The sequence below is a fragment of the Ochotona princeps genome, chromosome 8 (genome assembly GCF_030435755.1).
Source record: "Ochotona princeps isolate mOchPri1 chromosome 8, mOchPri1.hap1, whole genome shotgun sequence".
NCBI lineage: Eukaryota > Metazoa > Chordata > Mammalia > Lagomorpha > Ochotonidae > Ochotona > Ochotona princeps.
This window is the reverse complement of record NC_080839.1, coordinates 25,646,969-25,716,704: the sequence shown is the minus strand read 5'-3', so window position 1 is coordinate 25,716,704 and position 69,736 is coordinate 25,646,969. Positions and strand designations below refer to the sequence as shown.

The 69,736-nt window shown below is 45.2% G+C and overlaps 1 protein-coding gene and 1 pseudogene across 3 annotated transcripts; one reads left to right on the top strand and one right to left on the bottom strand.

Moving 5' to 3' along the window:
- Positions 1 to 15,965: 15,965 nt before the first annotated feature.
- Positions 15,966 to 63,039, top strand: STAMBP (STAM binding protein). 3 transcript variants are annotated; one of them, XM_004590670.3, is made up of 10 exons: positions 15,966 to 16,052; positions 17,512 to 17,729; positions 36,012 to 36,087; positions 36,494 to 36,589; positions 38,173 to 38,539; positions 47,719 to 47,843; positions 48,726 to 48,863; positions 59,891 to 60,003; positions 60,555 to 60,654; positions 62,410 to 63,039. In XM_004590670.3, exons 1-10 carry the CDS (start codon positions 15,984 to 15,986, stop codon positions 62,464 to 62,466), a joined length of 1,359 nt encoding a protein of 452 aa, XP_004590727.2. In that variant the 5' UTR covers positions 15,966 to 15,983; the 3' UTR covers positions 62,467 to 63,039. The 3 variants fall into 3 exon arrangements, with proteins under 3 accessions (XP_004590727.2, XP_058523727.1, XP_058523728.1); XM_058667744.1 differs by lacking the exon at positions 62,410 to 63,039 and adding an exon at positions 61,451 to 62,364; XM_058667745.1 differs by lacking the exon at positions 15,966 to 16,052 and adding an exon at positions 16,176 to 16,734.
- On the bottom strand, positions 32,004 to 32,667 carry LOC101531676 (intraflagellar transport protein 20 homolog; annotated as a pseudogene).
- Positions 63,040 to 69,736: the final 6,697 nt, after the last annotated feature.

Here is a 69,736-nt window from a genome sequence, read left to right as displayed (position 1 = left end):
GGCCCGCTTCCCATCTAGCTCTCTGCTTACGGCCTGCAAAGGCAATGGAGAACGGCCCAAAACCTTGGGACCTTGCACCCACATGGGAGACCCGGAAGAAGCTCCTGTCTCCTGGCTTCAGATTGGCTCAGCTCCAGCCATTGTGGCCACTTGGGAAGTGAATCATCAGACAGAAGATCTCCTCTCTATATATCTGCCTTTTCAAAAAAAAAAAAAAAAAAGAATAAATCTTTATAAAAGAGAAAGTACTGAGGAAAGAGAAAGGAGTGTGAACCCGGAGTCAGAATACCAAAAGGTAGAATATGTTATGGGCTTAAGACACTTGGGAATTAGGAAAATGGCAGAAGCAAGAAGAATCTGAATATAGGAATTAAAAAAAAAAGTACAATTTGGGTAAATTTGACAATGGCAGCAGATGAGTATGTCCACATCAGAAGAAATGTAAGTAAATAAAAGAAATGGCCTGTGTCCCATGACCTTTTATCACTCAACTCATTCAGAAATTAAGATTCAGGACACATCTCTACCAAATTTGGATTGCCATACCATCATGGGAAGGAAAGGTGAGAACAAAACTGAAGGGTGACATACCAGGGTAATAGCAAGGATTCACAGTTTTCCTATGGGAGCTGAGTGAACAGCAGTAGCAATTACCACCCAGATACAGACTGATATATGTGAGAACCAAGTCCACCCAAGATCACCTATTCACAAAACAATGGGTTCAGAAACATGAGGAAAGCACACAGTGGGGCAGTCACTGTCAGCTGATCTCATGAGTGGTGACAACAGGAGGGAGCAGGCCACATCCTTAGAGATTAGGTACTATCTTTGACACCCACAACATGTAGAGGGCACCGAAGGCAGGAGGAGGGAGGGAAGCAGAGGTGTTGCACAGCTCTATGAGGAGGAAGACATTACACTGTGGTATCACCGAGGGTCCAGAGCTGATACCCTAGTGCGCTGTGTAACAGGCATCCAGGGTTACCAATGACAGATCTGCTGTTAGAAAACAAGTGGGACATGGTTTGCAATGAGGATTCCACAGTTGACCGACTGTGGGCTTTTGCATGCTATCCTATGTACTACTGAGGCTTACTATCATGGCTGCACGTGCTACAGTGAAGGCTTTTATGAAAAAACACAGCATTCATTTCTCCCAGTATATGTCACAATTTGCTAAACTATGTATGAGATGAGTATGATGCCCTACCTTGCTCAACTAAGGAAACACAAGGCCAGGATTAACGTACAACTGCACTTTTTTTTTAAAGACTTATTTACTTTCATTGGAAAGTCAGATATAGAGAGAGGAAGGTACTCCATCCGATGATTCACTCCTCAAGCGGCTGGAGCTGAACCGATCGAAGCCAAGAGCCAGGAGCCTCCTCCGGGTTTCCCACGTGGATGCAGGGTGCCAAAGCTTTGGGCCGTCCTTGACTGCTTTCCCAGGCCACAAGCAGGGAGCTGGATGCGAAGCAGGGCCACCAGGATTAGAACCTGGCAACCATATGGGATCCTGGGCGTGCAAGGCAAGGACTTTAGCCACTACGCAGTCGCACTGGGCACACAGCTGCACTTTTAATAGTAGGAAGAGTAAATAGCTAGGGCTCACCACATGCCTAGAGGAAGACCTCAGTATGAGGCCTGGAGCCTCCAACATCCTTGGTGTTTGCCAGTGTCTGTAGGTGGTTCATCTGGGTTTCAGTACACAGTATCTAGCAGATGACATCAGATTTGCAGAGGGGGATGAATATTAAACGGCGAGGCCTTTCAGGGCTTCTTTCGCCAAAGTGGCTTGTGTCTCCATATTCAGCCGTGACACTAACTGAAGCAGGAGGCTTGGTACCCACTTCCTTAGGGAGGTTACATGCCTATGGGATCACCATACAGCCACACCACACATGCACCCACTTGAACAAAGTGCTCCGCGTCAGTCTCCAGCCCCATGGGGAGGAGCAGAAGGTGCAATGGATTCGTGGGGCATCAAGAGAAAGGGGTGGGGATATGGAGTTTCATCACCAGGGTGAAATAAGTCATTTATATTTGTAAATTACCTTTTGAGTTGTAACTAATATAATGAAATTTACCACTTAGAAGTGTGTAATTCATGTAATATAGTCACAGATTGTACAACCACCACTACATTCTTTTATGATATATAGAGTTACAGGCAGATTATCCGATTTTGTAAATTTAAAAAAATATATTTTTAAATGGAAGAAGCAGATATGAAGAGAGAAAGAGAGATGGATCTTCTGTTTGCTGGTTCATGTCCCAAGTGACCGCAACAGCTGGTGCTACGCCAATCCGAAGCCAGGAACTTCTTCTGGTCTCCTACGGGGGTACAGGGTCCCAAGGCTTTGGGCTGTCCTCTACTGCTTTCCCAGGTCACAGGCAGGGAGCTGGATGGGAAGTGGAACTGCTGGGATTTGAACCGGAGCCCATATGGGATCCCGGCAGATGCAAGGTGAGAATTTACCCACTAGGCTACCTATCGTGCTGGACCACTTTTGAAAAGTTTAAGAGATCATGAAATCACATGTGTAGCATATTCAGGTATAGCATGGGAGGGAGGGAAAAGGTGGGAGAGAAGTGTTCCTTCATTTTGTGACTGTGAGGAGAGAGAGTGTGCCCTGCCCTGTAGCCTTCTCATGAGCCTGGAAGGGTGAGTGCTTACATGCTACTATCCCCAAGTCGGAGGTGAGGCGCCATATATCCTGGGGAACAGCTTGTTTGATACACAGGTAGCCCAACAGTACTACATAAGGCAGGGGAGGTTTGACTTTTTTTTTTTTAATTTAAAGAGAGTTCTTTACAGAGAGATGTAGAGACAGAGAGAGGTCTTCCACCTGTTGGTTCACTCCTCAATTTTTAAAAAAAAATATATATTTTTTTTTATTGGAAAGGCAGATGTGCAGAGCGGAGGAGAGACAGAGAGGAAGATCTTCTGTCTGATGATTCACTCCCTAAGCGGCCACAACGGCTGGAGCTGAGCCAAACCAAAGCTAGGAGCCAGGAGCTCTTCCGGGTCTCCCACGTGGGTGCAGAGTCCCAAGGCTTTGGGCCGTTCTCCATTGTGTTTGCAGGCCACAAGCAGAAAGCTGGATGGGAAGCGGGGCCACCGATATTAGAACCGGTGACCTTATGGGATCCTGGAGCATTTAAGGCGAGGACTTTAACCACTACGCTATCGCGCCAGGCCCCTCAAATGGTTTCAATGGCCAGAACTGAAATGATATGAACCTGGGAGCCCTAAGGTTCTTTCTGGTCTCCCACATATGAACAAGTTTCCCAGGCCTAGCACCTAGGACTATCCTCTGCTGCTTTCCAGGCCTTAGGCGGAAAGCTGGATCAGAAGCGGAGTAACTGGAACACATTTTAAAAAAAGAATTATTTATTTTTTTATTGGAAAGTCAGATATACATAGAGGAGGAGAGACAGAAAGGAAGATCTTCTGTCCGATGATTCACATCCCAAGTGACTACAACGGCTGGTGCTATGCCGATCCAAAGCCAGGAGCCTAGAGCTCTACCAGGTCTCCCACTCAGGTTAGGATCCCAAAGCTTTGGGTCACCCTCGACTGCTTTCCCAGGCCACAGGAAGGGAGCTGGATGGGAAGCAGGGCTGCTGGGATTAGAACCAGCACCCATATGGGATAGCGGCGCGTTCAAGGTGAAGGCTTTAGCTGCTAGGCAACCTTGCCGGTCCCTATATTTTATTTTTAACAATGAGGTTATTTGGTTCACCAAGTTATACACAGTGTAAATTTTTGACATTATTTTTTTTTTACCTGAAAGGCAGAGCAGGAAAGAGAAATACAGAGATATTCTGTTCACTGATTCACTCCCCAAATAGCTGCAATAGCCAGGGTTGGAGCTGGAGGAAGCTGATAGTACAGCATTCTTTCCCATCTCCCACCCCAGTGGCTGGGAGCCACACAAGTGAGTCATAGCCTCATACTCACCAGGATGTGTTAGCGGGCTGCTGGCTGGGGCTTCATGCATTCGTCAGCCTCACAGCCCCACAGCGCCTGAACTTGCAGCTAGATTACACACACACACACACACACACACATACACACGTTGAATGATCTAGTCCCCTAACACAAAATACAGCCAAAGTATGTCCATTTGCTTCTCACAGAGCCACAAAAAGTGCACGATTCTCTTCTGTCCCCTCAACTTGACTGTCCCTCAAGTGCACTGATGTCTTTCTTCTCTAATGATTCTCCTCTTCATTTTATCTGCCCCTGCATCCGTGCATGGTGGACAGAATCTCAGAAGCCCACAATTCTACAGTGGCTATGCATAAAGAGGTTAACTGCAACACTGGATTAACTGGTTTGACTCCAGCGGTGAAGTTTCCTAAATGCTTCTCTCCCTCTATAAACGTTTCAACTTTGGTATTTCAAATTGAGTGTGGTTCAAAAGGTCATATTCTCACATCTTTGAGGTTTCTACTTAGGTAAAATTAAAATAGGGAGGATGGAGTGATTGGACTGCGGGGAGGCAGATAACCTAGGCTAGGAAATTTGGGACGACTGCAAAGGCAAGAGGGAGGAAAGACAAAAATGATGGAGGGAAACGGAAGAATGAAGACTTGGGGAGCACAGAGCACTTCTCAAAGAAGGGAGAGGTGTCTTGGTGCTGAACAGTAAAAAGAAGGGTCATATTTTAAATTACAGTGAAAGAGCGCGGGGTGAAATGACCCAGTGAAAATCATTAAATCAGAGCACAAGGAAAAACTAAGATTAGCGTAGGGTATCACTGGGGAAAGTAGCATCTCAGAAAAGTCACATTCAGTAATAATTTTTTCATTGCCTCTCTGAACAAGGATGAAACTCAGCAGTTTTGAAAACTAACACTAGAAATGGGTATTAGAGGGGCTGGCATTTTAATAAAGAGGGTTAAAGCTCTGCTGCAATGCAGACATCCCATATGGGTACCCAAGTCTGAGCTCCCTGCTAAGTACCAGAGAAAGCAATGGAAAATCTTCTAAGCCCTTCTGTCCCTGGTCCCTTGTGGGAGACCTGGATGAAGCTCCTGGCTCTTGGCTTTTAGTCATCTCCGGCCATGGTGGCCATGGTAGCCACTGTGGAGTGAAACACTAGAAAGAAGAGGATGGCTTGATGGCCTATCAGGGTAGCCTCCAGCCCTCTGTCTGTTGCCCCAGCACCCCACTGCCTCCTGGCAGCAGCAGGGGGTGTGTGTTCCTCAGCTGGTGGATGCACCAGCGACTGACCTCAGTGTCACTCTTGCTCCTGTACCTCTCAGTGTGTTTCTTGTCAACTGGGGCTTACAGAACTGATTTCCATAATTAGTCTGTCTTTCTTTTTTTTTTTTTTAAGATTTTTTTTTTTAATTGGAAAGTCAAATTTACAGAGAGGAGAGACAGATCTTCTGTTCACTGGTTCACTGCCCAAGTGGCTATCGCACCAGGCCCGGGTGCCATTTCATACAGTGTGGCAAAGAATTCAAGACTGCAGGGGACAACAGTGAGCTGCGCATGTGCTGAGCTCGGCGAGAACTCACTGACCTCAGAGCATTGCGCTGGCCCCACAGGAAAATAATACCGATTATGGCATCGTATAAAACCCATTCCTTTTTTTTTTTTTTTAAGATCTTCCGTCCGATGATTCACTCCCTAAGTGAGTGCAACGGCCGGTGCTGTGCTGATCCGAAGCCGGGAACCAGGAACCTCTTCCAGGTCTCCCACGCGGATGCAGGGTGCCAAAGCTTTAGACCGTCCTTGACTGCTTTCCCAGGCCACAAGCAGGGAGCTGGGTGGGAAGTGGAGCTGCCGGGACCAGAACCGGCGCCCATATGGGATCCCGGGGCACGTTCAAGGCGAGGACTTTTAGCCGCTAGGCTACGCCGCCGGGCCCCCATTCCTTTTTTATTTAAAGGATTTTATTTATTTATTTATTTTTGAAAAGGCAGATTTACAGAGAAAAGGAGAGACAGAGAGAAAGAACTTCCATCTGCTCATGTACTCATCTAGTGGCTGCAATGGTTGGAGCTAAGCTAATCCAAAGCCAGGAGCCAGGAGTTTCTTCTGGGTGTCTCACACAGGTGCAGCGTCCCAAGACTTTGGGCCAGCTAGAATGCTTTCACTGGCTGGAACAAAAGTGGAGCAGCTGGGACACAAACAGGTGCTCATATGGGATCGCAGCACACGCAAGGCAAGGATTTAGCCACTGAGCAATTGCTCCAGGCGCCAAAATCCATTTCTAGGGCCCGACGCGATAGCATGTGGTTAAGGTCCTCGCCTTGAATGCGCCAGGATCCCATATGGGCGCCGGTTCTAATCCCGGCTGCTCCACTTCCCATCCAGCTCCCTGCTTGTGGCCTGGGAAAGCAGTCAAGAATGGCCCAAAGCCTTGGGACCCTGCACCCACGTGGGAGACCCAGAAGAGTTCCTGGCTCCTGGCTTCGGATTGGTTCAGCTCCAGCCGTTGTGGCCGCTTGGGGAGTGAATCATCGGATGGAAGACCTTCCTCCCTGTCTCTCCTCCTCTCTGTATATCTGCCTTTTCAATAAAAATAAATAAATCCTTAAAAGAAATTCATTTCTAATCCAATATTTCAGCTACCAACCAATTCCAAGGAGGAAACATGAGATTTCTGCCCCTTCAGTGTCAACTCCCATCACAGGACAGAGGCCAGAGCGTGAGGCTATGAAGAGGCGGGCTCAACTAGAGCGAGGCAGTGCTGCTAAGCATACTTTTTGAGGGAAGTTGCAGATATTCGTTGTGATAAAGGACACTCTTGAGACTATAGCCACATAGTGTGAAATCTACTAGCATTGTTGGGACCACTTGTGTTTTTCACAAACAGAAAGAAACAGAGATATTTCTCTACTGATATTTTGAAGCTTAAAACACTTGCTGGCACACAGTAGATGAGCAAGTATTTGTGCAGAATGGTGCCGGTGCTCTGGTTCAGCAAGCTAATCCTCCATGCTTTCATGCCAGCATCATACATGGGCACGGATTCATGTTCTAGTTGTTCCACTTCCCATCCAGCTCCCTGCTGGCCTGGGAAAACAGTGGGGGCCCCTGCACCCACATGGGAGACCTAGAAGAAGCTCCTGGCTCCTGATTTCAGATCAACTCAGCTCCAGCCTTTGTGGCCACTTGGGGAGTGAACCAGCACATAGAAGATTTTCTATTGCTCCTTCTCTGTAAAATATGCCTTTCAAATAAAAATATTTTAAAAAAATAGTTGTGCAGTAGATGAGTAAATGTTTTTCAAACAGTAGTTGTATGCAATTTTCCATCCCTCATATATACAAATATGTAAACAAATATAAAATTAGAAAACCCATCATCTAAATTATCTAATGAAAATAACCCTAAAGTTTCTTATGTCTTGTGTCTTACTGAAATTTATAACCTTAAAAATGATATTCTTTTAAAAAATTATTTATTTGAGACAGAGACAGATGAAGAAATAGCTCTTACCCACTGGTTCATTCCTGGAATGTCTACAATGACCAGGTTTGGGCTGGAGTCAAAGCTGGAAGCTGGGGACTCAATCTAGGCCTCCCCGGTGGGTGGCAGGAGTACCAGTTACTTGAGCCAGTACTGCTGCCTCCCAGTATCTACCCAGAGTTTGCATTAGTAGAAAGCAGAAATTAGCAGACAGAATCTAGAATTGAGCCCAGGTACTCTGATGTGAGAGAAAGGCATCTTTTAAAAAAAATTTTTACTTTTGATGATGTTTACATAGTTGATCAGGGTGAGAAGGGTCAAGGATCAAGGGAAATTGGGCAAGACCATTGTTCACGTATTTTCTTTTCTTTTGACCTGTATCTGGCAGAGGGGAGGATACAATAGGAGAGACCACGCCCAGCCTCCCCAGTATCCGATGTCATCCCAAGGTCCCCATTGTGAAGCATGTTCTAAGGGTTCTGCTCAAGTGGTTTCAATAGTTCTGAGATGCTGTTCATATTGCCACTCCAAGGATGAGGAAATCCTTCCAAGGTCAATTGGCTGACATAGTTCACCTCAGAGTCTCCACCCAGAAGTTTGCTGTCAAGTTTCACTGGAGTAGTGGATCAATTTGTTCTGCACTCCTTGCTCTACAAATCAATGGGTGCTGCAGTCTAGCCAAACCCTGCCTAACACACACACAGTCCTCACGTAAACCAGGGGGAGCTTAACCCCAGTCAGAGTGACCCCCAATAATTCCAACAACTGGCCCCCAGGTCTGGTTCCTGTGCTTGCCAGCATGTGCAGTGGACTGGTCCAGTCTGGCCCCCAGGTCTGGTTCCTGTGCCTGCCAGCATGTGCAGTGGACTGGTCCAGTCTGTCCCATAGCCCTTTCAGCTCTCGTGCACATCATTGGATGTTGAAAGCTAACTCAACCCAACCAACCCCATCCTCTAGCCCACATTCATGCTAGTGGGTGCCATCGCCTGTCCAGTCAGGCCCGCCCCCAGTCTTGGTTCTCATGCTCACCACAGGAAATTGTAGCCCATCAGAGTGGTGCCCACAGTCTCCCCACTAGACCCACTCCTTGCCCCTGATCTTGCCTTCCCCAGGTGGTTCTGCAGTCTAGCGTGGCAGGACTTGCCCCCAGTCCTAGCACTTGTCAGCTGATGCTGAAGCAAAGCCCAACCTTCCTGCCCTTACTCTAGCTCATACCTGCACCATTGGAAACAATTAGTGATTCCAGCCTGGCTCTCCCTCTAACCCAGTTCACATGTAGGCCAACAGTTGTTTAGCCTTGCCTAGCCTGGTCTGCCCCCTCATCCAGCTCTCAGCTCATCAGCAGGAGCAGTGGCCCAGCAAAGGAGTCCCCACAGCTCCCTGACCAGGCTCGCACACCTCCCCCTATTTTGCGTGTGCTAGTGGCTGCTGCAGCCCCCTCTGGCATGGCCTGTCTTAACTCAGCATTTGCCAGCAGGTGCTGTAGACTGGCTCAGCCTGGTCTGTCCCTGTTGCAGCTCACACTGGCAGGTGCTGCCGCCCTACCTGGCACAGTCAGCCCCAAGTCTCGGCCCTAATGTGAAGTGGCTGGTGAAGAGCCCAGACTCAACCTGTCCTGCACCCCATCCAAGTTCTCAGGTCTGCCAGCAGGTGTTATGAACTGGCATAGCCTGGCCCACCCTCAGACCTGAGCCACACGTATGCTAGCAGGTACCATAACCTGGTCTGGCCTGGACTATTCCTTGCCTTGGTTCTTGCATTTACCTGCAGGGACTGCACCCTGACGAAGAAGTTCCCCAAGCTCCTTATGTGGTCTCCTCCCAGTGGTAGATCTCACACACAATTCTGTATCATTGGCCCAGGCTGACTTAATCCACCTCCTGTCCTGGCAGGAACAATAGCCTTGTCCAACTGGCCCATACCCAATCCAGTTCTTACTGTTGGGTGCTACAGCCCAGCCACACCTAGTCCATGCTATGACAGCTCTCACATGGCCCAGTAGAAACTGAAACCTAGCCCAGCCGGCTCTACACCTACGCTGGCCTCATGAGCATCAGTGGATGCTGGAATCTAGCCCAATCTGCTGCACCCCAGACCCTGTCCACACCCATGCTGAGGGACACTGCAGCCATGTCCAGCACAGACCACTACCCCCATTCCGGCTCTTGCGCTCCGCTGTGGCAATTCCAATCCAGCCGGGGCATCCCCTTTGCTCTTCAACCAGGCGCATTCCCAGCCCCAGATTTTGTGCATGCCAGTGGCTGCTCTGACACAGTTTGATACAGTGAGACAAAGGCATCTTAACAGGCTAAAGAAAACAACATTCCTAAAAAAGAATTATTAGTGAACAAACTACATAACCCAGAGAAAACTAACAAGTTAAAAAGAAAATATGTCTAAATCAAAGCTTATTTCTCACGTTATACATTAAGCATTATTTTTAACAACATACAAAATTAAAGTTCTTTTCAGGTATACACGACAACTTATTTTCCAAGCTAGTAATTTTTGTTGGCAACAAGATGCCAGTCTTCAAATGAACAGCAGGTGGCGCCATAGACCACAAATTCATCTCAAAGTTGCAGGCAGTTTTATAAGGTAAGTCTAGTAACTCCAGCTGAAAATGAACTCCAGCCTGCATTTACATCGTACAAATTTATTTTTTACAGATTTATTTTATTTTTATTAGAAAGGTAGATATACAAAGAGGAAGATCTTCTATCTGGTGATTTTTTCACCAAGGAGCTGTTTCAGCCGGACCTGTGCTGATCCAAAGCCAGGAACCCAGAGCCTCTTCCGGGTCTCCCACTCGGGTGCAGGGTCCCAAGGCTTTGAGCCGTCCTCGACTGTTTTCCCAGGCCACAAGCAGGAAGCAGGATGGGAAGTCGGGCCGCCAGGATTAGAACTGACGCCCATATGGGGTCCTGGGCGCTCCCAGCGTGTGCAAGGTGAGGACTTTAGCCACTAGGCTACCGCGCCGGGCCCTATAATGCACAAATTTAAAAGACATCAATACATTTGCCACATTCTTTTCTTTCCACATGCTGCCTTTTCAAATTGCATTTTCTATTTTATAATCTCAACAAGTTCACTGCTAGAATTTTGTACCATGTGAACAATGTCTTTAGTACACGCTCCATTTTTACTTTTAGAATATGTCCATTCCCAGCAATGTTCAAGACAGTCTGCTTTATTCTCTACATATGGAACCTCACCTAGCATTGCTTTCAAAACTTTCCTCATCTTTTTCTTTAAAGAGGTTTCTCTTTTTAACCCTTGTCCTTGAAAGGCGTCAAACAACAGAAGCTACATTTTTCTTATTCCTGTATGCCCGTTGCCTAACAGATCCACGAGAATGTGAGATGCTAAGGCTTCTAGCCTTGAGCTTTCTGCTGCTAGCTCTGCCCTGTCGAGATTTGTCTCCAAGAGCACAGTGCTCACTACTCTTTGCTCATCTCTGCTGTTATCATAACGGGCTAGCCCATCCCTGCAGCTCAGGTGGGGGAGCTTGAACATCCAACAATATTTTGTGAATATTGCATGTCTGGAATCACAAGGCCCTGGGTCAGAGCAGTGGGCAAGTCAAAGAAAGTTCCTGTGTTCCAGAAATTAGATCCTAGTGGGGGCACAAAAGACAATACATGACCTCAAGCTCATCACACAGTGGCTTCACAGAGAATTAAAACCAGTTGGCGGCCTGGGACAGTGGCCTAGTGGCTGAAGTACTTGCCCTATAGGTGCCAGGATCCCATACTGGTGCTGGTTCGTGTCCCAGCTGCTGCATTTCCATCCAGCTCCCTGCTTGTGGCCTGGGAAAGCAGCAGAGGCCCGAAACCCTGAGCCCCTGCACCCACATGGGAGACCCAGAGAGGTTCAGCTCTGGCCATTGTGGCCATCTGTGGAGTGAACCAGTGGATGGAAGAGCTATTTCTGCCTCTCCTCTCTATAAATCTGACCTTCCAATAATAATAATAATAATAATAAACCAGATGGCAGGACAGGGGGCAACTGGGTGGCCATTCAGAAGGGTGAGCAGGGAAGTTCCCCTTGAGGAGGTGACATGTACACCGAGATGGGAGCATCAGGACGGAGCCAGCCGAGCAGAGATCAGGCTCAGAGCAGCCCCCGAGGAGGAATCAGCTGTGCTCCGAGAGCGGGGCTGGGAGCAGCAAGCAAGGCAGGGCGTGGGAGGCGGCAGGGCTGCAACACTGCATGTCAGGGTGAAGAGCTTTGACCCGCATTATAACTGCCATGGGAAGTCACTGGAGGGTTTAGTGGGTTTTTTTAATGATTTTTAAAAGTTATTTATTTGAAAGGCAGAGCAACAGAAAGAGAGAGGGGCAATACCTCCCATGTTGGTGCACTTCCCAAATGCCCACAAAGCTGGGGCTGGGCCACGCTGAAGCCAGAAGTCAAGAACTCCATCTGGTCTCCCACACAGGTGGCTGAGCCCCAAGCTCTATTTTTTTTTTAAGGTTTATTTTATTTTGATTGGAAAGTCAGATATACAGAGAAGAGGAGAGACAGAGAGGAAGATCTTCTGTCTGCTGATTCACTCCCCAAGCGGCCGCAATGGCCTGAGCTGAACCAGTCCGAAGTTAGGAGCCCACACGGGTGCAGGGTCCCAAGGTTTTGGGCTGTCCTGGACTGCTTTCCCAGACCACAGGCAGGGAGCTGCATGGGAAGCAGGGTCACCTGGACAGAAACTCGTGCCCATAAGGGATTCTGGGCACGTGCAAGGCTTTAGCCTCTAGGCTACTGCACCGGGCCCTGAACCCCAAGTTCTTAGTCACCTTTGCTGTCTCTAGGGATTCACATTAGCAGGAAGCTGGATCAGACATAGAGGCAGGGCTTGAACTTTGGTTCTCCAACATCGGCTGTGGACATCCCAAGAAGTGGCTCAACTAACGGACCACAATACCAGCCCCTGGGGAGGGTGTTAGGCCCAGGAATCACAACATCTGACTTTTGCTTTTATTTATTTTTTTTAAGATTGATTTTTATTGGAAAGGCAGATAAACAGAGGAGAGACAAAAAGAGAGATCTGTCTTCTAGTTCACTCCCCAAGTGGCTACAATGGCCAGACCTGAGCTGATATGAGGCCAGAAGCCAGGAGCCTCTTCCATGCCTCCCATGCAGGTGCAGGGTCCCAAGACTTTGGGCCATCCTCGACTGCTTTCCCAGGCCACAAGCAGAGAGCTGGATGGGAAGTGAAGTCACCGGGACACAAACTGGTGCCCACATAGGATCCTAGCACATGCAAGGTAAGGACTTCAACCACTAGGCTATCATGTTGGGCCATAACTTGTTTTTTAAAAATCAGCTACTTTTACAAGAATGTACTGCAGGAGGTAAGAATACACTAATGAAATTGCACCTCCTTTTTTTTTTCCAGAAAGAAAGATCTTCCGTCCATTGACCCACTCCCCAAGCTGCCGCAATGGCAAGAGCTGTGCTGATGCAAAGCCAGGATGCCCCTCTTGGTATGGCACTTAGCACAGCAGCAACATTAAACCAGTGACATCTGCCTGGAGTCTTCCTTATTTCCCCCAGAAATCTCCTGTGGACTTTATTTTTCTATACCCCATTTCTCCATCTCAAGAATTTTTTCCTAGTAGTTTCTTGCTGCTGCCAATCAAGGAACAGGTCAGGATAACCAGGCAGGAGTGCAGGTTATGGCACTGGAGTGTGCCACAGGTCAGCTGGAAGCTGCCACATTCGGGAAATTGTCTATGACCTGAAGTGCACACCGGAAGGCAAGAGACTGCCAGCCTCCAAGTTGCCTGGCCTACCAGCTGAGCTACTGTACCCAGTCTGTTGGCAGAGTACTTTTGATGCTTAACCTCCAACTTTTACGGCAGTAAATGGCAAAGGGGTAGTCTTCTGAATTATGCCAAGAATGTAGCAGGCATTGTGTTACCTTAATTTCTTCACTACATGTACCCAAATGTCCAGTTTTCAGCTTTTCTAGATAAGCAGGGAATGAGGAATGTAAAATTTCACTTTGGTCAAAGTTTTCTGGTCCCTAGCAAGCCAAGAGTGCTGACCTCTTGCCCCAGTTGTCAACATGCACAAACTTTCTTCTTAAAAGCACTAATTGCTAGGGACTGGCACTGTGATGTAGCCAGTTAAACTTTTGCCCTTTGTGCCATCAATCCATATGGGTACCAGTTCAAGTCCTGATGGCTCCACTTCTAATCCAGCTCCCTGTTGATTGCCTGGGAAGGCAATGGAGGATTACCCAATTGCCAGGGCCCCTGCAGGCACTGTGGCCCTTCAGGGTGGGAAGCAGTGGGTGAAAGATCTTGCTCTGTGTCTCTCCTCTCTCTAGAACTTTGCCTTTCAAATAAAAAAAAATCTGGTTTTCTTTACAAAATTTCCTGTTTCCTATATTAATCATCATCTTAACAACTTCTAGCAACTGAAAGAGAGAAAGCTTCCATCCATAGATTCACTATTCAAATGCCTGTAGCAGGTGAGGCAGGGCCGGGCTCTCCCATGTGATCACGAGCAGAATGGGAACTTGAACCCAGGCACTCCACTGGAGGATGTGGGCACCCCATGCTCCGCCTCAGCTCCTGTGCCCCCACACCTGTTCTGGGAGATTGACTTTCTTTTCTTTTTTTTTTTTTTAAAGATTTATTTATTTTATTACAAAGTCAGATATACAGAGAGGAGGAGAGACAGAGAGGAAGATCTTCCGTCCGATGATTCACTCCCCAAGTGAGCCGCAACGGGCCGGTGCACGCCGATCTGAAGCCGGGAACCTGGAACCTCTTCCGGGTCTCCCATTCCGGTGCAGGGTCCCAATGCATTGGACCGTCCTCGACTGCTTTCCCAGGCCATAAGCAGGGAGCTGGATGGGAAGTGGAGCTGCCCGGATTAGAACCGGCGCCCATATGGGATCCTGGGGTGTTGAAGGCGAGGACTTCAGGTGCTAGGCCACGCCGCCGGCCGAGATTGACTTTCTAACCTCAGGAATAGCCGGGCAGTGGTGACTGCTGCCTTTGCGCTTAGGCACACCCTCTTCCACGTGCAGCTCAGTCTCTTCAAGTCTTATCATCATTTTAATGTCTAGAATATTTGCAATTCTGTTAATCTTCTGAATTAGACATTGCCAAAAATAACTACTTATGAGACTGTGCTCGGGACTGTCACCTCCAATGAATCCGTTTCTTTAGGTCCAGCAGTGTAAAAGAACTGAGAGCACTATTTGCAGGACCCACAGCAGCGAGCGACTCCTGTGCAATTGTCTTCAAAATTTACCTGCAGTGGATCCTAGCACAAGAGCGCTTGCAGTGGGTACAGGGGAGACAGATTGAATATTTCAGCCGTAAGTCTGAAAAACCAACGAGCACACGGAGATATCTCAGGGCAGTCTGAGAGAAACCCACACAGCAGCCAACCGGAGCAGTCAGAAACCTGGAGGCTGGCTAGCAGAAAAGGCCCGAGAGCTGTGGCTTGAAGCTGGACTGGATCATATCATCATATTAAGAAACGAACAGGGAGACGCCCAAATCAGTTTGAGAAAAGACTTCTCAGAGAATTAAACCCAAAGGAAAAAGTCTCACAGAGAAACGAGATGACTGGCAGGCTTGCAGGACCTGTTTGAAAAGAGGGTGTGGCATATATGCACACATGCACACGCAGGTGCATTTGGGGTATTTAACTAGCTGTCCCGGCCTCGTGTCTCGTTTACAGTACTGTCCACAGGAAGCTTGAGAAATTGAACATGGCTTTTTCACTCTGCTTCGGTGTTGTGGCACTAAAAGGGGAGCCTTACATCCTTTTCTAAGCAATAAAAGCTGTTGCCTTATATCTCCGTCTGACAATTTTTTAAAAGATTTATTTATTTATTTTATTATTACAAGTCAGATATACACAGAGGAGGAGAGACAGAGAGGAAGATCTTCCGTCCCATGATTCACTCCCCAAGTGAGCCACAACGGACGGTGCTGCGCCGATCCGAAGCCGGGAACCAGGAACCTCTTTCCAGGTCTCCCACGTGGGTGCAGGGTCCCAATGCATTGGGCCATCCTCGACTGCTTTCCCAGGCCACAAGCAGGGAGCTGGATGGGAAGTGGAGCTGCCAGGATTAGAACCAGCGCCCATATGGGATCCCGGTGCGTTCAAGGCGAGGACTTTAGGTACTAGGCCACGCCACTGGGCCTCTGACAATTTTTTGTTGCAAGTTGAAAGGAACACATATAGGCTGAAAATTGGCAATCTTCTTGCCTCCTGATTTGTAAGACCTGGTTCCTTCAGCTGTGACTGCCATTGGCTTGGACCAGCAATCTATCCTAATGTGAGATTTACCTAAGTGTAACGGGGGTGCTCGGGAGGAAACGACTATCACAAATTCAAAGTTGAAGAAAAAGTTAGCCTGGGTCCTTTATCTTTGGTCCAGCTTTCTTTCCTGCCCTTTCCCTTTACCAAAATGGCAGCTGTAGCTCTCGCCTCATTGGTCGGATTCTTCGCACGCGACTACTCTAGTCCCACCCACCAGTTTCCTACCCCGGCGTCCTAAAAGCTGGGCAGTGAATAGATTGATGGGCGGGCGTGGGCGGGGCGCCGGATGTGACGTTCCCGGAAGCTCCGAGTATTACCCGCGAGTAAAGGTGGGGAAGGGTCCCGGGGCTGCTAGGGCCGGGTGTGTGAGCGCGGTTGGAGCGCTGAGGGAGCGGCCGCCGGAGCGTCGGGCTTGCAGTCCTCTCAGCCCCAGCGGCACCTGCCGCGCAGTGCCCGGCCCGCCAGGGCGCCCCCGCCTGCGGCCGCCCAACACCTTGGGTGACTTTTCCCTTGAGGATGGCGACGTGGGCTCGGGTGCCTGGAGCCCTAGTCGGCCGCTTGCCCACTGCCGGGCACGCCTCCTCCCCTCAGTCCTTGGGGGCGGCTGCTGGCCTGGGCGGGGGCTGCTGGCGCCTCCTCCACTGCAGGGGAGCTTCCCAAACAGACGGCCTGGGAAGGTTTTGGGGTTGCAGGAGGCTCTCTGGGCGGTGGAGTCCCTCTCCAGCCCCTGGCTGTCCCCACAGCGTGTGTGTTGTGAGGGCGTTTTGGAGGGGAAGTGTGACTATGGAGGAGAGCTAAAGATACTATCTTTGAGTCAGGGTTGGAGTAAGAAGCAGACGTTGGCAAGACAAATGAAACTGAACTGCGAGGCTTCCCCTGGGAGGTTGGAATCCTGGAGGAAACCAAAGTGTCTGTTGTGGGGGATGGGAGGAAGATGAAAGAAGAGACATCCCGGGGCTGTTAGATTCCGGAATGAATTCGTCCACAGCGTGTGTGTGACAGAGCGTGAGGGTTAGGGAGGATGCTGAAATGCAGCATACGGCATTTTGGAAACGCTGGAGTGATAATATCTGATTGGGATTTTAAATCTCCAACAGCAACATCGAGAAAGATTGTGGAGTTACAGTTTGGTACCCAGGGAAGGAAAACTGACAGGATAGATGGCTTTGTTGTATGCTGTTTTGTTATTCAAAATTTATTCACCTCTGGAAGGTGATTAATTGTTCTAGATGAACCTAAATTCCTCGCTGTGATAATGATGAGTTGTTTGTAGACTAATTAGTGATTTAATGTCGATGTAATCTGCCACTCCCAGACCATGTTTGTGTTCACCTATGAAAAGTCCACCACAGAAAATGTCAGTTACTCTTTGATTAGATTAAAATGATGAAACTTGAAGTCAGTTAATGAGCATGTTTAAAGTTCATTAAATGTACCTGGACATCCACTGGGACAGATTGTGGTGGGTAGCCAGAAAGAGATCCAACCAAAAGCATGTGCTATCATTCCTACTCCTAACTCTGCTATAGGTAGTGACAATAATTAAGGGTGGAACTAAACCCCTCAGGACCCACTACCATCACACTCCTTGTACTTTGTAATTACGGCACGGGGTTATGAAGTCTGGTGTCTGCAAATTCTTGTCATTTGAGCCTCAGCCTTTTTATAGGAAAGACCTTACTTGTCAGGGGCTACAGCAGATTTTTCTTCTTTTTTGTGAGACCAGACTGCCGGGATCATGGGGACTGTGGTGTTGATGCCATCTGTTTTGTTGCTTTTCCGTCTTAGAACGTGGTGTTCCCGATGCCTGACCATGGAGATGTGAGCCTCCCGCCTGAGGAGCGGGTGAGGGCTCTCTCCCAGCGTGGCAGCGCCATCGTGGTGAATGAAGACTTCCCGCCCCGGCGCTACTTCCGCTCTGGAGTTGAGATGATCCGAATGGCATCCATATACTCTAAGGAAGGCAACATTGAGGAAGCCTTTATTCTATACAACAAATACATCACGTAAGACACCTATGGTTTCCTTTTCTGATGCATGCTGTTGCCTATCCTGCCCTGCCCTCGTGCTCACTTATTCTGCTTGTAGTTGCTAAACTAGAGAGCTTCCCAACATTGTCGGTATTAATAATTTTGGCTGGCAGTTCCTACAGATTGGCTGTCCTTGCCATTCAGTGACATGCGTACTGAGAGTGTTGTTTTCATGATTCAGTAACTTGGTGAGTAAGAGACTGGGATTTTTGGCCTGTGCCCATGAGGCCCAACTATTAGATGAGCTGCTGCTTCAACCAGACATGTTGTATACTGATGAATGTGTTTGCTGTCCTCCCTCTAGTAAGATAGCCAATTGTAGAATGATTGCTAAAGTCTATCTTAGCCAAAGTTCCTTGCCTCTACTTACTTTATAGCAAGTGGAATGATACAGGAAAGAGCGTTTCTTGTTAATCTTTATCGTAATAATGCACATCCTCAAATAATTATTGAGCACCCAATTTGTGTGGCTCATCAGAGTAAGACCTTTCTTTGAAGTTGCTGAATCATCTAAGGGTAAGCAGCATACATGGAAGACTACAGTACTGAAACAGGGATCAAAGTCCCAGTAACAATGAAATGATGTATAAGGTAACAAGCAAATATTGGTAAAGGTCTTACCTATAATTTCTAGTGTTGTTTCTTGTTAATCAGGAGTCATTTGTGTGGCTCTTACACGTGATAGGCTATCTCATCAGCACAGTTTTGTTTGTTCTTAATAGTTCTGGAAGCACTGAGTAAGACTCCATTCTCCATGGGAGGTTGTGTCCTAATTCAGGACTCATGCTACAACATAAGCTAATTCTGTTTTCCACTTAGTAATGTTCTTTGAATGGTCGTTGACCTCATAGTTACGAGCCACAGTGACTAGTTTTTGATTGTTTTAAATTACTTGATTAGGTAACATACATGTGGTACAAAAATTGGAAGGCACAAAAAGTGTAAAGTCACATACCGCATATTGGCATTTTGGTCAAGAGACCACATAAACAATGTTGGTCCTGTATCCTTTTATTTTATTTTTATCGCAAAGTTAGATATAAAGAAAGGAGGAGAGACAGAGAGAAAGATCTTTTGTCCGATGATTCACTCCCCAAGTGACCGCAATGGCCATTGCTGTGCCGATCCTGAGCCAGGAGCCAGGAACTTCCTCCAGGTCTCCCACGTGGGTGCAGGGTTCCAAGACCTTGGGCCATCCTTGACTGCTTTCCCAGGTCACAAGCAGGGAGCTGGATGGGAAGTGGAGCTGCTGGGATTATAACCGGCACCCATATGGGATCCTGACGCTTTCAGGGCAAGGACTTTAGCTGCTAGGCCACGCAGCCGGGCCCAATTTGTTTATTTTTATGAGAAAGGCGGATATATATAGAGAAGGACAGACAGATAGGAAGGTATTCCATCCAATGATTCACTTCCCAAGTGGCCACAACGGCTGGAGCTGCACTGAATCTGGAGCCAGGAGCCAAGAGCCAAGAGCCAGGAACCTGGAGCCACTTCCAGATCTCCCAACTGTTAGATGAGCTACTGCTTCAACCAGACATGTTGTATACTGATGAATGTGTTTGCTGTCCTCTCTCTAGTAAGATAGCCAATCGTAGGATGATTGCTGAAGTTTAGCTTAGCCAAAGTTCCTTGCCTCTACTTACTTTATAGCAAGTGGAATGATTCAGGGTCCCAGGCTTTGGGCCGTCCTTGACTGCTTTCCCAGGCCACAGGCAGGAAGTTGGATGGGAAGCGGGATGCCAGGATTAGAACCGCCGCCCACATTGGATCCCGGCATTTTCAAAGCGAGGACTTCAGCCGCTATGCCACCACGCTGGGCCCATTTCATAAGATTTTAATGGGGCTGAAAAATTCCTATTGTTCAGTGACATCATTCCTGTCATTGACTCCTAGCACAATGCATTATTCAGATGTTTGTGGTGATGCTAATATAAAAAAGCCTAGATTGCCAGGTGTATGAAGGTATAGTACAAACAATTATATTACATTTCATAATATTTATTTTTTATTATAATAAATGTCATTTTTTATACTTACTGTACCTTATTAACGTTTGGTTTTATTTTTTTATTTGAGAGACTAAAAGAAACAGATTGCCAGAGGGAGTTCCCATTCACTGGTTCATTCCCAGGATGTTTCTGACTGAAGCTGAGAGCCAGAAACTCAGTCCACATCTCTCATAAGGGTAGCAGGAAGCCAGTCCCTGCATCTGTGACTGCTGGTTTCCAGAGTCTACACTCACAGGAAGCTGAAGTCAGGAACCAGAGGCAGAGATCAAATCCAGGTACTCTGATGTGAGACGTAGCTGGGTGAATCACTAGGTTAGCCACCCTTACTGTTTGTTTTTTTTTTTTAAGATTTATTTATTTTTATTACAAAGTCAGATATACAGAGGGGAGGACAGACAGAGAGGAAGATTTTCCATCCGATGATTCACTCCCCAAGTGACCGCAACGGCTGGTACTGCGCCGATCCGAAGCCGGGAACCTGGAACCTCTTCTGGGTCTCCCACTTGGGTGCAGGGTCCCAAAGCTTTGGGCCATCCTCGACTGCTTTCCCAGGCCACAAGCAGGGAGCTGTATGGGAAGTGGAGCAGCCAGGAATAGAACCAGTGCCCATATGGACTCCCGGCGTGTTCAAGGTGAGGACTTTAGCTGCTAGACCACACCACCGGGCCCAACCACCCTTACTGTTGAGAGCAGACTGTCTTCACTTCAGCATGGTTGATGTTTTGTTCTGAAAGAGTTTTTGTGGTAGAGACTGTCCTGTGCAATATAGGATGTTGAGAGCATCGCTTGACTGCCACTAGCACCTTCCTCCCTGAGCTTTGATGACTAAAAAAATCTCCAGAAGTTACCTGGTGTTCTCTGAGGGGCAAAATTGCTCCTGGTTGGGAACCAGGGCTCTAAAGAAAGATACTTGGTCCAGTCCACCGAGGGCGTACCACCAACCCGTCTTGCCCGCCGGCCGGGGAGGTGGAGCACGAGCCCATGTGTTAGGCCCCGAAAGATGGTGAACTATACCTGGGCAGGGCGAAGCCAGAGGAAACTCTGGTGGAGGTCCGTAGCGGTCCTGACGTGCAAATCGGTCGTCCGACCTGGGTATAGGGGCCAAAGACTAATCGAACCATCTAGTAGCTGGTTCCCTCCGAAGTTAAAAAAAAAAAAAAAACATGGAAGAGTGGACTGCCTAGATCCATACTGTGAGTTTAGAATGTGGAAAAGACTGTTTTGATTTTTATTAAATTATAATGATGCCAAAGTTGACTTCAGCCAGTTTGCAGGCTGTGTTCTGGAGGTAATTTTTTTTAAAGCTTTATTTATTTTTATTGGAAAGTCAGGTATACAGAGAGAAGGACACAGAGAAAGATCTTCCGTCCAATGATTCACTCCCCAAGTGGCCACAATAACTTGAGCTGAGCTGATCCAAATCTAGGAGCCAGGAGTTTCTTCTGAATCTCCCACGTGAGTGCAGGGTCCCATGGCTTTGGGCCTCCCTTGACTGCTTTTCCAGGCTACAAGTAAGGAGCTGGATGGGAAACAGGGTCACCAGGACACCAGCAGGTGCCTATATGGGATCCCAGGAATGTAAGACAAGGTCTTAAGCTGCTAGACTACTGTGCCAGGCCCAAAAGATTTATTTATTTAAAAAGCATAGTAAAAGAGAGGGACAGATAGAGAGGGAGAGAGATTGATTGATTTTTCATCCATTGGTTCACTACGCAAACACAACAGCCTGTAACAGCTTGGGCTGGATAAAGGTCAAAGCCAGGAGCCAGGAACTCCTTCCTGGTTTGCCACATGAGTGGCAGGGGTTTAAGCACTTGGGTCATTTTCTTCTGCCTTTCCATGCACATCAGCCAAAAGTTGAAGCAGAAGCAGAGAAGCTAGAACTTGAACCAGCAATATAGGTTGTCAGTATTTCAAGCTGTGGCTTAATCTTCTGTGTCATTATGCTAGCTCCTTCTTTTTTTTATTTCTATTTTGTAGAAGAATTTTTTTTTTTATTGGAAATACAGAATTACGTAGAGAAGGAATGACAGAGAGATCATCCATCTGCTGGTTCATTCCCCAAGTGACTGTAGCAGCTGGAGCTGAACTGAGCAGAAGCTGGGAGCCAGGAGCTTCCTCCCAGTCTCCCAAGCTGGTATAGGATCCCAAGGCTTTGAGCTTCCTCTAGTGCTTTCCCAGGCCACAAGCAGGAAATTGAATGGGAAGTGGAGCAGTCAGGAAGCAAGTTGGTGCTTTAAGATGAAGGATTAGCAAATTGATCCATCTCACCAGCCCCTATTTTTTTATTGTTAAGTTTTAAAGTATTGCCGACTTTTCAGTAGTTCTGGGCCAGGCACGATCGGCATAGTGGTTAAAGTCCTCGCCTTGAAAGCACCAGGATCCCATATGGGCGCCGGTTCTAATCCCAGCAGCTCCACTTCCCATCCAGCTCCCTGCTTGTGGCCTGGGAAAGCAGTGGAGGACGGTCCCAAAGCCTTGAGACTCTGCACCCGAGTGGGAGACCTGGAAAGAAGTTCCTGGCTCCTGGCCTCAGATCGGTGCAGCACTGGCCGTTGCCGTGACTTGGGTACTGAATCATCAGATGGAAGATCTTCCCCTGTGTCTCTCTTCCTCTCTGTATATCTGACTTTGTAATAAAAATAAAATAAATCTTTTAAAAAAAAAAAAAAGATTCTGGGCCCGGCAGCGTGGCCTAGCGGCTAAAGTCCTTGCCTTGAACGCTCCGGGATCCTATATGGGTGCTGGTTCTAATCCTGGCAGCTCCACTTCCCATCCAGCTCCCTGCTTGTGGCCTGGGAAAGCAGTCGAGGATGGCCCAATGCATTGGGACCCTGCCCCTGCGTGGGAGACCTGGAGGAGGTTCCTGGTTCCTGGCTTCAGATCGGCGCAGCACCAGCCAAGGCGGCTCACTTGGGGAGTGAATCATCAGACGGAAAAACTTCCTCTCTGTCTCTCCTCCTCTCTGTATATCTGAATTTGTAATAAAATAAATAGATCTTTAAAAAAAAAGATTCTGTAGTTCTTTAATGCCATTGTATCATGTCACGTGGTTCTAGTATTGATCAAGTTTCATAAATTACAATTTCATTTCTCCTGACTCTTACTGTTACTGGTTTTTCATTTCTAGACTTTCTTTTTACTAAGTTTCTACTGTCTTTTTCTTATTTTTGTTATTTTTAAAATTTATTTTTGTTTGAAAGGCAGAATTACAGAGAGAGAAGGAGAGAGGTAGAGGGAGATTTTCCGTATGCTGGTTTAGTATTCAAATGGCCACAGTAGCCAGAGCTGGTCCAGTCCGAAGCCAGAGGCTAAGAGCTTCTTCTGTGTCTCCCACGTGTGTGTACGGGCCTAATCACTTGGGCCATTCTCTGCTGCTTTCCCAGGCACATAGCAGGAAACTGGATCAGGAGTGGAGGAGATGGGCCTAGAACTGGCGCTGATACGCGGGTGCTGGCAGTACAGGTGGAGAATTAGCCTGTTGAACCTTCTTAGGTGCCGATCTCTGTATTGTTTTCTTTGCATAATCTTTGTTGGTAGAAATAGTATTCTTGGGCCCGGTGGCATGGCCTAGCGGCTAAAGTCCTCACCTTGAACGCGCCGGGAGCCCATATGGGCACTGGTTCTAATCCCGGCAGCTCCACTTCCCATCCAGCTCCCTGCTTGTGGCCTGGGAAAGCAGTCGAGGACGGCCCAAAGCCTTGGGACCCTGCACCCACGTGGAGACCTGGAAGAGGTTCCAGGTTCCTGGCTTCGGATCGGCGCAGCACCAGCCATTGCGGCTCACTTGGGGAGCGAATCATCGGACGGAAGATCTTCCTCTCTGTCTGTCCTCCTCTCTGTATATCTGACTTTGTAATAAAAATAAATAAATCTTTGAAAAAAAAAAAGAAATAGTATTCTTGTGGCTGGTGCCTTGGTGTAGTAGGTTACGGTTTCACTTGTGCTATCTTCCTATATGCTGATTCAAGTCCCAGATGCTGCACTTCCCATCCAGCTCCCTGCCTGTGGCCTGGGAAAGCAGCAGAGGTTGGGAAGCTCATGGCTCCTGAGATTGTACCTCCTAGGCTGTGGGCATTGCAACTATTTGGGAAGTGAACCACCAAAGGAAAGATCTCTTTTTCTCTCTGTCTGTGTAAGTGAAAAAATTTTAAATAGCATTCTTATATATTTCTAGTTATGTTATAAACCATTTTTTTGAAAATGAAATTCAGTGGTACAGCTCCTTTGGAGAATTATCTATTTAGAAAGTTTCATAGAATGACAGAATCACCTTGCGAGGTATTTTCTGAAGAGTTTTTTAGGTCCTTGTTTTTTCATATAGAAAGTGTTTCCAGGCCTGGTGGGTGGCCTAATGGTTAAAGTCCTCACCTTGCATGTGCCCCGGGATCCCATATAGGTGCTAGTTCATGTCCCAGCTATTTCATTTCCCATCCACCTCCCTGCTTGTGGCCTGGGAAAGCAGTCAAGGACAGTCCAAAACCTTGGGACCCTACACCTGCATGGGAGACTGAAAGAGGATCCTGGCTCCTGGCTCCTGGCTTTGGATCGGCTCATCTCTGGTTATTGCAGCCACTTGAGGATTGAACCAGTGGATGGAAGATCTTTGTCTCTCCTCTCTGTAAATATGCCTTTCCAATAAAAATTAAAAAAGAAAAGTTCCTTCCAGCAGAGTTCTTTCCAGGTCTCCTGTGCAGGTGTACTGTCTATATAGGTCTCTCACATGAGTGGCAAGCATCCAGTACGTGGGCCATCGTTTGCTACCTCTTAGGTGCTTTAGCAGAAAGCTGGATCAGAATTGCAGGTTAGCCAGGACTCTTTTTTTTTTTTAAGATTTATTTATTTTTATTACAAAGTCAGACATACAGAGAGGAGGAGAGACAGACAGGAATATCTTCTGTCCGATGATTTACTCCCCAAACGGCCGCAATGGCTGGAGCTGAGGCAATCTGTATCTAGGAACCAGGAGCTCTGCCAGTTCTTGCTCACAGGTGCAGGGTCCCAAGGCTTTGGGCTGTCTTCAGCTGCTTTCCCAGGCCACAAGCTGGATGGGAAGTGGAGCTGCTGGGATCAGAACCGGCGCCCATACAGGATTCCGGGTGTGCAAGGCGAGGCCTTTAACCAGTATGCTATCATGCCAGGCCCTAGCCAGGACTTTTAACTAGGCACCCCGATATGGGGTGTGGGCATCCCAAGCCTAGCTTAACTCACTGCACCACAATGCCTACCCTTTCCATGAAGTTTTTGATGTCCACTCATATTGGTAAAATTGGGTTGTTTTGTATTCCTTTATGCTTTGTATTATACTTGAAAACATCTGAGAAGGGATCCCTAGGCCTCACCAGAGGCCTCAGAGATCTGTGCCATGTAACAGGATCAAGAGTCCTTGAAAAGGAGGCTCCAGCGTGAGATGAGAGCCTAAGGCTGACTGGGGCTGCATTTGGTTGGTGGAGGGAGAGCCAGCAGGGGAGCCTTTGCAGGAAGGCTAGAAAGGCAGGAGGAAACCTAGGGAAGAGTGGAGGGAGGCATGCCAAAGAGGCCGGTGTTTGAAGGACAGCGCCAGATAAGTGAGGATAGCAGAGTGGTCTGAGACTTTGGTAACTTGATGATGGCCCTGGTGATCTTATAATCCGTTTCACCAGAAGAATAAAGAGACACTTAGAATGGGGGGAGGGAGTAGGAAGGTGAATGGACAGTAAGATTAAGGGCAGTTAGTATAGGCTATGAGTTGGCCAACTTTGCCATAAGTGATCAGAGAGTAAAAACAGTTTTAACTTAGCAGGCTACCTGGTCTTTACAGCTCTTCTCTGTAGTTTGAGAGCAACCAGACAGTCCATCAGTGAACAAATGTGGCTGGGCCTAGGGAAGTTGGCTTTACCTAAGCAGATGGCTGATGGATTTGGCGCATCAGCTATCGTTTGTCAAGAGATGTCATAGACAACTTATGGAGAAGTTTGCATAGGAAGGAAAGTAGAGAAATGGAGAAATAGTTAAAGGAGGATGAAGCATGTGTGAATGTATGAGACTTGTGTGTGTGTTTACTTTAAGATGAGATATCCTTGGGGCTATACTAGCCCCAGTATCCCTGGGGTGCTGGTTCACATGCTGGCTGCTCCACTTCCCATCCAGCTCCCTGCTATTATGCCTAGGAACGCAGTGAAGGATGGCCCAAGTTCTTGGTCCCCTGCAGCAATGTGTATTCCCAGATGAAACTCCTGGCTTTTGTGTGGCCCAGACATGGATGTTGCAGTCATTTATAGAATGAACTAGTGTGGAAGGTCTGTCTCTCCATCTCTTCCTGTCTTTCTGTAACTCTGCATTCTAAATAAATAAAATAGAGGTAAATACAGTAGCATAATGGGTTACACCAGCATCCCATATGGGTCCCAGTTCATGTCTAGGCTGTTCCACCTCTGATGGCGCTCCCTGCTTATCAAATCCTTGGGACCCTGCACCCATGAGGGAGATCCATAAAGAAGCTCCAGGCTTCTGGCTTTGATTTTTTGGGTTTTGTTCATTTGTTTTTAAGATTTATTTATTTTTATTGGAAAGGCAGATATACGGAGAAGAGGAGAGGCAGAGAAGAAGGTCTTCCATCTGATGGTTCACTCCCCAAGCGGCCGCAACGGCTGGAGCTGAGCCAATCCGAAGCCAGGAGCCAGGAACTTCTTTCCAGGTCTCCCATGCAGGTCCCAAGGCTTTGGGCCGTCCTCCACTGCTTTCCCAGACCACAAGCAGGGAGCTAGATGGGAAGTGGAGCTGCTGGGATTAGACCCGGTGCCCATATGGGATCCCGGTGCATTCAAGGCGAGGACTTTAACCACTATGCCGATCGCGCCTTGCCCAAATAAATATTTTTTTTAAAAAGAAAAAGTAATGTTTAAAAATATGGGAAATTATAGAGCATCTTTGGTAATGGAAGGCAGTCTGTAGAGGAGGTACTGATGGTTCAGAGAAAGAGGGTTTAACTGTACTGATAAATTCTGAAGAAGGCAGGAGGGGAGAGCATTAACCAAATGCTGTGAAATTGATTTTTAATGTGATTTGGTTTTACTTTGAGTGGCATGAATATCATTGTTAATTACAAGACTGGTCTGGGCGGATCTTCCCCTGAACAAGTTGTTCCACTTATGGGTCCATTTCAGCTGATGGCCTAGACCTGGAGTGAAGTGGGGACAGATTGAGCAGCAGCTCACTTACTTGATTTGTTGAACTTGGAGTTTAATTTGGGACTTCATTGGGTTGATTTAACCTAGAACAAGAAACATAGGGACCTCCATATTTCTTGTAGCTGCCTTTGAAACCCTGATTCTGATTTGTCAAACTAACAAGTACAGGAGTTGCAAAGAATTTCTGTTCAGTGATTCTTAGCTTGTTTTCTCACGTATTTTACTTGATATATTTCTAGCAATAGCAGTGGTTTGGTTTGCTGATTACTGCAAGTGCAGAGCGAGCGGGCTGGGTGGAGGAGAGGCTGCAGCCTCACTCCTCTGCCTCCCCTACTACTGAGTCAATGTTTGAGACCTTTTGTGGATACTTTAATTCGGGATTGTAAAGGGCATGTTTGTTCTATTTCCTGGAGCAGTTCTGGCATCTTAATGACCTCAGGCCTGTCTCCCCCTCGCTGGTCTCTCTGCCATCGGAATGCTTTGCCTTTTGCAGACCCCAGTATAGGAGAAAGAGCTTCAGCATATTAAATCAGTACATATTTTCATGATGAGCACAGACAATAAACCAGGCAGTGGATTCTTTCACAGCTTTTTATGGTCATCAGCTAGGCTACGCAGATGGGAGTTGCAGAATATTCAGGCAACGCCTTCTGCTCTGTGTGCCTCCTGTTAACATAGGCGTTCCTGCAAATAACTGTCACCTGTATTGAAAATGTCCACTGAGAGTTCATAAACCGAGGAAGGGTTCATCTTTTTTCATGCTTTGATGGTTGGAAGAAATGAGATGAGGGTCCTTAATAAATCATATTATATAATTGTGCTGGACTTTTAAAATTATTTGTTTCATATGAGAACCCTTGTTCATGATAAATATTTTTTATAAGAAAACATTATATGGGAGATAATAAGGTTTGAAAAGACCAATGCACAGTAAATGACCATTGTGCTTCTTATAGGTACAAGATAGTGGTTTTTCATATGTGTGTCCTTCTCCTTAAAGCCTGAATGGATTCACATGCTGTTGCTTTCTTCTTGGTGGTCTCTTTCCATAGTGGGGCACAGTGAGTGTTTCATTCTTTCTCGGGTTGTTCCTTCTGCCTGAAATAGTTTTTTCACCGATCTTTCCAAGGCTCACTCTGCTAGTTTGTACTCAAGTACTCTCTTCTCAGTGATGCCTTCCTTAGCTCTTCATCTAAAATTTCAGCCTTTCTCCTGTTGCTTTTCATCCCCCTTCGTGTTAATGGCTGTTTATTGTCTGTTCCTCCTCCTGGAATGGGAATAATTTTTTGACTGCGTGTTTCACTGCCTGACCCCATTGCAGATAATTGACGAATATTTGTTGAATGAATGAGCAAATGGTTACATGCTTTAACATTGAAGTACACCAAAATTTACTTAATGGTCTCCTATTAATGGATATTTAGTAGCATTTTTTCTTTTTTAAGTTTTCCCTATTTTTGCAAATAATGTTCTGTTGAATTGTTTTACATATGTACCTTTGTACTGTTGGATGATCTCTAAGATAAATTCCCAGAAGTAGACTTGTAAATTTAGAGGGCAAATATGAGGTATCTTCAAAATGTTCACGGAAAATGTGTATCATCAAGAACTGTGGATTTTACATTTTTAGAAAGATTTATTTATTTTTATTGGCAAGGCAGATATACAGAAAGGAGGAACGACAGAGAGGGAAAATCTTCCATCCAGTGATTCACTCCCCAAGTGTCCACCATGGCTGGAACAAAGCTGATCCGAAGCCAGGAACCAGGAGCTTCCTCAGGGTCTCCAGTTGGGTGCAGGGTCATCCTCCACTGTTTTCCCAGGCCACAAGCAGGGAGCTGGATGGGAAGCGGGGCTGCCAGGACATGAACTGGTGTCCATATAGGATCCTGGTGTGTGTGTGAGGCAAGGACTTTAGCTGCTAGGCTACTGCAGTGGGCCTGGATTTCATATTTTTTACACTAAAATAAACTACTTTTAACTCCTTTGTCCATGGACTGTTAGAAGACCTTGTCATTCATTTTTTTTTTATTTTTTTTTATTCATTGATTACATTGTATTATGTGATACAGTTTCGTTGGAACTGGGAATCACCTCACCCCTGTCATTCATTTTAAATTTGGAATAACTGTTTTCCATCTTTCCCCTCAGCTAAGAAAAGAAGGTATTGTTGTGCTGGATATTGAAATCCCCAGAAAATCATCAAGTCTGAAGTTGGCGTTAAGGCATAAAGGTGGTTTATTCAGGTTAGCCTAGGTCTCCCAGCCACCTCCCCTAGCCCAGCATGGCTGGGAGGTGGGGGGCAGCCACAGCCGAGGCTGCTGCAGGATTCGCAGGGAGGGAAAAAAGGATAGAGCGAGCCAGCAAGAGCCCCCCGACCCCGTTGAACAGCCCAGCATTCTTATACATTTTAGGCTATTAATTATACAGTCCTAATTTAGCAGGCTTCTATTGGTGGATTTGAAGCAAGCAATTTTCAAAAAGTACAAACTGATGAGCTATAGGGCGGTGGATCTTATCAAACACTCCTTCCTGAGGAGTGGTCTGCCTACATGACCTGCCAGGTGTCCTGCGGGTGTCACATAGACTGTCAGGCCTGGAGTTCACACAGCCCCCAGCCAAGCCATTAAAGCAGGAATTATAAAAGGCAGAAAACATCTAGGTTCTTCAGTATGTCTATTTATAATTCTGCTGTTTGAGGACACCCGTTTCCTAACACTCTTGCTTAAACTGAGTTTAATCAATCTCTAAACCTTTGCTAATCTGAGCAAAGAAAATTACCTCCTATTTTAATGTGAATTTGTTTCAACACGAGTGAAACTAAGTACCATTTTGTGTATTTATTCACCTTTAGTGTTCACTTTCCTACTTGTTTCTCTGTTGTTCTGTTGGTTATTATGCTTGAGTTTGTCTTTGTTTACTTTGGTACATTTACTCTCTTGGCGGCAACCAGATCTAACTCCAGAGAACAGTATACATCTGGGCCACTGCTATTCTATGCCTAGAAATTTCCTTTTCCTGGTGTTAGTATCTTCATCTCATCTGTGCTCACATGCTTTGTTTGTTGGTTGGTAAAAATAGTTCTGAAAACACAGAGCAGAGGTTGGCTATGGACGAGGCACCCTCTCAGCACTTTATTTTTTATCTGTTTCAGTGTCACAACAACCCTAGCAGGGAGTACTAGTGTGTCTGTACATAATTTATTTACATGAGGAAGCTGAGGGGGCAGTGGAAGGAAATGTTTTACCCAAAGTCATGTAGTTAGGAAATGGTCAAGCCAGACCTTGAACCCGAGCAGGTGACACCAGAGTCTGGCTTCCTAACCACTGTACTGTATTATTCCCAGCATGAGTAATGGGTTCTGTTGCCCCTTGTCTCTTTTTGAGAGATCTTCCTCCCCATATATTCTCATTGAGAAAATTGACTGAAATTGGCTAAAACAAAAAAAAAAAAGGAATTCCTGTGTAAGTCTAGGCATTATCTCTTCACTTACAAACTGGATTTCATTAGTTGGTTCAAAATCAAAGTAGTATAAAAAGATATATGGTGAAATGATTCATACATACACACTCTTGGCTCATTCACTCTGTTTCACTGCCTTCTATTACTTTTGGCGTGTACTTCCTTATTTTTTTTTATTTTCTCCTAAATGATATAAATATATATGAAGATACTTCGAGAAGTTCATGGAAAATTGAAATTAAAGATCAATTTTAGGGCAGGTGTTATGCCTGCTGGTTAAGACACCAGTTAGAACACCAAAATCTGGGTTAGAAACCAGCACCCTTCCTGATCCCGTCTCTTGCTTATAAGAATCCTGGGAGGCAGCAGCAATGGCTCAAGTGGTTGGGTTCCTGCTACCTGTGTGGGAAACCTGGAAGATTCTGGCCTAGACTGGTCCCATTGTTACTGGCATTTGGGAATAGAACCAGTAGATGGAGCTCTCTGTCTGTCTCTGACTTCCAGATAAACAATAATACATGTTTATTTTGATGCAAAAAAAATTTTTTTGAAATTCATGCTTAGTTTTCTCATTATACTTGTTTTCTTTTAATATCTTCAAGGAATTAAAAGGAGCTTGGTGCAGTAGCTCAGTAGCTGAATCCTTGCCTTGCACGCAACGAGATCCCATATGAGCACTAGTTGGTGTCCCAGTTGTTGGTGTCCAACTACCTGCCTGTGGCCTAGGAAACCAGTCGAGGATGGCTCAAAACCTTGGGACCCTGCACCTCCTGTAAAGAAGCTCCCGGCTCGTGACTTTGGGTAGGATTGACTCCAGGTGTTGTGGCCACTTGGGGAGTGAATCAGCAGATGGAAGATCTTTCTCTGTATCTCCTTCTCTCTGTTGATCTCCTTTTTTTTTTTTAAAAAAAAAATAATAAATCCTAAAAATATTAGAAGATACTACATGGGTATGGATTTTAATTTTTTTCACATCAAATAAATTCATCTTATAATTCCATTTCCCATGAACTTTTTAAATACCCTGTATATACATAAGCATATATAACCCTCATTTTAAAAAATATTGTTTCCATTGGAAAGGCAGTTATACAGAGAGGAGAGACAGAGACAAAGATCCTTCATCTGCTGGTTCACTCTCCAAGTGGCTGTGATGGCTAGAGCTAAGCTGATCCAAAGCCATGAGCCTCTTCTAAGGTTCCCACATGGGTGCAGGGTCCTAAGGCATTGAGCCATCCTCTGCTGCTTTCCCAAGCCCCAAGAAGAGAGTTGAATGGGAAGTGGAGCAGCCAGGACAGAAATTGGCACCTATATGGGATCCCAGCACTTGCAAGGGGAAGATTAGCCAGTGGGGCCATTGCACTGGGCCCATCTGCTGTTTCTTACATGTAAAATAGCATGTGGTATACACTTCACACATTCTTTTTTCATTCAGCTCATCGAAAGGTTGTCAGTATATTTAATCCATCAAATATTTATTGAGTGCCTCTTTCAAGGCACTGTGCTGGCTTTAGTGGTATATAGACAGCAGTATGAATTAGAAATCTTCAGCTGCAGGAAGCTTACAGTCTGGTTCTGTGAACTTTTTTTTTTTCAAACCGCATGAAAATAATTTATTGCTTTCCAAAGCTGAGTTTACAAAGGTCAAGGTGTGTGGCCTGCTCAGTTCAGGTGGATGGCAGGGGCGAAGACACGGGATTGTGAACACATGCCTGCGGGGCCACTGGCTTCCGGGACCTGGTCCAGTCACTCTAATGGGACAGAGGAGGTTTTTTTTTTTTTTTGGCTTAGGGAACTTTTTTCTTTTTACCTTTGTCCTACAAAAGGGAAATATTCAGTTCATTTCTGAAAAATAAATTGTTCGATAAATTCATTTTGTTCTGCTTCTACTTTACACAAAGCTTCATATTCAACACGATACCTCTCTAGCTGCATCTTCTTCTCTGCTATGAGAGCCTGAAGTTGCTGCTGCTGGGCTTCTCGTTGTTTTGCTATAGATTTGAGCAAGTTCTGAGAGCCAATGGCCTTCATCTTCTTATTTTCAGCTTCCTTTGCAAGTTGTTCCACTAGCTCAATTAGACCACCAACTATTTTCTGAAACTGGCCAATCTTGCCCACAAAGTCCTTGCACTCCTCATTGAGCTCTGTGGTCTGCTACATAACCTCCGGGTCCAACACACGCAGCTTGTTGAGCTCGTCGAAGTGTAGCCCCGCCTCCCCCAGGACATCCTTGGCCATAGCTGCCCTCCTGGCCGCTGTGCGCTGCGCTCCGGGCCGACTGCAGCCGCTGCCACGGATACCGGACCTGTCTGGTTCTGTGAACTTAAAGTGTGAGGTTTATACACTGCACTGCTTTGCTGGCTGACTCAAGCATCAGAACAACACGCATTCAGCCTGGCAGAGTTGGTGAAAACACACCTTGGTCTGTGCACTCATGGTGGGAGATTTGCTGAGTGCTGAAGTCTTCAGTCTCCAGAGTACAAGAACTAGGTCTTATTTAATCCTTGTGTCTTCTTCCAGACTTTGTGGTTTGAATAAATGAATTTGTACTTGTTTTAAATATAGACTTCAAGGGGAAAAATTTTAATCTCTTTTTCATGAACCTAAAGGAAAGCTTTTTAGAACCATTTTGATTTTGGAATTCATCTGTGGCTGAGGAGTCTGGTCAAGTTGGATTGAAATGAAAATTTCATGTGCTTCATATAGAACTGACAGAGGAGGGTTTATCTCTGGAGGGTTTGCTTTGACTGGGGTAAGCAGGAGAGGGTCTTCCTTTTTCCGTTAGTGAGGTTTCCTGTTCCATTTATTCATACCCCATACGCCAAAGGTCAGAAACAGTTTATTCCAACTGTACTAGAGCCATGGGCACGTGGCCCTCAAGTGATTGGTCTTGGGTTTCTGTTTCTGTGTATTACAACTTATTTATATTAAAAGACATTGCTGATTCAGAGCCACCCCAGCAGAGGCAGATGCCCCAGGAGTAGTGAAGGCAGTGTGGTGGGATGATTCAAAGAGTTGTCCTGCTGATGTTGAAAGCTAAGTTTGCCTGGCCTGGTGTGGTAACCTAGTGGCTAATCCTTGTCTTGGAACCTCCAGGATCCCATATGGTAGCTGGTTTGTTCCACTGCCCTTCCAGCTCCCTGCTTGTGAATTTGGAAAGCAGTTGAGCACTGCCCAAAGCATTGGGACCCTGCACCTGTGTGGGAGACCTGAAAGAAGCTCCTGGCTCCTGGCTTTGGATCAGCTCATCTCTGGTCATTGTGGCCACTTGAGGAGTGAACCAGTGGATGGAAGATTTTTCTTTCTGTCTCCTCTCTGTAAATCTGCCTTTCCAACCTTATAGCCAATTTAAGGTATATAGCAGTCGGTTCTGTATATAAAACTAAAACTGAAATGTCAATGGGCTAATCATAGGTTGTGGTTAAGAACTTGCTTTCTTTTTTCTTTTTTTTTTTTTTTTTAATAACACACTAGTTACTCACAACCATGTCAATTCCATAATGTTGCAAATTGCTGTTGATGTTATGTCGGGACTCTTGGTTGAATGGGATGATATTCTGCCAGCTCTAACAACGGACCAGAAATGGTCTCCCCAAGAGACTGTTCAACCCATCTGGACAATAAATAGCTGGACTTTATACTTGGTATATGTTTACAAGGAAAGAATCTTGATTGAATTTGAACTGTAATACTGCATCAAGGTGGAGGAAGCCACCAGGGGGGAGGGGCGTGGGGGGGATTCCCAGAGCCTATGAAACTGTCACATAATGCAAAATAATTAATAAAAAAAAATCTGCCTTTCCAATAAAAAATAAATAAATCTTAAAAAAAAAATAAGTCCAGTCTGCCGCTTTGTTGCTATAACAAGTTACTGGACTTTCATTTGTTTCTACTGTTCTTAATATCATAAATTTAAGAGATTTGTGAATTGATTAACCTTATTTTTCCCTAAAAAAGGAATTAAAAGAGAAAACATAGTGGTTTTTGTTGTTGTTGTTTTTATTTTTGTTGAATTTTTATTCTGATTTTTTAAATTTTATGGTACAATTTTGTAAAGCCTGAGATTGTCCCCCAACTCCAACCCCCAACAGATTTTCCTCATGTTGCTGCAATAGTACAGTCCTTCATAAGGAGTCATAATTCCATCAGTCTGTTATTTAGGTGTGCCCCGACATTGCTGGTGCAGACAGTGTCAGACAGTCTAGCATCCCATTGTGTACACATTTCCAACAGTTTAATTGGTAGTCCATCTTTGATTTGGAAGCAGGGATGCATACTGGATTGTATCACCCACACCTGATATGGTAGTCTTTGTTACTCCGTCACTATACATTCCCATAAATGAGAAGCCATGGAATAAGGTCAACAACCAATATGACATCGCTTCTCGGCTTTTGGCTAAGATCAAGTGTAGTAACAACCAATATGAATTAGAACAACAACAACAAAATTATAGCACCATGAAAAAAACGTGCCACTGAGTAGTCAACACAAGGGTGACAAAAAGAAAACACAAAAGTTTCTTGGGTAAAATGATGCCACTGTGTAATCCATGAGCCAGTGATGAATTAGGAGAGATGAAAGTATTTGGAAGAAATGAAACTGAAATCAAAAACATCAGAACACATGTGATGCAACCAAAAAAAGCCAGTATGGAATGGGTTATTGAAGTTACAGAAAATACAGTGTTTTATGTTTATACCTAAGCATTTTCCATTAGAGATCATGAAGAATGTTACACATGTGTGATAAAATTATTACATGCATGTAACAATGCACTGTTTGCATTTTTAAAAGATTTATTTATTTATTTATTTGAAAGAGTTACAAAGAGAGTGGGCAAGAGATCAGTCTTGCATTTACCAGCTTACTCTTTAGCCATACTGGCCAGGGCTGGGCCAGGTTGAAACAGGAGGCTGGAACTCCACTGGAGCTCCCACATGCATGCAGGGGTCCAAGGCCTTGGACCATCTTCTGCTATTTTTCCAGGTGCATTAGCAGGGAGCTGCATCAGAAATGGAGCAGCTACAACATGAACTGGTAGTCACATGAGATGCCAGCATGGCAAGAGACTACTTAACTGCTATACCACATTGCTGATCCCAGTATTTATGCCTTTCAGTGCTTGGCATGATTAAAGGGAATATTCTTTGGAGGACTGTTAGTACTAAACAATAAAAGCCAGAATTAAAGCTCAGTTTAGGGATAGGAATAATGATTTCTTCATGGACTACTGCACATGGCTGCCAAATTGCTCTCTGAAAAGTATTTTGTGATTTAGGCCCTCTCCTTGAAAAACTGTCGTGTCACAAGAAAATGAGCTCTTTGGAGATAACTTTTTTGGGGGCACAGAATAGGGTTTTGAGGGAGATTTGTTTTGACCATCCTTTTTGTTACATGAATCTGGTGCTTGCTGCCACATGCCTAGTTTAAGAAGCAATGGCTTAGGGAATACGGCCAAAAAACATGGCCTGCCTGGGTGTGCCTCTATCTGTCCTGCTCTTCTGGAAACCCTAATCCAGTGGCTCTAGCATAAAAGAATCGCATGACTTCAGGGGCTTGTGGGCATTTGGACATTTTCTTCGCAACATAATCAATTTGTTCTATTCCCTTAGACTCTTTATTGAGAAGTTACCAAAGCATCGAGATTACAAATCAGCAGTCATTCCTGAAAAGAAAGACACAATAAAGGTGGGTCTTCATTTAAAGGTGGGTTGCTCATCTAAAAGCTTCAGAAGAGCACAGGCTAACTTCAAAACTAAAGTACAAAGGGTCCTCAAAAAGTTCGTAAATGCTATTATGAAAAAGCTGCATGGATTGCAGAAACTTTTCACATGAAGATAAACTTAATTCCATGTTCTATGAACTTTTTCAAGAACTCTTGTTGTAGTCTGCTTGCAAATCAAATCCTGTGATAGGAGATAGGGCCATTTCAGCAGAATGGTGATGAAGCAAACAAATGTGGGACAGTAAGGAGAGCTGTGTTTCAAACCATTTTCAGAAATATTATTGCCATTGCCAACTTAAGTCTCCTTTATACTATCCTGCTAGCTTAGCCCACATTGTCCTAACTCTGTTTTTCCGTTTTATATCTCAGAAATTAAAGGAGGTTGCATTTCCCAAAGCAGAAGAACTGAAGGCTGAGCTATTGAAACGATACACCAAAGAATATACAGAATATAATGAGAAAAAGGTCAGTATATAGCATCAAAGAAAAAAATCATTTGTTTTTGCAAGCTGTGCTTTGAGTTTGTAATATCTTTTTTCCTAAGATTTTTTTTTTCACTCCCAAAATGGCCTCAATGGCTAGAACTGAACCAATCCAAAGCCAAGAGTCAGGAGCCTCTTCCAGTCTTCCATGCTGGTGCAGGCTCCCAAGACTTTGGGCTGTCCTTGACTGCTTTCCCGGGCCACAAGCAGGGAGCTGAATGGCAAGTGGAGCATCCAGGACATGAACCAGCCCCCGTGTGGGATGCCAACACTTGCTGGTGAGGATTAGTTGAACCATCACACCAACCCCTGTAATAGCTTTCAACAGAGGCTGTGATAGTCCGATGTATTGGGACAAAAGCCAGTCACCTTAGCCAGTAGGAGACCAATGGTTAGGCTGAGAATTGTAACACAGATGTAGCTCACTTGACCAGAGAACCTGATCTGAGGGACAGAAAACCTATTGCCTTTCTGCTGCACTTAGAGTGAGAACCTCAAGAACACTAAAAATTCTTGCCAAAGCATAGGTTTTTAAATCAAATTGGGGGGTTTGATTCACGATTGAGTACACCAGAAGGTGTTTATAATCATTGCATCTTAAAGCCATTTCAGTTGCTTCTTGTCAAGCAGTGTCTTAAAGCATGTGGAAAAGCTCACAAAGCCCTGCAGATAACCCTGAGTCAGCCATGGATGCAGACTGTGCCTCTCCATCACCCTGTAGCTGTCTGCTGGGCATTGTTTTCAGTTCTGATAAGGAAAATAAACAGAGGCGTGGCGAGATACATGCTTTTTGTTTGTTTTGTCTAAAGTATTTATTTATTTATTTATTTATTTGAAATCCACTGATTCACTCCCCAAATGCCTGAAATAGCCATAGACGGTCCAGGCAAAGTCAGGAGCCGGATCTCCCATGTGGATAGCAAGAGCTGAAACATCCCCAAAGATGTTGTACTGCATATGGCTAGCCCAGGAAAAGCTCAAAACTCAAAATGTGTTTTCTCCTGAATGTGTATCGCTTTTCCACCATTGTGAAGTTACAAAATTATAAGACCAACTACTATCAAGTAAGTGATCATCTCTAACTGATATTTCTTATTAATTTCAAATGTCATTCTGTTGGATTGATCACTAGAAAAACTTCATTTGGGGTTAAGATTCACTAGAAGCTCTCAAGACAGCAGGTGTAAAATTTGAATTTGATTTGATTTTATATCCTTTTTGGGAAGCAGAATACATACATGGCATTGTTAGAGAATAAAACTGTATGTGATAGAGGCTAAGGGCTATGGAAAATAAGTTGCATTGAGATTTCAGTAAAGAAGAAATTACATTAGGTAGAGTCATTGTGGTAAGACATTGAAAGAATTGGGGCTTTAACTTTCCTAAAGATATCTGCACAGCAGCTGGATGGAAAGGGGTGGCGACTGGATCCCTTGGGTATAGAGGTCCTGGAGGAGCTTGGCTGCCAGGTTGGGAAATCCTGCTGGAAAAGTATGCCTCAGGAGGCCCTGAGGTGGGAAGTGTTAGCCAAAGTTTTTTGTTTTTGTTTGTTTGTTTTAATTGTAGAAGAAGGAAGCAGAGGAATTTGCCCGAAATATGGCCATCCAGCAAGAACTGGAAAAGGAGAAACAGAGGGTAGCACAACAGAAGCAGCAGCGGCTGGAACAAGAGCAGTTCCATGCCTTTGAGGAGATGATCCGGAACCAAGAGCTGGAAAAGGAGCGACTGAAGATTGTACAAGAGTTTGGGAAGGTGGACCCTGGCCTAGGTGGTCCTCTGGTGCCTGACTTGGAAGGGCCTTCTGTAGATGTGTTCCCCGCCTCACCTGTCTCACCCACACAGCCTGCAGACTGTAACACAGTTATAAGACCAGCTAAGCCACCTGTGGTGGACAGGTCCTTGAAACCTGGAGCGCTGAGCAACTCAGAAAATAGTAAGTTGTCCGTTTTCTGATTTTCTCTTCCATCTGTTTTGCAGCCAGTTATCATTTGGAGATTCAGGCTTAGAGTATGTCTGTGATTTTTTAAGCTTAGGTTAGAGAGACCTACTCAATAAATATTGTATTGTGTTCTGTCATGCTGCCTGTTTATAAAAGAGATATTTTCTTACACCATATAATTTTCCTGGGAATAGATTGATTTTTAAAGAGCTGATACAGTCCTTAAAGGTCAGATCTCCACTTTGGAGGATTATACAGAGATTTGAAATGTCCGGTGAATAAGAGACCAGCATTGTTGTTTTTTTGTTTTGTGTGTGTGTGTTTTTTTACTTTTTCCATATTTTTAAATTATATTTTTGATAATCTTTACATAGTTAATTAGGGTAAAAAGGTTCAAGGGCTGCAAGAAAGTGGGTAATACTATTATTTCCACATTGTTTCCTTCATGTATCTGAGGTAAAGGAGAATTTTAAGGGAGAAGCCCCACCCAGTCTCCCACCTATCCCAGGTCTCAGATGTGGGGCATGCTCCGAGGGTCTTGCTCAAGTGGTTTTGATAGTTCACCAGTTATGAGTTGCTGCCAGTATTGCCGCTCCAAATACGTTGAGGTCATTGAAGAATCTTCTGATTGACATAGTCCATCATAGAGTCTCTGTTTGCCCTGTTTTTCACTGCCAACATATGGGTGAGGTATAGTTGATTGATTTGTTCTGTCCTCTGTCTTTTCATGGTTAGGGTTCTGAGTCCGGCAGTTCAGTTGGGGGGATTGCTAAAGAAACTTTGTCTGAGGTGAACCCAGACCCGATTCTTGTGTGTACTAGCAAGTACAGGGCCAGGTACAATCCATCGCCCCGATCAGCTGGTGGTTGCAATTGCTGGTTTGGTTCTGTTTCCAGCCCTGTCTTCCACGTGAACCAATGGGTGTTGCAGTCCAATCTGATTTTGCCTAGCACACACTTGGCCCTCACATAAACCAGTGGGAGCTGCAGCCTAGTCGGAGCAACCCACAGTAACCCCCACCAGGCCCACCCCCTATCCTGGTTTGCCAGTATGTGCAGCAAACTAGTCCAGTCTGTTCCACATCCCCTTTAGCTCTCATACATGTCAATTGGCATTGAAGCGTAGTTCAACCTAACCAGCTCCAACATCCAGCCCACACACATGCTGGTGGGTGCCTTTCTGTCTAGCCACCCCTGCCCCTGTCCTGGTTTTGTGCCCTCCAGTGGGAGTGGTAACCCAAGAGGGAGGCGCCCACTATTTGCCTTCTAGGCCACTCTCACTCCTGGATCATGCACTCTCCAAGAGATTCTGCAGTTTGACTTGACAGTATTAGCCGCTGGTGCCAGCCTCTGGTCAGCTGATGCTGCGGCAAAGCCCAACCAACCCTCACCCACTCTAATTGTGTTTGTGCTAGTAGGAACAATCAGCCCAGCCTGGCTTTTCCCTAATCTAGTCCACATGGGACGCACAGGTGTTATAGTCCTGCCTAGTCTGGTCTGCCCCCATCCCAGCTCACGCTCTCCAGTGGGAGTAGCTGTCCAGCAGGGGAGACCCCCACCTTCCCCCTGCCAGCTTTGCCCCCTCCCTCCCTGGTTCTCACGTGTGCTATTTGGGCGCTGTGGCCATATCTGTTACCTCACCTAACTTTGGCATTCCGTAATGTGCACTGTTTTTTGTCATGACCGAACCTGACTCGAACCACACTCTGTTCTGGTGCTCGGATTTGCCAGTTGGTGGTGTGAACTGGTCTGCCCTTGACCCATGCCAAATGTATGCCAGTGGGAAATTTTCTATGGCGTGTTCTGGGCTGTTTTCTATCATGCTTCTTGTGCTTACCTGCAAGAACTGTGTCCTGCCAGAGGAGTTGCCCAGGCTTCTCTGTCAGAACCTCTCCCAATGCCAGATTTCGTGCATACCAGTGCGTCCATGAGCCAGCCCTACTCAGTTCACCTCAATCAGGAACATTTTTTAAGGAAGTATTTTACCTTTGTCTTAGCTTCAATAATTAAAGTTATTCTTGGAGCAGCAGCTCCAAAATACTAAGTTTCATCTAAGCAGATACAAGTAAGACCCAAGCACAATTCATCCTGAGATCAATTCCTGCTCCATTGTAATGATCACTAGGAAAATGAAATGGAAGACTTCACACTTGATAAATGGAATCTGTAAAAATTAACAAGTCTGTTGCAAGTTTTGGTCTGTTTGCTGTCAGTCACTCGGTTGGCAGCTGGAATTTCAGAGGACAGAGTAAAATAATCCCCAAAACAAACTGACCTACTCATTTAGGATCTGGTTAATGCATAATAAACCCTTCACGTTAAAAAGGTCCTACTGAGGAACAACAATACAGGCAACATAGTGCAGCACTTAAATTGCAGCTTGGGAAGCTGACACTCCATACTGTAGTCCTAGTCTGAGCCCAGGATCCTCTGCTTCTAATCCAGCTTCCTATTAATGTGGCTGGGTAGGCCGTGGAAGGTGGCCCGAGGCGTTAGCTTCCCATAATCTATGTGGACACTCCCAGGGAGGTGGGGCACTGGCTTCGGCCCCTGGAAGTGATCCAGCAAATGAAAGATCTCTCTGTCACTCTGGCTTTCAAGTAAACAATCTTTTTTTCTTAAAAAAAAGATTTATTTATTTTTAATGCAAAGTCAGATATACAGAGAGGAGAAGAGACAGAGAGGAAGATCTTCCGTCCAGTGATTCACTCCCCAAGTGGCCACAATGGCTGGAGCAAAGCCGATCCAAAGCCAGGAGCAAGGAGCTCTTCCAGGTCTCCCACGTGGGTGCAGGGTCCCAAGGCTTTGGGCCATCCTTCATTGCCTTTGCAGGCCACAAGCAGGGAGCTGGATGGGAAGCGGGGCTGCCGGGTTTAGAACAGGTGCGTATGTGGGATCCCGATGTGTTCAAGGTGAGAACTTGAGCCGCTAGACTACCACACCGTGCCCCAATGTGACAAATTAATACGTGTATGCAATTTAGCTAACATATCTATCGCCTTAGACATTTATCATTGCCTTGTTTTGGGAACATTAAAAATCTTATCCACAGGGCAAGATGTTCTTTGATGTTGTTTGGGAAACCTGTATCCCATTTCAAAATGCCTGAGTTTGATACCTGGCATCACTTCCAGTTGACTGCTAATGCACACACGGGAAAGCAATACGTAATTGCCCAAGTTCCTGAGTCCCTGCAACATATGGGAAACTTGGTTTGACTCAGCCTCCATTCTTTTAGGCATTTGGGGAAATAAACCAGTAAATGAAAGTTTTGCCTGTCTCTGTGCCTTTCAAGTAAATTTTTAAAATTTTAAGATTTACTTACTTGAGGGCCCACTGCGGTAGCCTAGCAGCTAAAGTCCTTGCCTTACACATGCCAGGGTCCCATATGGGCACCGGTTTGTATCCCACCTGCTGCACTTCCCTTCCAGCTCCCTGCTTGTGTCTGGGAAAACAGTCGAGGACAGGCTTGGGACTCTGCACCTGCATGGGAGACCTGAAAGTGGCTCCTGGCTTCAGAACAGCTCATCTCTGGCCGTTGTGGCTGCTTGGGTTGTGAATCAGCAGCAGGAAGATCTTCCTCTTTGTCTCTCCTCTCTGTATATCTACCTTTCCAATATAAATAAATCTTTTCGAAAAATAGTTTTACTTATTTAGAAGGCAGAGTTACAGGGAGAGCGAGGTCTTCCATCTGTGAGTTCAGTACCCAGATGGCTATAATGACCAGAACTGGGCCAGGCCAAAGCTAGAAGCCCAGAAAATCTTTTGGGTCTCCCACATGATTGGTAGTGGCTCATGCAGTCTCTCCTTCCTCTGCTACCTTCTCAGATGCATTATAGGTACCAGGGTCAGAAACAAAATTCAGGGACTCAAAATGGTACCCATATGGGATACAGACCTCACAGGCAGTGGCTTAATCCTCCATATCGCAGCAACAGCCCCAAGAAATCAGTTTCTATAAATCCTCTCTACTAGCTAGGTGTTAAGAATAGTTATCCTGGGCCCAGCGGTGTGGCCTAGCACCTGAAGTCCTCGTCTTCAACACCCCGGGGTCCCATGTGGACGCCGGTTCTAATCCCGGCAGCTCCACTTCCCATCCAGCTCCCTGCTTGTGGCCTGGGAAAGCAGTCGAGGACTGCCCAAAGCCTCGGGACCCTGCATCCTCGTGGGAGACCTGGAAGACGTTCCAGGTTCCCGGCTTCGGATTGGCGCGCACCAGCCCGTTGCGGCTCACTTGGGGAGTGAATCATCGGACAGAAGATCTTCCTCTCTGTCTCTCCTGCTCTCTCTGTATATCTGACTTTGCAATAAAAATAAATAAATCTTAAAAAAAAAGAAAGAATAGTTATCCTAACTATGCAACATTTTCCCTATCTAAATGTACCCCTGTATCCATAAATCATCCTCTCTCCTGTCCCCACTTCCCAGCCCCACGCCACACACCCTTAACAGGCCCTCGTAAACACTCTCTATTCTCTACTTTTATGAAATCAACTTTTACATTCCACAGGTGGGAACAGGTGATGTTTTGTTGCTGTCCCTGACATTTCACTTAACCTAATATTCTCTAGTTCTATTCATAATGCTGCAAATGGCAGGATTTCATCCTTTTTAGGCCTAAGTGACCTTCTCTTGTGTGTCTATATGCCCTTTTTTCATTATCTGTTCATCTGTTGGTGGACACCTAGATTGATTTCAAATCTTGGCTATTGCAAATAGTGCTGCAGTAAACATGGGAGTAGGTACTGACATATTGAATTTACTTCCTTTGGATATACACCCAACAGTGGGATTGTGGGATCACATGGCAGTTTTGTTCATTTTTTTAAGAGCTCCGTATTGTTTTCTGTATTGGCTGTACTAAGTTATATTCTCTCCAGTGGAGTCACCCTTCCCCTGTGTCTTTGACAGCATTCATTGTCTTTGATATTAGCAGTTCTGATAGGAGTGAGATGATATTTGTTATGGTTTCGATATGTATTTCCCTAATGATGGAGGATATTAGCCTTTGCCTCATATATTTTTGGCCGTATGTTTATTTTCTTTTGAGAATTGCTTATTCAGATAATTTTCCCATTTTTAAAGTCATTATTTGGTCTTGAGTTGCTGGTTTTTTAATTTCCTTCTGTATTCTAGTTATTAATCCCTTGTCAGATGAATAATGTTCAAATAGTATCTCCTATTCCCCAAGTTGTGTCTTTGCTCTATCGATTGATTCCTTTACTGTGGAGAAGATTTCTGGTTTTGGATTATCCCTTTCACGTGTTTTTACTTAAAAATTTTTGTTAGACAAAGAATACTCCCATCCGCTGGATTCACTTTCTTTAATGGCCACATGTGGACCAGGCCAAAGCTGGGAGTCAGTGATTCAATTCAGGTTTCCTATGTGGGTAGCAGGAACTCAGTTACTTCAGCCACTACTGCTATTGACAGAACGCTGAATTCAGCAGCTGTAGCTGGGTATTGAACCACGGCACTGTGATACTGAGTGCAAGCATCTTATCCAGCGTCTTAATCATCAAGTTAAACACCTACCCACTTTGTGCTTTAAAAAAAAAAAAAGATTTGTTTTTATTGGAAGGACAGATTTACAGAAAGGAGGAGAGACAGAGAAGATCTTGTGTCTATTGATTCACTCCCCAAGCAGCCACAACAAGCCAGAGCTGTGCCAATTATAAGCCAGGAGCCTGGAGCCTCTTCCAGGTCTCCCATGCAGGTGCAGCCACAGTGTTAGCTCCTTATTTTTGCTTTTGTTTACTGTGATTTAAAAAAAAATTTTTTTTATTGGAAAGTCAGATTCACAGAGGAAAGGAGAGACAGAGAGGAAAATCTTCTACCCGCTAGTTCACTCTCCAAGTAGCTGCAAGGACCAGAGCTGAGCCAATTTAAAGGTAGGAGCCAGGAGCTTCCTTGGGATCTTCCACCCAGGTGCAGGGTCCCGAGATTCGGGCCATGCTCAACTGCTTTCTCAGGCTACAGGCAGGGAAATGGATAGGAAGTGGAGCAGCCAGAATATGAACCAGCGCCCATGTGGAAACCTTGTACATGCAAGGCGAGGACTTCAGCTGCTAGGCTACTGTGCTGGGCCCTGTTTACTGTGCTTTTAAGGACATGCTCACTCATTTTCAAATCACTTTCATTGGGCTTTTCTCTGATTTTGTTTCCTACTAATTTCATAGTTTAAGATCTCTAAATCTTTGATCCGGGCCCGGCTGCGTGGCCTAGTGGCTAAAGTCCTCGCCTTGAACGCCCCGGGATCCCATATGGGCGCTGGTTCTAACTAACCCCAGCAACTCCACTTCCCATCCAGCTCCCTGCTTGTGGCCTGGGAAAGCAATCGAGGATGGCCCAAAGCCTTGGGACCCTGCACCCACGTGGGAGACCCGGAAAGAAGTTCCTGGCTCCTGGCTTCGGATCGGCGCAGCACCAGCCATTGCAGTCACTTGGGGAGTGAATCATCGGACAAAAGATCTTCCTCTCTGTCTCTCCTCCTCTCTGTACATCTGCCTTTCCAATAAAAAAAAAATCTTTGCTCCATTTTGAGTTGACTTTGTATGTGGTAAGAGCTAGGGATCTAATTTCTTCCTTGTGCATGTGGATATACAGTTTTCCCAGCACCATTTATTGAAAAGATCTTCTTTTGTCCACGGTATCTTCTTGCTGTCTTTATTAGCCAGATTGGCCAGAACTGAGCCAATCAAAAGTCAGGAGCCAGGAGCTTCTTCTGGATCTCCCACACGGGAGCAGGGTCCCAAGGCTTTGGGCAGTCCTTGATTGTTTTCCCAGGCTACAAGCAGGGAGCTGGATTCGAAGCAGGGCAGCCAGGATTAGAACTGGCACCCACGTGGGATCCTGGTGCTTGCCAGGAGAGGACTTAAGCCACTAGGCTACCACTCCAGGGCCAAAAGTCAGTAATTTTTTTGTATGTTGTTTTTTGTTTCTTGCAATTTTTATCAAACAATTCACCAATTCTAATAGTGGATTTTATTTTTATATTATAGGTTTTCTGTATTTAAAATTTTGTCATCTGTAGTCAGGAAAATCTGACCTCCTTCTGTCCTGTTTATGTGCCTCTACTTCTTTCCTGTGCCTTATTGCTCTGAATTCCAATACTGTATTAAATTAAAGTGGCAAGATATTCCTATCTTGTTTCTGATCTCAAAGAAAACGAAATTAGGTGTTCCCTATTCAGTATGATATTGGTTATGCATTTGTCAAGCAATCTTTCTGGTATAGGTGTACATTCCTTCTATATCTCATTTTTGAAAGTTTTTTTGTTTGTTTATTATCATGGATGGATGTTTGCTTTGACTGAATTTTTGTTCTGTATCTAATGAGATAGTCATGTTTTTTTCCCTGCATTCTGTAATGTATTATGCTTATTGATTTGAGAGTGTTATATTATCCCTGTATCCCTGGGATAAAAACTCCTTGAATGTGTTGAATAATCTTTTCTATGTGTTGTTTGATTCTGTTTGTTAGTATTTTGTTGAGGTTCTTCTACCTTTTTTCACTGGGGATATTGATCTAAAGTTTCCTTTTTTTGTTACTCTGATTTTTGTATCAGAGTAATGTCTGCTTCCTAGGTTGAATTTTTCTAAAAAAAGTATTTGTTTTATTTTTCATTGGAAAGGCAGATTCACAGAGAGAAGGAGAGAGAGAAAGGTCTCCCATCTACTGGTTCACTCCCCAAGTGACCACAATGGCCAGAGCTGAGTTGATCCGAAACTAGGAGCCAGTAGCTTCTTCCAGGTCTCCCACATGAGTGCAGGGTCCCAGACTGTGCTCAACTGCTTTCCCAGGCCACAAGCAGGGAGCTGGATGGGAAGTGGAGCTGCCGGGATTAGAACCGGTGCCCATGTGGGATCCCGGGTCTTTCAAGTTGAGGACTTCAGCCGCTAGGCCACGCCGCCGGGCCCGTCTTTTTTATTTTTAAACTTATGTCAGTTTGTTTGTTTGTTTTTAATTTGAAAGGCAGAGTTAAAGAGAAGGTGACACAAAGAGAGATCTTCTCTCGCTGGTTTATTCCACAGATGGCTACAATGGCCAGAGCTGGGCCGAACTGAAGCCAGGAGCCAAGAGGTTCTTTATGATCTCCCATGTGGGTGCAGGGGCCCAAACACTTGTGCCATATTCCACTGCTTTTCTAGCGCATAAGCAGGGAGCTGGATGGGAAGTTAAGCAGCCAGGACACAAACTTTTACCCGTATGGATGCCAGCACTGGAGGCATGGTCTTAGCTTTCTATGCCATAGCACCAGCCCCTGAACAATTCTTTAGTTTGTTAAAGTTTAGCCCTTGGTCCTTCTACCTGTGTGGTTTTGCTGGGTTCAGTCTACCCATCAGCTCTCAGGGTTTGATCTCATGCTTACACTTCCCCATCTAGAGTTGCACCTGGTAGCTGTATATAGTTCTAGAGTCTCAGCAGTTGCCCCAAACCAAATGCTGCATGAGCCGTTGCGCTAGGGAGAGCTCTATTCATTGGTACCAATCCTATGTCAATTCTCTGCCTGGGTCCCCAGGCCATCCACAACATCCTCTGAAATCTAGGTGGTGGCTGCTTTGACCCCATATCTCTTGAGGGAATTGACACCTACAACTACAACAGGCTGTGTGCAAGCTGAAGGCCCTGAGATGCCAATTGCATGGCTCAGTCTAAATCTGAAAACCTCAGTTTGAGGTAAGCCAGTTGTGTAATTTTCAATCTGAGAATGAGGGTATGACAATCTAGGGGTCCATCCATGTAAGTCCTGGAGTCCAAAGATTTTCACAATAAATTACATTTCCTCTGCCTTTCTGCGCTACAGGAGTCCCCAGTTGCCTGGCTGGTGCCCTCTCACATTGAAGGTGGATCATTTACTGACTTAGACACTTGTTTTTTCTGGAAACACCCTCAGATACAGAAATAATGCTGTACTGATCCTCTAAATATTCCTTAATCTGGTCAAGATGACACCTAAAAATAACCATCCCTGCTCCCAACATCTGTGGTAAAGGCTGGAGAAGAGGCTTTACAACCCTTTGTTGGCACCCGAAGGATGAGATCCTTAAATGCTGCTGGAAGTTGGAAAGAGCCCCATGAGTTAATGTTGGCCTCCCAGGGCTCCCCGCTGTGGGATGTGTCTGAGGAGGCTCAGCCCAGTGTTCTCAGATTTCTCCCTTTTCTCTATTACAGTTCCTACAGTTGATGGATTACGCCATGTGGTGGTACCAGGGAGGCTGTGTCCACAGTTTCTCCAGTTAGCCAGTGCCAACACTGCCCGGGGAGTAGAGACCTGTGGAATTCTCTGTGGAAAATTGGTAAAGAAACCAAACTCTTCCCTAAGGCACTTGGGCTTCTGTGACTCTCAGAAGAGAGGCAGGATCAGTTGCTGTTTCCGCCAGTCCCTCTGCTGATGGAATCATGGCCTTCAAAATGCATTGAGTTTTGTGACCCTGCTCTGACTGATTTTCAGAGTCCCTTGAACTGAACTGGTTAGTTTAGAAATGCGTTATTGTTGGTAGGAAAGTCCACTTGTTACCTGTGGAGCCTGTTTTAAGCATCCACTTCATGGTAGGACCTGTATATAAAATATATAAGGATATGTCCATAAAAAAGCAACCAATAATCTCGGAAAGATGGAAGGCATACAAAAAGTGATTAACAGTGTGCTGAATAGAATGTATAATATGATCACTAGAAACCCTGAGGAAGGAAGATCACTAAATGGAGGCTCTTAAAAAATATATTTCTTAACTGCTGAATGAATCAGTGAGTGAAGCAGACCTTAACCTGAGCCTTAAAGGGTGAGAAGGACTTGAGGAAACAGTGGTAGAGAAGCTGTTTGAGATGTGAACAGTGGAAGAGGCATGGTTCTCTGCCCAGAGCTTCTCAAGGACATGGAGTAGCCCCATTGGGCTGCAGGAGGAGATTGGCACAGGGCTGTAGTAGATCCCTGGCTGGACCACAGGTGGCGTTCTGGAGTCTGGGGTGGCTCTCATCTCTGTTGCTTTCCCCAGACTGTTTGCATGAGTAGCCCAGGTAGTGAGCTGCTGAGGTGAGGATTACAGGGAAATAGAAAGAGATTCATGATGGGAAAGTGGAGAGCCTTGTCTCATACGGATGTTGAACTCTGCGTTGTAAGACCGGAGGGGTCTGTGAAAGTTCCAGGAAATGTGACAAGTTGTTTTCTCCTTTGACAGATGAGGAATGAATTTACCATCACCCATGTTCTCATCCCCAAGCAAAGTGCTGGGTCTGATTATTGCAACACAGAGAATGAAGAAGAACTGTTCCTCATCCAGGATCAGCAGGGGCTCATTACATTGGGCTGGATCCACGTAAGCAAGTCTGAGCACTCGGGGGCTTGTCTCCTGCGCTCTCGCCACACTCACAGTGCTTATTTCCTTCTTTGAACAAAGCAAATTATAGCCAGATTAGTCAATGATTTCTCCTCCTTCAGATGCAGCTTTTAACATTGTTAACTGCTTTCACTCCTATATTGATTTCTGGCAGCTATCTGCAGCTTTTTTATTTTTAAACCTTTATTTTTAAATGAAAGTAGTTTCCTTCTGAGTATGAATGGTAATAGGATAGTGACCTAGAGTATGTGAGCACATTGACTACAGGGACTGCCTACTGTGTACAAATGTTGTTCCTGAAAGGTATATAAATCAGAATGTTTTAAATGTGTCAAGGATGTTTTCATCTCATCTTTCTTAAAGCAGCGTATATATAAACCAGAAGAGTCAACAGCATATGTAACAGATCTCTGCATATCATGCACATCTTCTAGTAGTCAGGTACAGGTGAAGTAGAATTCACGTCAATCTTCTTTTTCTTTAATATTTGTTTATTTATTCGAAAGTTACAGAGAGAGCAGGAAGACAGAGAGAGAGATCTGATTCATTCCCCAAGTGGTCTAACCAGCTGGGACTGGCCCAGACTGAAGCTAAGAACCAGGCACTTCTTCCAGGTCTCCCATGTCACTTGCAGGGCTCCAAATATGTGAGTGTCTTGCGTTGCTTTCCCAGATCAATAGCCCGGAGCTGGATCAGAAGTGGAGCAGCCAGAACTGGAACCAGTGCTCTCATGGGATGGCAGTGTCACAGGCAGCAGTTTTACTGGCTATCTCAGAACACCACTCCCTAGGGTTGACCTATTGTCAGTGGGGTTTATTCCCGCTCTGGTGTGTGACTGAATATGTTTTACACCCAGTAAGCCCATGGATGAGATGTTGAAGGGCAACTTTGATCTCATCCAGTTCTGGCTAATGCAGACATCTGAGGAGTGAACCAACAGATGGGAGGATCTCTGTCTGTCTTTATCCTCTGTGTCTCTCTGCCTTTCAAAACAAATTTCTTTCTCATGAGAGATATTTCCAGGACTATGGCAGAGATGTCTGTGTGTTTGACAAACTCCTCAGAAGATTCATTTTTTTGTACTGCAGACAGCAAAATACTAGTCAATTACACTTGTTTAATTTCTGTGCTGTTCTCTCAGTGAAAATCTGTGGTGTTTTGAGTCAAAATGGGTCCTGTTTTTTTCATTCTTGTTACTTAAGATCATACCCTCGGGCCTGGTGCAGTAGCCTAGCAGCTAAAGTACTCACCTTGCATGCACCAAGATCCCATATGGGTGTCGGTTCTAATCCCGGCAACCCCACTTCCCATCTAACTCCCGCTTGTGGCCTGGGAAAGTAGTCAAGGATGGCCCAAAGCCTTGGGACCCTGCACCTGTGTGGGAGACACAGAAGAGGCTCCGGGCTCCTAGCTTCGGATTGGCTCAGCTCCAGCCGTTGTGGCCACTAGGGTTGTGAATCATTGGACGGAAGATCTTCCTCTCTGTCTCTCCTCCTCTCTGTATATCTAACTGTCTCTCCTCCTCTCTGTATATCTTAAAAAAAAAAAAAAATCACCCTCTCTAAGATGAATGTCTTATATGAAAGAAAGCCTTTTATTTGTTTAAAAAAATGCTTAATGAAACATAAAATACAGGCAGGTAGTTAGCCTAGCAGTTGAGATACCTCTAGGGTGCCTGCATCTCCTGTCATGATACCTAGGTCTGATACTCAGCTCTGGCACATTCTGCTAATGTAAATCCTGGAAGATAGTATCCAAATGATTGGGTTCCTGCCATGCACTGGGAGACCTAGATTGAGTTCCCAGCTTCTGGCTCTGGGTCCCAGCCAACCCCCAGTTGTTAAAGGCACTTGGCAGTGAACCAGCAGACATTAATCTGTCTCTCTCCCTCTTTTCCTACGCCTGTAAAATAAATGATATGTTAAAATACTTTGAACTGGCACCATGGTATGGAAGGTAAAGCCACCATTCACAGTGCCAACATCCCATATGGGTGCCAGTTCAAGTTCCAATTGCTCCACTTCCAGTCCAGCTTCCTGCTAATGGCCTGGGAAAGAAGCAGAGGATGGTCTAAGTCACTGCACCCATGCAGGAGACCTGAAATAAGCTTCTGACTCCTGGCTTTGAACCATGGTCTGGTACCAGCCATGGCAGCTGTTTGGAGAGTGAGCGAGCAGACAAAAGACCTCTCTTTCTCTGTCTTCCTCTCTGTTTCTGTAACTCTTCCTTTCACATAAAAACATATATTTTTTAAAAAGATTTATTCTGTTTATTAGAAAGTCATATACAGATAGGAGGCGAGACAGAGAAGAAGCTCTTCTGTCCAATGATTCACTCCCCAAACGGCCGCAACAGCCAGAGCTACGCTGGTCCAAACCCAGGAGCCAGGAGCCTCCTTTGAGTCTCCCATGCAAGTGCAGGGTCCCAAGGCTTTGAGTTATCCTTGACTGCTTTCCCAGGTCACAAGCAGGGAGCTGTATGGGAAGAGGGGTTGCCAGGGTTAGACTGGCGCCCATATAGGATCCTGGTGCATGCAAGGTGAGGACTATAGCCATAACTACCATACCGGGGCCAAAAATATATCTTTTTTCTCTTGATTATTATTGTTACCATTTTATGATAAAGTTCCATAGGCCTTGGGATTTTGCCTACTCCTTCCCTTTATCCCCCCCACTCACTGAGTTGTCTCATATTACAACAGCACAGTTCCTCATAGACAGTGATAAGTCCATCATTGCAGGCATGGACAGTGGCAGAGAATCCAGCATCTCATTGTCAAGACACATCCAACAGTTTCGCTGGGAGTCCATCCTTGATCCGGAAGTAGAGATGCACACTGTACTATATTCTCACATCTGGACATGTCTCCACTATACAGTCACTGTAAATCCTCCCAAGTGAAAAGCCCCAAAACAAAACCAACAACAGAAAGAATAATAGAAATTACAATGCCATGAAATTAAAAACATGCTACTGGATATAATGGTCTCTATTACACAGTTCCTATACATCCCCTTAAATGAAAAGCCACAAAACAAGATCAGTAACAGGAAGAAAAAACAAATTAACAACACCATGAAGTTAAATAACACACTACAGAATGACTAATGTGTCACTGAAGAAGTAGAAAAGAAAATCAAGAAACTTCTTGAAGAAAATGATGTTACTGTATTATGTATGTGTCATTAAAGAATTTAGTGAGAAAAAACATGTTTTGGAGAAATGAAGCTAAAAATATCAAAATCTGTGAGATTTAGTTTCCTATCATCTTTGTTGGTGCTATATGTCTCCTGTAGGCAACAAATGGATGGGTTTTGGTTTTTTAATCAGACCTACTATTCATTCTATGAGATTTGATCGATGAGTTTAAGCCATTTACATTCAGGGTTGATATGAATGGGTGGTAATTTGGTCCTGTAATTTTAGCAATGGATTGTTCATTGATTTAGTCTTCTGTTTTTATTTTACTGGCATGTTCTTTGCATTTGCCTTTGGTTTTGGTAGGTGCTATTCCTCTTCTCCGTCAAGAGAACATCTTTAAGTATCATTTGCAGGGCAGGTTTGGAAGAGGCATATTCTTTTAATTTTTCTTTACTGTGGAAAAATTGTATTTCATTTTCTAACAAAGGAAAGCTTTGCTTGGTACATTACTCTGGGCTGACAATTTTTTTCTTTTAGAATCTGGAATATGTCACTCCATTCTCTTCTGTCATGTAGTTTCCTGTGAGACATCGCCTGTGAATTTTTTTTTTAAAGATTTATTTATTTTATTACAAAGTCAGATATACAGAGAGGAGGAGAGAGAGAGAGGAAGATCTTACGTCTGATGATTCACTCCCCAAGTGGCTGCAATGGCTGGTGCTGCGCCGATCCAAAGCCAGGAACCAGGAACCTCTTCCAGGTCTTCCACGCGGGTTCAGGGTCCCAAGGCTTTGGGCCATCCTCGACTGCTTTCCCAGGCCACAAGCAGGGAACTGGATGGGAAGTGGAGCTGCCAGGATTAGAACCGGCGCCCATATGGGATACTGGGGTGTTCAAGGCGAGGACTTTAGCCGCTTCGGGCCATGCTGCCAGACCATCTCCTGTGAATTTAATTGCCATTCCTCTATATGTCAGTTGATTTTTTTTTCATGTGCACATTTAAAGATCGTTTTCTTATGTTCGATTGAGGAGAGCTTGATGATCATATGTCGTAGTGAAGATCACTTTTGGTCAACCCTGTTGAGAGTTCTGTGCCTCTCCTGGATGTTGTTTCCCAGTTCTTTCTCTAGATTAGGGAAGTTTTCCTTTATTATTTCATTGAATACATTTGTAAACCTGGCTTCTCTTTCTGCACATTTTGCAACTCACATAACTTTTATATTTGGCCTTTTAATTGTGTCTCTTAATTCTTGAATATAGTTTTTTTTAGCTTGACCCAACTCTGCTTTCAGCTTTTTGTTTGTTTCCCCCTGGTGGCAGGAAATACCTTCTAATTCTGAGATTCTTTCTTCTGCTTGCTTCATTCTATTTTGGAGACTCTTTACTGTACTTTTAATTTGCTCCACTCTATTCTTCATTTCTGATATATCAGCTTTCATTCGATTCATTTCCTGTGTGACATATTCCTTGAATAATAATAATAATAATTCCTTGAATGCCTGCTCTATGTGCTTCTCGTTGTTGATAAGAAACTTTATAACAGGGCCCGGCGGCGTGGCCTAGCGGCTAAAGTCCTTGCCTTGAAAGCCCCGGGATCCCATATGGGCGACGGTTCTAATCCCGGCAGCTCCACTTCCCATCCAGCTCCCTGCCTGTGGCCTGGGAAAGCAGTCGAGGACGGCCCAAAGCTTTGGGACCCTGCACCTGCGTGGGAGACCCGAAAGAGGTTCCTGGTTCCTGGCTTTGGATTGGCGCATACTGGCCCATTGCGGCTCAGTTGGGGAGTGAATCATTGGATGGAAGATCTTCGTCTCTGTCTCTCCTCCTTTCTGTATATCCGGCTTTCCAATAACAATAAAAAAATCTTTAAAAAAAAAAAAAAGAAACGTTATAACAAGTGTTTTGAATTGTGTATCCCTCATTTTCTTGATGTCTTCCTCAGTTAACTCTGAGTTTGGCAAAGGGTTTTGCTCCTTTGCCGGGGAGTCTTCAGTAATGTTCTTTGTGCCTCTGTCTTCTTTTGCTGTTGGTCATTGTTAGAAGGTTCTTCTGCTTGGGGCAGGTTTCCAAGTTGGGTCACCCACAGGTCTAAAGTTTGATTTTACTTATTGTGGTTGATACACATTTCTTTGTTTACAGTCACTTGTGCTACTCTCTCCAGTGAGGTTCAGATCTGGGCTCATGTGTTAAATCTCCACCCTGCATAGCCCAACCCCTACCTCAGCACCTCACCTCCTGTGATCTTGTGCTATTGTTACACTATTGTCTGTACAATGTTTCTCCCAGTTCCAGTTCACACAGTTCCCAGGATGATAGGGCATGCACAGCTCACTGTTGTGAAAGCCTTTGCTACACCGTACAAAATGGTGCCTGATGTGAAACTCCTGCAATTCTTTTTTTTTTTTAAATTGTTATATTTTTGACAATCTTAGTTAACTACGGTAAAAAGGTTCAAGGGCTATAGGAAAGTGGGTAAGACTATTATGTCCATATTGTTTCCTTCATGTTTAAAGGGGGATATTGAGGGAGAAGGCCTACCCAGTTTCCCACCCACCCCAGGTCCCGGATATAGGGCATGCTCCGAGGTTCTTGCTCAAGTGGTTTTGATAGTTCACCAGTTATGAATCGCTGCCAGTCTCGCCACTCCAAGCACGTTGAGGTCGTTGAAGAATCCACTGATTGACATAGTCCATCATAGAGTCTCCATTTGCCCAGTATTTCACTGCCAACATATAGCTGAGGTGGTTGATTGACTTGTTCTTTCTTCTGTCTTTTCTTGGTTAGGGTTCTGAGTCCGACATTTCAATTAGGGAGATCCCCAAAGAAACTTTGTCTGAGGTGTTCCCAGACCAGATTCTTGTATGTTCTAGCAAGTACAGGGCCCGGCACAGTCCATCACCACGATCAGCTGGTGGTTGCAGTTCCTGGGTTGGTTCTGCTTTCATCCCTGACTTCCACTGGAACCAATTGGTGTTGCAGTCCAGCCTGGTTCTGCCCAGCACATGCTTGGCCCTCACATAAACCAGTGGGAGCTGCAGTCTAGTCATAGCGACCCACAATAACCCCCACAGGCCCGCCCCCTACCCTGGTTTGCCAGTATGTGCAGCAGACTAGTCCAGTCTGTCCCACATCCCATTTGGCTCTCATACATGTCAATGGGTATTGAAGCTTAGTTCCATCTAACCAGCTCAACTATCCAGCCCTCACGGATGTTGTTGAGTGCCTCTGTCTAACCACCCCAGCCCCGTCCTAGTTTTCATGCCCTCCCACGGGAGTAGTAACCTAAGAAGGAGGAGCCCACTATTTCCCTCCCGGGTCTCTCTCAATCCCAGTTTTATGCACTCTTGAGGTGGTTCTGGCATTTGACTTGACAGAATTAGCCCCCAGTGCCAGCTTCTGCCAGCTGATGCTGTGGCTAAGCCCAAACAACCCTCACCCACTCTAATTTATGCTTGCACCAGTAGGAATAATTCCTGCAATTATTTTTTTAAAGATTTATTAATTTTTATTACAAAGTCAGATATATAGAGAGGAGGAGAGACAGAGAGGAAGATCTTCCATCCAATGATTCACTCCCCAAGTGAGCCGCTATGGGCTGGTGCTGCACCGATCCAAAGCCAGGAACCAGGAACCTCTTCCAGGTCTTCCATGCGGGTACAGGGTCCCAAAGCTTTGGGCCATCCTCGACTGCTTTCCCAGGCCACAAGCAGGGAGCTGGATGGGAAGTGGAGCTGCCAGGATTAGAACCGGCGCCCATATGGGCTCCCGGAGTGTTCACGCCGCCGGGCCCAATTCCTGCAATTCTTGATCTGCTGGCCATTAGGTCTGGGGGCTACCCAGACCTATTTTGGTTGGAACCATGAAGGATGGCATTTGTTGCAGTTCACTGAGCCCGAAATGAGTTCACTCCCAGCTTAGTGCATGTGCAGTCCTGTCCCATAGTCTTTGCCTCTTTAAACAAAATGGCACCCAATTCAAGTCTATGGGGCAGACTGGGCTGTGAAATCACCCTGTTCCCGCACCACCTGTTTGGGATCTGCTGGTGTGTCTCTGCTCCTGGTCAAATCAAACAAACCAACACGGTGGACAGTTCTTTATCTGGGTTCACCTCCTGAGTTCCTGGTGAATTTCCCTTCCCTACCTCATTGCTGGGTGATTTCCAGCCGCCAGTGGAGTTCAGATCACCACTTGCTGAATGCTGTTAGGGTTTCAGGTCACTGCAGCACCACACCATTGTGGTCACTGCTTTTTCCTGTGTCCATCAGTCTCCAGTCTCTGCTGTCATTTTGTCCTCTCCTATTTCCTGGAACGTGCCCTCTGTGCTTCACCCTGGCTAATGTTTCTCCATCTGTTTAAACATGTCCTTGCCCTATTCCACCATCTCAATTCTCCCCAAAAATCTATCTTAAAAATAAAATACTTAGAAACAACTAAAATGAAGCGAATGCACATTTAGATGATGCTTTGATTACTCTCAAATTTCAGTATCTTTTTTTAAAGATTTATGTATTTTTATTAAAAAATCAGATATATAGAGAGGAGGAAAGACAGAGAGCAAGATCTTCCATCCGATGATTCACTCCTCAAGTGACTGCTACGGCCAGTGCCGCGCTGATCCGAAGCTGGGAACCAGGAACCTCTTCCAGGTCTCCCACGCGGGCACAGGGACCCAAAGCTTTGGGCCATCCTCGATTGCTTTCCCAGGCCACAAGCAGGGAGCTGGATGGGAAGTGGAGCAGCCTGGATTAGAACTGTCACCCATATGGGATCCCGGGGCGTGTTCAATGCAAGGACTTTAGCCACTAGGCCATGCTGCCGGGCCCAAATTTCAGTATCTTATTCTGTTTCATAGGTTCCTTGGCAAGATTTAACTATCCACTGGAATCCAGGTAGCCCCCCACCTCCCATATGTTTTTTGGATGATGCTTTAACTGCAGGACAATTTATGCCCATAGAGTCTTTAGAGCCCTGGATTCATGTTGGCCTTTTCATAATATTCCATTGGGATGAAGACTTAGTCATCTAATTTGGTTTATTAAGACCTTTTAAACATCTACCATGTTGAAATACTGGGCAGCAGGTCCCTTCTGTTCCAGAGTGAGTAACTTTTCATAGTATAAAGAAAGGTTATAAAGGACTCATATGAATCTTGGTGACCAAATAAGAACTATGAATCTCTTGAATAAGCAATACTTGAGACACCCAGAGAGGTATTTATACTTCTATTATTATTATTATTATTAGAAAGTCAGATATACAGAGAGGAGGAGAGATGGAGAGGAAGATCTTTCATCCGATGATTCACTCCCCAAGTGGCTACAATGGCTGGAGCTGAGCTGATCTGAAGCCAGGAGCCCAGATACTCTTCCGGGTCTCCTACACGGGTGCAGGGTCCCGAGGCTTTGGGTATTTGCACTTGCAGAAAGTGAAAGGTAGCTTCACATTTGGTCTCCCTTCAGGTATTGCTCATCATCCCCTCCTGTTGCAGCTGGGATGCTGTTCTCTCACCCTCAGTATCCAGTGCTTTCCTGGCTGTAGCTTCCACAAGCACAGTCTCCTCACCTACACTGCCCTCATCTGATCTCCATCCCTGGTGTCTGTCTCTTGTCTCCATGCTGAGTCAGAGCCCCTCTCCTATCTCCAGGTCAGCTAAGACTCCACACCCATGCCTTGCATCTTCACCCTGCAGGCAGAATTCACCACAGTGTCCTGCCTGTATAGGACACAGGACGCAACAGGCAGTTCACATGAACTGTATTGGTGGTACTGTGCTTCTTCATGCCTTGCCGGCTAAATGGTGTCCAATCCCATTCACCCACTGCCTTGCTGCTAACCTTGGTCCCTAAAGCTCTGCAGCTTGCAGCCCTCTGTCTAACCAGGAATTCCAGCCCTGTTCAGCCTGCCAGGCCTCCACAAAAGTTCATGTTTCAAATGTTCCAGGCAAGAGTTTTTCCCCTGCGTTCACTGCCTCTGTCTCCTATGAGTGTTCAGATTGCCTGAATGCTGCTATCCTCCCGTGGTGTGAGTCAACTAGTTTCATCCCTTTCTCTCCTCAGTTTCCTGTTAGGCCCAACCCTGGGGCCCTCTAAGTGACCCCAACTGGAGACCACTATGCTGAGTGAAATAAGCCAGTCCATATGTTTTCTCTAATATAAGGCAACCTTCATGCAAAATACAAAGCAAATAGATGTATAAATAAACAGGTATATAAATAAATTCTCATAGATGAACCATATAATGGAGACTAGCATACTGGGAAGCAAAGATACATTGCAATATACATCTCTACTCCCAAATAAAGAAAGGACTCCCAGTGAAACTGTTAAATATAACTTGATAGTTTGATACTAAGTTTTCTACCATTGCCTATACCTACAATGCCATGATACACTTAAATAGCAGAGTTTTGGACTTATGAATATTGCTGAAGGACTATACTATTGTAATAATAAATGGGAAAATAGTGGGTAGAGATAGGAGGGGAGGGAATCCCTACACCTGTAACATTGTATCTTGGAAAATAATAATAGCAAAAATGTTTTTAGGGCCCAGCACAATAGTGTAGTGATTAAAGTCCTCGCCTTGCACGCTCCAGGATCCCATATGGGTGTCAGTTCTAATCCCGGCAGCTCTACTTCCCATCCAGCTCCCTGCTCGTGGCCTGGGAAAGCAGTCGAGGACGGCCCAAAGCCTTGGGACTCTGCACCCATGTGGGAGATCTGGAGGAAGTTCTTGGCTCCTGGCTTCGGATTGGCTCAGCTCCAGCCGTTGCAGCCGCTTGGAGAGTGAACCATCAGATGGAAGATCTTCCTCTCTGTCTCTCCTCCTTTCTGTATATCTGACTTTCCAATATAAATAAATAAATCTAAAAAAAAAAAGTTTTTAAAAGGGAAAAAAAAGATACCCATAAAAATAAAATTCAAAAAAGAAGGTGAGGAGTGATTTGGGGAATGGTTGTGGGTTTTCTTGGATTCCACCTGTGAGCTGTGACAGGATGCACTCACCCCAGTTCAAGATTAACTTTGTCTGCTGGGTATCAACTTCTGTGTCCCTTAGACTAAACTACGTGCAGAATCCTGGAATTAGGGTTCTGTGCAGTGTGTGTGAAAAAATTTCTAATAAAGCCAGGCCCCAGGTCCTGAAGCAATTCTTCCCCACCCCCAGGGTGGCATCATCCCACCACTGCTCTACAAACCTTACCTTCTGAGTAACCATATCCTTAGTCACGCTCATACCCTTCCCCTTGCTCATATGTTCCTTACTGCAGACAGCTCTTCCAGTTGCCAAAATCTGCTTATTATCTTTATCTCTATGAGCTCTTTTATTCATTTTATTCCTTGTTTTCTATGAATTTATAATGGGAGCATATAGTTTTATCTTTATTGACAAATACAATATATAGACATATGGTATATGACACATTTTCTGTTTTGTTAAAATTGGCACGTAATATTTGTACTTATTTATGTGGAATGGTTTGAAATAGGCGTATATGGTAGAATGGCTAAATTAAGATAATTAACATATGCATTACTTCCCACACTTCTTTTCTGTGGTGAGAATGCTTAGAAGCTCGTCTCAGTTCCCAGTATATAATACTTTGATATTAGCTATAGTCAACATACTGTTCATCTCTTGAACTTAAGAAAAAAGAAAGTGTGACTCTCTTCACATACTCCTGTTAGACGAGTTTCCAGTGCTCAGAAGGAATGTCCTTACTGTGCCACTTATTCCCCTCGTGGTTGCTGGTAGCCTTATACTTGAGGCTGGGTTCAGCTGTGGAGATTGGCTTGTCTCTGCCTTCCTCCTGAAGCAGGCTGGTTGTCCTCAGCGAGAGTCCTCTGACTTCCTTTTTCTCTTCACAGACCCACCCCACCCAGACCGCCTTCCTCTCCAGTGTTGACCTGCACACGCACTGCTCCTACCAGATGATGTTGCCAGAGTCCATAGCCATCGTCTGCTCGCCCAAGTTTCAGGAGTGAGTCCACAGGACACAGCCCTGGGTTCCACGGAGAAAACAGGGGAAAGGTCTCCATAAAGTAGATTGTATGAGTTGGCCATTTTGAAAGGCTTCCTTTTAAGCAGCCCTATATCCTGATAAACCTTCCATGCTGATTTTAAATATACACTATGACTTAGTGACTTTTGCAAAAAACAAATTCTCAAGAAATTTGAAGTGTTTGACATGAAGCAATGAGAAGTGAAAGTTTTGCATTTGATGTTGGGTTAAAGAGGTTCAAAATCAGACAGATTATCTCAAATATTATTTCTTTTTCCTTCCAAGTCTTATTTACTGTGAAGTGTCTCAGCAATACAATGTAGTAGAAATGATGTCTCATTCTCTAACTGATTTATTCACCAGGGGAGAGACCTTTAAGCCAGTGTGCTATGAATGCTCTTGCAAAATGACCTTTTATGTGAGCATGTATGCCATGCATGTATGTGTATGTGTGTGTGTGTGCACATATACATGGAATTGATAGGATGCTGTACCTTGGCTTACTCTGAATCTGCTTGTTCTTATTTCAGAACTGGATTTTTTAAACTAACTGATCATGGGCTAGAAGAGATCTCTTCCTGTCGCCAGAAAGGATTTCACCCTCACAGCAAGGATCCACCTTTGTTCTGTGTATGTATCTATTCAAGCAGAAATTGGAGCTGTGTTTCTTTCTTTCTTTTTTTTTTTTTTTTGTCCTTTTTTTGTTATTGTTATTATTTTTTTTTTATTATATTGTTGACAATCTTTACATAGTTAATTACGATAAAAAGGTTCAGGGGCTATAGGAAAGTGGGTAAGACTATTATGTCCATATTGTTTCCTTCTTGTATCTGAGGTAAAGGGGGATATTGAGGGAGAATCCCCACCCAGTTTCCCACCCCATAAGTCCCAGATGTGGGGCATGCTCTGAGATACTTGCTCAAGTGGTTTTGATAGTTCACCAGTTATGAATCACTGCCAGTCTCGCCACTCCAAGCACGATGAGGTCATTGAAGAATCCACTGATTGACACAGTCCATCATAGAGTCTCCATTTGCCCAGTATTTCACTGCCAACATATAGCTGAGGTGGTTGATTGACTTGTTCTTTCTTCTGTCTTTTTTTGGTGGAGCTGTGTTTCTACCAGCAAGGACAGCCCAGGCTGCCAAGGCTTGATATCCTTTCTCACTTTTTTAGAGCTCAGCCTTCTGTGTTGTCCTTCCGCATCTCCAGCATGCTGTGCGTGGAGACTGTGGGATCGGAGTAGCCGTGACGCTAGTGATGACTGTGTGTGTCTGTGATTGGGCTCTGCACCCCTCTTGAGGCTCAGCTTTCTCAGGTGTAGAATAGAGATTATAGCTGAGAAAGTTAAATGAAAGAATGTACAGAGTGTACCTGCTGTGATGGCTGCTTGTTAAATGTCAGTTTTTCTCTTCATCACTGTCAGTGACTAAGCCTGTTCTTCAATAAGAGATTTGATTGCAAAAGAAGAAAGTCACTTAAAATAGGTAAATTGAGCACACTTGATTCTGGAGTTTTGCTTAGGTAAGAGGGTTGTTATCATCGCAGGAAGTGAGGGTTTTTTTCCCCCAAAGTTGTGTTCTGTGAATAAAAGGTTTAGTTGATGATAAAATCACTGTTTCAGTTCAGCCATTAAATCTGACAATGTTGCTTTCCTCCGTGTTGGCCATGGAGTATGGCTATTTTGGGCAGGGGCGGGGCACAGTTCAAGGAAAAGTGACCAGTACAGGAAAGGAAGGAATCAGAACCTTGTCACTAAAAGGAACTGGGGGTGTTTAGAAGAGATACCCCAGGAAGGGTCTGAGAATTCCAAGGGTTAGAGGAGTTGAGGGATGAAAATGGTATTGGGTGTTTTCAGCCATATATAGGGAAGCACTGTCTGACCAGTCCATTCACAGATAGATTGGTCTGCATTAAAGTGTAATAAATGTCCAGTGCGAGGATGTTACACCGGCAACTGCACAATGAGAGAGAAAGTCTGAGGTGCTCAGGTTTTCAGTAACAAAGACCCTTTTTCAATCCTGAAGTGAGCATTCTCCTATTGTTGGTAGGTGTGGTTTATTATCTGACCCATGTAATGATCCAAAAAGCTGCAGTGAATTCAGTGGTTCGGTGAAATAATGCATATTTTAAGAACAACCCTATTTGCTTCCAAATTTTGGCACCAGTAACACAAAGAATTATCCTGAAATAAACATTTAAAAGCAGAACAGAGAGATAAGGGTCAACATTTATTCAGTTATGTGGGGTGGGTTAGTGGAAATACTAGTTCCCGGGCCCTTTAACCATAGCTGCTACTTGAATAGCAGTCTCGCCTTCACACTGGGAACCACTGGCGTAGGATAAGCACTTAACACCAGGGTTTTCTCTCTTTCCCTGTTGCAGAGCTGCAGCCACGTGACTGTCGTGGACAGAGCCGTGACCATCACAGACCTTCGATGAGATGCCTTCTAAGAACCAGAGAGCACATCAGTGTACTGCAGCCCCCTCCTTTAAGCTTTCCAGGGAGAGAGCTTTGGAAGCTTTTCTTAGACAGAGCACAGAGTAGGGGGCATCACCTGGGAGAGAACTGATTTTCTGTTTTTGTTCGAAAAGAATTCATTGGAGCATATTTTTGAAGCAAGTCTGAAAAAGCATGACCATACTAAAGTAACTGTAACCCAAAAATTAAGTGGAAAAACAGGTATAACGGACATCCATAAACACTTTCTTCTAGATTCTCCAGCTAACATTGTTTTCCTCTCAATGATTCTTCTAATTTATCTGCCAACTTATTCTTTACCTGTGGACTAAATCAGGGCATCTCTGCAGAGATTTGGAAGCCATTTAGGAAATGACTGGAGTTTTTCTGTGCTTTCTGGGCATGTCAGTGAAGCTGCTACGTGAGGGACAGCTCCCGCCATCCATCCAGACGGGGAGACTGACAACCCCTGAAGGGTGATTGTTTTTAGGAATCGTTTATGTAACAAATGTTTCACGATATTTTTCCTCTACAATAAAATAACATTTAACTTACGTTTATATTCTAGAGTGATCCATCTGTATCGTAGAAACAGAGTTAAATAGGAAGTTGTGGGAAAGGAGAGCAGAACGTGAAGTTTGAAATGGGCTGACATCGAAGGTGTGCCCAGTTCACTCCTCATTGTTCAGTATTTTCTCTCTGCCTGCTGTGGTCTTCCAGGGCTGTGAAGTCGTTGCTGTTCTTTTGGTGCTCTCTCAGGTGGGTCATCCCGTTTGCCGCCTCCTCGTGCCCTGCGAGCTTTCAGCGGCAGATGATGGAGCCTTTATGTGGAGAAGCAGGTTATACTGAAAACAGATGATTACACTCCCTTACCACCGCACCCTGCTAATTCCACGTATTGCTTTTTCTTTTCTGACTTAGGCAGCATCTAGGAAGGTGTTTGAAGTTGCATTTGGTCCTGTGTTTTTCCTTCAGTAAGCTGGTCCTAGTGTTCTAAGGTAGCATAGAAACAGTAGTGTTATTTGTTACTTCTTCTGTGAGGGCAAGAGAGTAAATCCTTTGGAGAGATGAATTATTTCTTTCTATAGAAGAATTTCAGCAAAGAGGGTGGAGGAAAGGGTCTGTGACATCTTGAAGTTTTGCTTGATTTAAAATATTTTTTTGTCTTGAGTATGTCTCATCTTTATTGCTTGGGCTGATGGTTCTGTAAGCATCCACCTGGAAGAGCCAAATCTCCCATTCTTATTTTCTTCTCTTGGGTTAATTCCCAGGATAAAGGGAAATTCCTTGGCATGGATTGAAATAGGAGGCCACATGGGTTTGGGCTTTGGAAAGAGTTCCCAGAGGAACTGTGTGCTGTGGCCCAGAGGCAGCCTGGCTGGCCCCCTCCCCTGCCCTCAGCAGTCCTGAAAACGCCCACTCTTGTACCTGAACCAAGACTACCCTCTTCTCTCCATTCTCTGGGCCACCTCTTGGTTTAGGTCTTTCTGGCCTTTCCTGTGGACCACTGCATAAACTTTTGCTCACTCTCTCGGTGTTTAGTGTTTCTTCATTCCAGTCTGTCCTGTACATTATGATCAGCAAAAGCCTCCTGCGTGATGGCCATCACATGTCTCCTCCCTTGTTCAAAGCTCTGCAGTAGCATTCCATTGCCTAAGGCCTCACTTTAGCCTTTACTCAGAACTTGGCACTTAATATCCACAAAAAGTTCTTAACTGTGGCTACACATTCAAATACTTGCAACACTTTCTAAAAGATCCTGGTGCGTGCCCCAGGCTACACCAATTGCATTTGAATCTCTAGACTGTGCTGCCAAACTTTATTTTCATTTTGTCTTAACCTTTAAAGCTTCTGGGCTTCTTAGTAGCAGCCAGGATTGAAAACCACATCACCAGGCATTTGTACTGAAGACTCACAAGCGCTCATCAGACTGCACATGAGAGACATTCAGCATATGTCTCTTCAAAGTAGTGGATGTATCAGACACTGCAACTCTAGTCATCACTGACTGATTACCTAAGTGCCCTTGAGCACAAGATGTCTTAGTGACTCAGTGGGCACAGAGAATCTGCCACAGTGTAGCCACAGAGGCACTCTGGGAGTATTTCAATGTCTCTCTCCCTCTCCGTCATACTCCTGGGGAAGAGGAAGGCGTGATATTGAGCGAACCCACCAGGCAAGCAGGAAGACTGGATAGGCTAGTGGGAGAAAGCAGGAATAGAGCTGTAAGGAAAGGAAGAAGTAAAGGAAAGGGACTTAGAACATGAAACCTGGGGAAAGTGAGTACTCTTGATAGGGTAAGAATTTCTGGGCTGAAGAGAATGATTCCTGGGCTCCTGTACCTCACAGATCAGGAAGTTTTCTGCTCTCCCAGATTGCACAGTGCCATATTTAGTAGTCTGGGCTGAGGCAGAAGACAGAAGTGGTGTCTTTGTATATCCCAGTGAGCCTCCAGTACCACCAGTTAGGTGGCAGAGTGGCCATTAAGGAGCCTCTTCGATGATGGTTAGGGCAGGGTTTCCAGACAATCCATTCCACATTCTGATGGTTACAGGGGCTATAGTGGAAGAAGAGGTTCTGGGGCCTTTTTAATGCCCTTCTGAACACCAGACTCCTTACAAGGCAGCATGGGAGAAGCTATCCCTACTGGGGCCAACATCTTTGACGATTGTTTTCTGCTGGAGAGCCCAGGGTTTCACCTCTCCTTTGAATATCACAGGATTTAAACCCTTAAGTACCTTTCTCTTTTGAGCATGGATAGCTTCTTAGGGATTTTGGCTACCTCAGTGGAAGGAGGAATGTTTCCAGGAGGGAGTAGGAGCAATAGAAACCCCTGAGAACAAAGTCTCAATGAGGTTAAGTCTGAAGAAGCCTGAGCAACTTTGGTTATCTTTCAAGTGGATTCCAAGTGGAGAAGGTGATTTAAGAAGCAGACGGATATTTTTCTCTAGGAAATAGCTGAAGTCAGGCTTTGGTATTGTACTTCCCAGTGTTTTAACCCGCTGTGGTCTTGGGACCCAGTATCTCCCAGAATTGTTTATGTGTGTGAGCCAGAGTGGCACAACTGAGGTGTAGTCCTTTCCTCCTGTGAGGAGATGTGCATAGGAGCGCTGCAAAGGGCTGTGTAGATCGGGACCACAGGAAGGTTATCCTCTCCAGAGACAGTGTCAGGATGGACATTTGGTATTCTGCTGGGGTTAGGCATTTGGCACTGCTGTCATGTGCACACTTGCCATACCGGAGTGCCCGGCTTTGAGTCTAGCTCTGCTCCCAATTCCAGTTTTCTGCCAATGCACAGCCTAGAAGGTAGCTGCTGATGGCTTTACTCATGGGGTCCCTACCATCCATATAGAAGACCCAGATGGAGTTCCAGGTAAGTCTGTTTCTAAGCTCAGCTGCTCATTTACCAAGGTCACTTAACTTCCCAGACTTATGTGAAAATCTAAAAAATTGTATGGAACTATTGTAACAATATGGGGAAAATCAGTCTGTGGGGGTGGACCCCATATTTTGCGGAATTGTACCATAAAATTCAAAATTCAAAATAAAATTTAAAAAATGGTATGGATCTCAAGAGTCCACCTCAGATGAGGTTAGTATGATATCCATATACAGATGATGCTTGGGAACTTGGAAAGATACTGTAAAGATTTAAAGGATTTCTTGTTGATCTCTGATAGTGTTTGGGTGGAGGGACTATTGTTTCTGTCTGCTGAGCCCCTGTCCAACATTGCTTATCACTTGCTGGACCTTGACTCCAGATCTCTATCTGATCTGCCTTGATGTTCTGAGCAGAAAACTGAAGCCCTTAAGAGTGACAAGGATCAGGCCCCACGCGACGGCTCAGTGACTAAAGACCTCACCTTGCAAGCCCCGGGATCACATATGGGCACTGGTTCACATACCAGTTGCTCCACTTCTCATCCAGTGTCCTGCTTGTAACCTGGGAAAGCAGTCAAGGATGGCCCAAAACCTTGGAATCCTGCATCCGCATGGGAGACCCGGAAGAAGTTCCTGGCTCCTGGCTTTGGACCAGCTCAGCTCTGGTCGTTGCACCCACTTGAGGAGTGAGCCAGTGGATGGAAGGTCTTCCTTTTTGTCTCTTCTTCTCTCTGAAAATCTGCCTTACCAGTCAAAATAAATAAATCCTTTAAGAGGAAAGGAAAAAGTGACAAGGACTACTCCAAACCTTTACACATTGTTGCTAAGACCCAGAGCACAGCCAGGACTCAGCAATGTGACTCCATCTCTTTCCCTTTGGCTCAGCTTCACTCTATTTGAAAGGCAGAGTTACAAAGCACTCCCCAAATGGCCATAATGGCTGGGGCCAGGACAGGCCTGGAAGTACATCTGGATTTCCCACCTAGGTAGCAGGGGCTCAAGCACTTAGGCCATGTCCCACAGCTTTTGTGGGTACATTATCAGAGAGCTAGATTGAAAGTGGGCTTTGGAAGTAGAGCAGCCAGACTAAAACTGGCACTCACATGAGATTGGCACTGCAGGCCACTGCTTAACCCATTGCACTACAGTGCCAGCCCTTCCACCTCACTTTTGTTTAAGCTTCTCACTTTTGCCATTGCAATTACCTTTTTTTTGTTAATGGAAAGAGGAGAAAAATAACTTTGACCCTCTCTGCTAGTCTTCACCCCTTAAATCAGGATTTAATTTTTGGTTAATTTTGTCCTAGTGGAGGTTAGAAGTGGGACCATAAGCATATCAGGAGTGCCCAGAATCACTCACTAAACCTGTTGGGTCCTGCTTCCAGCCCTGCACCCTTGCACCCCTGAAGAACTCTGGGCTCTTGCATCCTGGCATGGTCAGATCTGCTTCTCCTCGGGCTCAGCTTAAGTTCTGCCTTCTCTAATTCCTTCTCTCACTGACAGATTAACTCTGAGAGTTCCTTTCCTGAAATTCCAATGACATTTATGGCTGCTTTCCAACTGTTGTCTGTGTTTCGTTGTTTTTTTAGCTCTTTTGCAGTGTTCTCTTATTATATGAGTCATATCTGTGAACACTCATAAAAAAAGATCTGTTGTGGTTGAGGCCATGTTTGCTTAATGCACTGTGTTCACTGCCTTTCACTCCATGTAGCTTTTTCTTGTCGCCATGTCCTTGGTGTTGAATCATGTTAATGTTAGGAAGCCAGTTGGACAGGCACCCCAATCCGTAAAAGGCATCACCCCCCACCCGGGAGAAGTCATCCCTGCTCAGCTCGGCAGCGTGTCTTGGGTGTGAGTTCTTCTGGTTTCCAGGATAGATGGTTGGCTGCCTCACAGGCTCCTCTAAGGGTTAGCCAGATAAAGGTGTTTCTACAAAGCAGGCTGAAAGGGGCAGTCAGAGAGACAGGAGACCAACAGATGGGTGACACTGCCATCTTGTCGCAGAAACCAGGGAAGGTCATCGGTTGCAGGAGGTCAGAGACACCAAATAGCTCAAAAGAGGTTGTCTGGGCTAAGTCCCAAGATGAGTCCATGGGACCTGGCTGTCAACAGAGGCCTTCCCTGGCAACCCTGCCACTGTCATGTCACCCTCTTTTTTGTTCCTGGCACTGTTACTAGCTGAAATCATCCTGGTTGTTTGTTTCTAGTTGTGTGTCTTCAGGATCTCCTTGGGAACAGCAACTTTGTCTTGGTCACCCTTGTATTGTCAGGCCCCAGAATAATGCCTGACAAGAAGACGTGGATGGATGTGCGGATATGTCAAAAGTCATTCAGCTAGTAAGTGGTGAGCAGCTTTTTTGGCAACAAGAGTCAATGTGTGTATGTTTTGAATAATAATTTTAAAGATTGTGCAGTTTAAAAGTTAACAAGTTAATCTTAGAAGATTACCTCTTGGGTGGTAACGTGAGAGCAGGTAAGAAAATAAAAACTGCACTTAAGGGGTCTTCAAAACGTTTATGAAAATACAAACTACGGGGCCCGGCGGCGTGGCCTAACAGCTAAAGTCCTCGCCTTGAAAGCCCCGGGATCCCATATGGGCTCCGGTTCTAATCCCGGCAGCTCCACTTCCCATCCAGCTCCCTGCTTGTGGCCTGGGAAAGCAGTCGAGGACGGCCCAAAGCCTTGGGACCCTGCACCCGCGTGGGAGACCCGGAAGAGGTTCCTGGTTCCCGGCATTGGATTGGCTCGTACCGGCCTGTTGCGGCTCACTTGGGGAGTGAAACATCGGATGGAAGATCTTCCTCTCTGTCTTTCCTCCTCTCTGTATATCTGGCTTTCCAATAACAATAAAAATCTTTAAAAAAAGAAAAAAGAAAATACAAACTACTAGAAAACTGTTCATGCATTTCAGACTTTTTGCACCAAAATAAGCAACTTTTAATTTCATTTTTTTCCACAAACTTTTTGACATAACCTTCATATACAGCCATTTATCTTTTAATTTGAAATGAATGACAGTGCCACATCACAAATTAAAATTTCTGGAATTTCTAAAAAATTGTAAAGAAGGAAAATGATGAAACTGTTAAGTGGTTTAATTAACAAGAAGGAATGGAAAACATGGATTGACAGGAAGCTGTGTGTGTCACTGGCTCTCACAGTCATTGCTGTGCATTGAGCTCCACGGAGACAGCGCCGAGGCAAGTGGGATCCAGATGGGTTCTGAGCGGCTCGGTGCCTCACTCAGGAATGATACCTAACCATAGGCACAAGTGCCAAGAAGCCGAGAGGTAAATCGTCACTGTGTGCATTCTTTGTACAAGTTTAAGGGGAGGAGCACACTGAGAGAGCCCGATGCCAGCACCAAAGGAGTCATCAAAGCTGAAGAGGAACAAGGCCAAGATGATGGTGAGGAAGAGGAAGGTAATGATGTGATGAGTATGTTGGCTCTAATGAAGCTTTTTTTTTTCTGTGTCAGTAAACTATTTAACCCTGCTGTACACACTCACTTCCTCATTCTGTCTGAAGAATTTGCTGGGGCATCTCTGGTTGTAGGCATCTGGGAAGTAAATTAATGGATCCAAAATCTGTTATCTCTCTCCCTCTCCTTGTTACTCTGCCTCTCAAAGAAATAAATATTCTTCCAAAAAATTGTTTTTAAATGTAAAGTACTTGGGGTAGGTGTTTGGCTCAGTTAATATGCCAATTAAGGTGTCCACCTCAATGGAGGATTTGAATCTGATTCCCAACTCTTGCACCTGATTTCAACTTCCTGCCAGTCAGAGCTTGAGAGGAAGGGGCAGCTCAAGGAATTGGGTTTCTGCCACTCAAATGGAAGAGCTGGATTGAGTTCAGGCTGCAGGCTTTGGAC

Excerpts from the sequence above, each read along its gene's own strand:
- STAMBP (XM_004590670.3), top strand. The coding sequence starts at position 15,984 with ATGGGCGGGCGTGGGCGGGGCGCCGGATGTGACGTTCCCGGAAGCTCC. Across the intron at positions 17,730-36,011 it reads CTATACAACAAATACATCAC|ACTCTTTATTGAGAAGTTAC; the intron begins GTAAGACACCTA and ends CTATTCCCTTAG. Across the intron at positions 36,590-38,172 it reads CAGAATATAATGAGAAAAAG|AAGAAGGAAGCAGAGGAATT; the intron begins GTCAGTATATAG and ends TTTTAATTGTAG.